Below are 60,948 nucleotides of genomic sequence, written 5' to 3'. Positions count from 1 at the left end.
TCATTTACAGCATCTTCAAATAATTGTGAAACCACTTTTGAAATAAAATTCAATTATTGCTTAATCACCATTGTTTTCCCATTTGATTTTAATTCAGGCACGGATTAATTAGCATTAGTCACTAGTAAAGCCCTTTCAATTATCCCCACCAGGATTACTTCCCTGAACCATTGCCCTGTGAAGCACAACGAGTCACAGCTCCAAGTCCATTTCCCTTCAGGCATGCAGCAGCAGATCCAGCAAGTGCCCCCGTTGCCCACTGAGGGCCATGGCAGCTGGAGGAAGCACAGCACATCCAGGCTGGGTACAAAGAGAGCTGAAGAGAAGGTTCCCGAGAGCAGGAGAGCTCCTGGCACAGGGACTATCCCAGCTCCAGGTCCAGCTTGCACTGGACGCCCTGCCCCTCACGCCTTCGGTGGCGGGTCACAGCGGGGCCCTTTGTGACCCGGTCTGTGACACTCCCCGGTGTGGTCCCGTCCCTTGCGCTGCCCTTCCCTCCCCCTGCCCACATCCCTCCATCGCGTAGGGGGGCAGAGAGATCCCGCAGCCGCCCCAGGGTGGCCTGGCAGGAGCTGGGGGCTCCCCAGGAGAGCAGCTCTGCGCTGGAGCCAGCCCAGGGCTGCCTGGGGCAGCCACTGCAGAGCGGGGAGTGAGGGCTCCCCAGGCCTGGGCAGGCTCGGAGCCAGGGACTGCCACCAGCTGGATGCTGCCACTGCTGGATCCCGCTTCCTCCTCACTCTGCCAGCAGGGGCCTGCGCTCTGCTGCCAAAGGGATTGAAACAATGCATTGACAACATCAATTGTGTCATCCCACTTGGATGCCTTGGACTCCGGCTCACAGTGAAGTTCCAGCACGTCCTGTACGGCAGCGCTTAGTGGTGGCGTGACCTCATTCAGGCCACGATAGTCTCCTGTTAGTCTGCACTCTGCATTAGATGTTCACACAAGCCATATGGGGCTATTAAAGAGTGAGCGGGTCCTGCTGAGCACTCCTGGGCTCTCCAATCAATGGATCAGCTCACGGATAGGAATCAGGTAGTATCAATATACCCGGTTGTCCATGTCCTGCATTGATCCTGGCAGGCTCTGGCAACACCAGCGGCAACCCACTGGACATTCCACAATGCTGAGCTGCCCTTGGAGCTTCTGGCAATGCCCGCTGGAGCTGCCCAACATTCCCGACTGATGGTGGCACTGTTGGCTCTGTGGATACTGGGGCAGGAGAAGGGCCCTGGCTTATGCTGCTCCTTGTGGTGTCCTGGTGGCTGCGGAGGCGACAGCCCAGGAGCAGGCACCTGCATCTCCTGCTGCTTGGCATGTCCCTGCTGGCTCCTCAACTCTTGGAGCTGTTTCTGCTGACACAAGTGCTTCACCCTCCTGTTTGTCCAGCCACCCAGACTGCAATGGCTTCCCTTGGGTAGAGCAGCATTGAGGGAGACCGTGTCAAGAGCTGTGCTGGAGCTGAGGGAAACCACATCCACTTTTTGCCTTCTCATTCACAACTGCAGGTTCTCAGCTTGGCCAGGCAGGAGTTACCCTTCGTACGGCTTTTAGGTGCCCAGAAATGTCACCCCAGAGGACTCTGATGCTGGCACACGCCTCACCAAATGCAGCTTGTACAGCCTGTGCTACCCTGGGGTGCACTTGGGGCCTTTTTTCAAAAGTAAGTGCAAGACGTCCTTGTCCTCTCTCCCAAGAGACCTCTGCCAATCCAATGACCTGTCACAAGGGGGATCCCAAAGGAATGATGATCTTCCCCTGTAACTGCACTGCCACTGTCCTGCCTGTTACACTACGTGCTTCATTCCTCTCATCTTTCATAGATTTTCCCCTGTCCAGGACACAACGACAGCTCTGAAGCCCTCTTTTCAGCTTGCTGTCTAGTCAAAGGCCCTGCCCGTTACTCTTCACGTCAGGCAGGAAAGGCTTACAAGTCCTTCTATGGTCTAATCATCTCCTTGGACAACTCTTCAATCATGTTCACAGCTACCTTTTTCTATCTACCTGTGTCTCTAAAACATTTCTCATGAGATTGTCCCTGTGGAGGAACGTGACCCTATGAGGCGCTGCTTGTACCAGGCATGTGGCGCCCAAGTGTATTTTACTGTGTAGGACACTTTGTCCTGCTTTCCTTTGCTTTGCTTTGCTGTGCTTGTCCAGAGGAACAATCCTGCTGTGCCTGTGGGCAGGCAGGTCTCTAAGGCAGCCAGGCTGGGAGTTGGTGCACAGCAGCTGCACCATCCAGCCGCCAGCTTCAGTGGAGAAGTGGGATGTGAGGAGAAGTGATGCAAGTCCCAGGTGGATGATGAGAGCAATGTTGGGTGGGGAGGTGAGGAGCAAGTTGCTCAGTGCAGCGCTGGACCTTAAGGGCTGCTTTTCCTGCCTGTCCAGGCCTCGGGATGAGACACTCGGGATCAACAGCAATGGAATAGGTATTTCTAAAATGAAAAACAGTAAAATAAACCCTTTCAAATAACTTTTATCAGATGCTCTTTGTCGTCTTCCTGCACTCAGAAGCCTCCCCAATTCCCTGGAAGACAATCTGGAAGACTTGACAAAAACAACAGGGTTTTCATCAGGGTTTTAATGAGCCCCATTGGTATATTTGGGCTGAATCCATGAACTTCAGGTAATGAGAGGAGACTGAAGAAATCTCTCAAGAAGTTCAAGTCAGAAGCAAAGCCCCAAGTCCTACCAGCATTAATGGGCCCCACTGGGGGCTGTTACTGACAAAGCCTCCCCAGGGACTTGTTAAAGCAAGTAACTGGAGGCTGTGATTACAGGGAGACAAAGGCAAAATGCAGGTGTCTGATGGTGAGAAAACCTTTGGTTGGTTTGCTGAAGCAGAAAGGCCAAGCCCTGAGCACAGCCCTTGGAGAAGCAGGGCCTGAAATCTTGAGAATGAAAGTTCTCCTCACAGGCCTTGCTGAAAGAGGCAACTGCCATAGCCCAGGGGACAGAGACCTTTTGTTCTTTTGGGCCTTTCAGCCTTGCCATCGTTCTCTGTTCCTTGAAACACAAAGCCATGGGCTGATCCAGACTCCCTCTTGGTGACCTCTTGCACCACAAGTCCACCTTTGGAGTGACATTCCTCTTTCCCCACATCCAGTCTGAACCTTCCAAGCTGCACTTTGCAGAGGTTTCCTTCTCTTTCTACTACCAAGAAATCCTCTATCATCTCTGAAACCACCCTTCAAGTAGTTGTAGGCTGTTCCTATAGTGTCAGTTCAGCAGGTGGAGTGAATATCCCTCAGCAAGGCCTTTATCAGGGACTGTAGTGATAGGACAAGGGGCAATTGTTTCAAACTGAAACAGGGGACATTCAGATTAGATATAAGGAAGAAGTTCTTTACTGTGAGGGGGTTGGGACACTGGCACAGGTTGCCCAAGGATGCTGTGAATGCTCCATCCCTGGCAGTGTTTAAGGCCAGGTTGGACGGAGTCTTGGGTGACATGGTCTAGTGTGAGGTGTCCTTCACCATGGTAGGGGGTTGGAACTAGATGATCTTAAGGTCCTTTCCAACCCAAACCAGTCTCTGATTGTATGATTCTGTTCTGGAACCTTTGGTGTGAGAGCGGTGGCTGGACATAGAGCTCTGTCAAGCACTCGACACTGCTGCTGCTGGGCATGCCCTTGCCTTGGCAAGCTCTGGAGATCACCAACATGGAGATCTGCATTTGCTAAGCCACATCATGTGCTTTCTGCATATAGTGATCTCTGGGGATGATGAAGACATCCAGCCATTGCTCCCACAGGAGATATTCAGGACAGAAAGCTGGTTCTGGGCCTCACCCACACATGGGAAGCACTGGAACATCCATACCAATACCGGGATCTGACCTTGTGTTGTGGTTTGAGCCCAGCCAGTAACTCGGAATCACGCAGCCACTCGCTCACTCCACAACTTCTTCCTCCCCACGCTCCTGGAGGGATGGGGAGGAGAATCGGGAGAATGTAACTCCCACGGGCTGAGATAAGAACAGTCCAGTAATTAAGGTATAATACAAAACCACTACTGCTACCACCAATGATGATAATGATAAGGGAAATAACAAGGGGAGAGGATACAATTGCTCACCACCCGTCGACCGATACCCAGCCCGACCCGAGCAGTGATCTGGACCTTTCGGGTAACTCCCCCCCAGTTTATATACTGGGCATGACGTGCCATGGTATGGAATACCTCTTTGGCTACTTTGGGTCAGGTGTCCTGTCTCTGCTTCCTCCCGGCTTCCCCTCCTCCCTGGCAAAGCATGAGACTGAGAAAGCCCTTGGCCAGAGTAAACATTGCTTAGCAACAACTAAAAACGTCGGTGTTATCAGCGTTGTTCCCAGGCTGAAAGTTAAAAACCACAGCACTGCGCCAGCTACTAAGAAGGAGAAAAATGACTGCTATAGCTGAACCCAGGACACCTTGCTTAGGCACCTAATGCTCCTATAGCTGGGGACCTGTGCCAGTGGGGTCCCCAGGGGATTGATATTGGGCCCAACACTGTTGATCATAAGTGATCTGGATGATGGGACGAAATGTACCCTGATGAAGTTTGCTGATGAGACCAAACTAAGCTGGGAAGTGGACACTTTGGAAGGGAGAGCCACCCTGCAGGAGGATCTGGATGAGCTGGAAGTGTGGAAAACACTTGCGTGTGCAAAGAAAGCCATCAGGATGCTGGGTTACATCAACAAGGGCAGCACCAGCAGAGATAAAGATGACGTTATCCTGCTCTACTCAGTCAGGCCACTCCTGGAATACTGGGTTCGGTTTTGGTCTCTGTCATACAAAACAGATGTGGACAGGCTGGAGAAGGTGCAGAGAAGGGCTCCAAAGGTGATCCAAGGACTTGGAAAGGCTGAGAGAGCTGGGCTTGTTCAGCCTTGAGAGAAGAAAGCTCAGGGTGACCTTATGTTCCAGTATTTAAAGGGTGACTGCAAAGATGGAGACTCCCTTTCGACAAGGAGTCCCATGGGAAAGATGAGGGCCAATGGGTCCAAGTTATTCCTGGGGAAATTCCAATTGGACACAAGAGGAAAATGTTTCCCAATGAGAACAATCAACCATTGGAATAGTCTCCCCAGGGAAGTCGTGACTCCCCAGCATGGGACACATTCAAGATTCACCTTAAACCCAAGGTGAGCAGTGTGGAAATGGCCAGAGAGAGATGGCCAATGGCTGAATGGTGACAGCAGACCTGGTCTGCTCAAACCAAGGGCACAAACCAGCCTTCTCCCTCTGGCACTTGCATAGAACCATAGAATAATTTGGGCTGGAAAGGACTTTAAGATCACCTAGTTCCAACTCCCCTGCGATGGATAGGGTCCCTGTGTCCCCTGCTCTCCTCCCCAGGACACCCTGAGAGCTCTGCAACCCCCCCATGCTATCCCATCTCCCCACAACAGCACAACAGTCCCGGCCCTTGGGCTCCTCAAGAGCTCTTACTGCTCCAGGCACAGAGCAGCCATCCCAGCGCTGGAACAGCCAGAAAGCTGATTTCATTCCCCTTCACTCCTGCCATATCACAGAGGACATATCACAGAGAAGAAGTTGCTACAGGATCATTTATTGTGCTTAAATACAAAGACAGACCCCCATTGACAGAAAGTCTGTGGGTCACACAAGGCAGGCAGATACTGAAGTAGGAAGGGATGAATACTGACATGTCTTGGAAGGCAACAACGTCACGAGTGGAAACAGGAAAACAAATGTAAAGAACTGTCGTGGTTTAAGCCCAACCGGTAACTCAGAACCACGCAGCCACTCACTCACTCCCCCTCTTCTTCCTGGAAGGATGGGAAGGAGAATCGAAAGAATGTAGCTCCCACGGGTTGAGATAAGAGCAGCCGAGTAACTAAGGTATAATACAAACCCACTACTGCTGCCGCCAATAACAATAATTATAAGGGAAATAACAAAGGGAGCAGATACAATTGCTCACGACTTGCCGACTGATACCCAGCCCGACCCGAGCAGCGTCCTGGGCCTTCTGGGTAACTCCCCTGAGTTTCTATCCTGGGCATGACGTGCTGTGGTATGGAATACCCCTTTGGCCAGTTTGGGTCAGGTGTCCTGTCTCTGCTTTCTCCTGGCTTCCCCTCCTCCCCAGCAGAGCATGAGACTGAAAAGTCCTTGATCAGGGTAAACATTACTTTGCAACAACTAAAAACATCAGTGTCTTATCAGCGTTGTTACCAGGCTGAAAGTCAAAAACACAGCACTGCACCAGCCCCTAAGAAGGAGAAAAATGACTGCTATAGCTGAACCCAGGACAAGCAGGAAGGATGGACTTCTCCTGTCATGATCTACACTGGGAGCCCTTTACAGAGGAAAGCAGGCAGTGTATGGCTGCTGAAACACATTCAGTCGTCAGCTTCCTCACAGCATCCCTGAGCTCCTGATTCCTCAGACTGTAGATGAGGGGGTTCACTGCTGGAGTCACCACCGAGTACAGCACTGCATTCGCCAGATCCAGGGATGGGGAGGAGATTGAGGGGGGCTTCAGGTAGGCAAATGTGCCAGTGCTAACAAACAGGGAGACTACAGCCAGGTGAGGGAGGCATGTGGAAAAGGCTTTGTGGCATCCCTGCTCAGAGGGGATCCTCAGCACAGCCTTGAAGATCTGCACATAGGACCCCACAATGAAAACAAAACAGCCAAGTGCTAAACAGAAGCCAACCACAAGAAGCCCAACTTCCCTGAGGTAGGAGTCTGAGCAGGAGAGCTTGAGAATCTGGGGGATTTCACAGAAGAACTGCTCCACAGCATTGCCTCGGCAGAGGGGTAGTGAAAATGTATTGGCTGTGTGCAGCAGAGCAGTGAGAAACCCAGTGCCCCAGGCAGCTGCTGCCATGTGGACACAAGCTCTGCTGCCCAGGAGGGTCCCGTAGTGCAGGGGCTTGCAGATGGCCACATAGCGGTCATAGGACATGATGGTGAGGAGTGAAAACTCTGCTACTATAAAGAAGGCAAACAGAAAGACCTGTGCAGCACATCCTGCATAGGAGATGGCCCTGGTGTCCCAGAGGGAATTGGCCATGGATTTGGGGACAGTGGTGGAGATGGAGCCCAGGTCCAGGAGGGAGAGGTTGAGCAGGAAGAAGTACATGGGGGTGTGGAGGTGCTGGTCGCAGGCTGTGCTGGTGATGATGAGGCCGCTGCCCAGGAGCGCAGTGAGGAAGATGCCTAGGAAGAACCAGAAGTGCCAGAGCTGCAGCTCCCGCGTTTCTGTGAATGACAGGAGGAGGAACTGGGTGATGGAGCTGCCATTGGACATCTGATGTCTCTGGGCTTGGGGCCCTAAGATAGGGGAAATGTCACAGGTTATGGAAGACTGACTAAAATCCAACCCATTTCCCACAGACCCTCCACCTCCTAGACACAGACACACTGCTCTGTGAGTCCTCCTTTTGGCTCCATGGCTGGAGCCCTGTTTGTTGCTGGCACCCCACTTCTAGCCCAGGACACACATGTCATGTCACAAACCCAACAGCATTTGCTCCGTCGTGGCATTTCTGTGTTTATAAGTGGGGCTTTCAGGTAACACAGGAATGCTCTAGGACAGGTTTGAATCCTGGAGCTTTCAGATAACACAGGGATGCTCTAGAACAGGTTTGAATCCTGGGGCTTTCAGGTAACACAGGGATGCTCTAAGAGAGGTTTGAGTCCTGGAGCTTGGAAGAAAACCTGATGGGGGCAACCAAGTGTCCCAGTGATGGCATTTGATTGAGGGAGATGAAGCTCATTCCTTAGATGCACAAACTGCATTGCCCACAGCTGGGGAAATCTGGGAAGCTTGTTCCCATAGACACACACCTCCATGAAAGGACCCAGAAGATCTGTGTGTGACTCTGAAGCTGAAACTCCCATCCCAGCAAGCCTGACAGCAAGAACTAGACAACAACAGCACTAACACAGCCAAAGGCAAAACAGACCTCAGGACAGCGTTCCCCTGCCCCAGCAGCAGGATAAGAGCAGGTCAGTTCAAGATCTGTCCATAGGCAGAGGAGTGGCTGAAGGCACTTCAGGATGCTCATATCACAGACTCCAAGTTAGACCTCAGGAGTCTTAGAGACTTGTTCAAGCATGAGAGCTCCTTTTCATTTCTACCCCCAGATTCATCACAAATAGGAAACTGAGAACACAGAAAATCTCTTTATTTTTATAGCATTGAGCTTCCCCTTGGAAAATCCCCTTGGAAAGGCAGCCGTCCCATTGCCAGTGCAGCAGGGAAGCCCTGCTCTGGAGCACACCATTCCTGCCAACACCAGGAAAGCCAGGAGAGCAGAGCAGAAAGATCCTATAAGCTGTGGCGTTTACACAATAGGAAGAGAGCTCTGGTGCATCCATCTGCATTACCATGTAGAGAGCTTTACCATGTAGAGCCTTATCATGTAGAGAGCCTTACCATGTAAAGAGCAGTGAAGGTTTCTCCCATCGTGAGCTCTGCATCCTCCACTGCCAAGTGCCTTTAAGCTCTCTGCCTCTCTGGGCTCCCTCCAGGGGACCCTGGGGCTCCAGGGAAACAGCCTGAAGGAAATAACAATGTTCCTTTCCTCATATGGGGAGGGAGATGCATCTCTTTCATCAGTGTCATTTCTCAGGGGCAGAGTTAAGTCAAAGATTAAGATTTCAATGTTCCATCCTAGACACGACACCCAGACCATGACCAGGAAGGACCTTCTTGCAGTCAGCATGATTTGGGTCCTATGTGCCATTGACTGCTGCCATGAGCCAGAGGCATCGGTCATCAGATGCCATCAGAGGCAGGGAGGAGAGCGGTGAGATGGAAGGCCCTGCTCCTCGGGGGTGTCCTGCAGCACCCTTTGGGTCTGGCAGTCTCCGGGCCCCTCTGCCCACAGGGAACAAGCCCTCAAGGCTGATAGCTGTCACTCAAGAGAACATTGAGTAACCATGCTGATGGTCAATGTCCTCGGGTGCTTGAGGAACAGCAGGATAAGGAGGGCGTCTAGCCTGTGTCAGGTTGACTCTCTGCTGCTCTGCTGCAGGCTTTCATGGATGCTCCTTACCATGCTTGGCATCTGGAGAGTGGAACACAGGGGAGGATGGTGCTGCTGCCACTGGAGTGCAGCCATTGCCCCATCCCTTTCCCATCCCTCTCTGCTGCATGAAGGTGGCTTCAAGACACTTCTTAGGTTTGGGAGGAAAGGAGGAAGAAGGCCTGACAGGACTGAAGGACATGGCAACCCAGCCACATGCCATTCACATCTGCCAGCCAGAAGTCAAGGTCTCTTGTGACCAGATCCCAAATGTCTCCAGCCACCCGCTTCTCCAAGATGCTGGAGTCTCTCATCACCTTGATGGCCACGCAGACAATGTCTGTCCTCTCCCGTGGAGAAAGGGAATTTGCAAACCTCGATGGGAGGGAGGTTGGGCTCATGGGCACCGTGTGCTGGCCCTACGGAGAGCCAGGGCTCGCTGGTGGCCAGAAGGGGTGGACCTGGGCTCCATGTGCACCGCTGTCCCCAAATCCATGGCCAATTCCCTCTGGGACACCAGGGCCATCTCCTATGCAGGATGTGCTGCACAGGTCTTTCTGTTTGCCTTCTTTATAGTAGCAGAGTTTTCTCTCCTCACCATCATGTCCTATGACCGCTATGTGGCCATCTGCAAGCCCCTGCACTACGGGACCCTCCTGGGCAGCAGAGCTTGTGTCCACATGGCAGCAGCTGCCTGGGGCACTGGGTTTCTCACTGCTCTGCTGCACACAGCCAATACATTTTCACTACCCCTCTGCCGAGGCAATGCTGTGGAGCAGTTCTTCTGTGAAATCCCCCAGATTCTCAAGCTCTCCTGCTCACATTCTTACCTCAGGGCACCTGAGCTCCCAAAGCTGACACTCTTGAGTGGAATGCAAAGAGCTGCCTCCTCTGATGGGAGGAGATGTTCTGGTGGTGTAGGATGTCTTCCCTGGTGCAGAGGAGCAAAACCTGCTCCCGCTCAGGTTGGACATTGCCTCGAAACCTGGCGCAGCCTTGGCTCTTGTGACATCACCCACCACCTATGATGTCACAAAGCACCGGCGCTGAGGTAGACACAGCTGGGTATAAGACCAGGGTTGTCCCTGTGTCTGGGTCTTGATGGAGTGAAGCTCACAGAGTGATTGGCTCGCTCGTGAGCAAGCTGGATTGCTGGTACCCACATGTCAGCAAAAGCGGAGAGAAAGCTACGGAAAGACAACTTCTGACCAGGAACTTCTGACCTCTCCTCTCCCCTCCCCAAGTGTATTTTCCTCCTCATCAGATGGGGTGTGTGTGGGGAGATCCCATCTCATCTCATCCTAATCTCACATCATCTCATCTCATCTCATGTCATCATCTTAGCTCAGCTCATCTTCATCCATATCATCTTCATCTCACCTCATCTCCTGGCAGCGCATCACATCTCATCGCATTGCGTCACATCTGACCTCATTGCATCTTCATCTCATCCATCTCATCTCATCTAAACTCATCTCATCTCATCTCATCGCATCGCATCGCATCGCATCGCATCTCAACGCATCACATCGCATTGCATCGCATCGCATCGCATCTCAACGCATCTCATCGCATTGCATCTTGTCTCATCATTGCATCCCGTCTCATCATTGCATCCCATCCCATCCCATCCCATCCCATCCCATCCCATCCCATCCCATCCCATCCCATCTCATTGTGAGTGGCTGAACTGAAATGTGACTCCACTGTCCATTGTTTGAAAGATTGGTACGAGGAACTGAACTGGGACTCTTTACTAAATTGGACATGGTTAAAGAATTTGTAATAAGAAGAGTTATTTGTGTTTGTACCCTAGCAGGCCTGATTCAATGTTGCTCTTCACAATGGCATTTTGGAATTGCATACGGGAAACTAATATGTGCTGAGACTTACAGGATATATGTGTATTCTCTGAATCTCAGAGGGGGGAATTGTAAGCTGAAATGCTAAGTTGTAAATCAAACCCACTCTGTTAATTGTAAGCTGTATACTGGGACATCTCTGTTGAGAGCAAGATGGGGCTGGTTCTTCAAGGTAATGAATAAATCAGAACAAACTGATGAAGAGTCCCTCTCCAGCATCCTTGTAGCCTCCTTCAGACACTGGAAGCTGCTCTGAGGTGTCTATACAGCTTCTCTTCTCCAGGATGAACAGCCCCAATGTTCTCAGCCTGTCTTCTTCATACGGGAGGTGCTCCAGTCCCTGAGCATCCTCATGGCCTCCTCTGGACTTGCTCCAACAGCTCCATGTCCTTCTCATGTTGAGGACACCAGAACTGCACAGAGTGCACACAGTGGGGTCTCACCAGAGCAGAGGGGCAGGATCACCTCTTTTGACCTGCTGATCATGCTCCTCTTGGTGCAGCCCAAGATATGGTTGGTTTCTGGGCCCAAGCGCACACTAAAGTCGGCTCATGGAGAGCTTCTCATCAACCAGCACCCACAAGTCTTCAGGCTGCTCTGAATCACTTCTCTGCCCAACCTGTAGCTGTGAATCAGGCCAGGCAAACGCGGATGACAATATTCCACCATCACATGGTTCTCGACTACCTGCTCGCCATGGAAGGGGCTAGACGCAATCTTTGAGACACGGGGTGCTGTGAGAGACTGAACCGAAACCAGGCTCCACCATCCATTGTCTCAAAGGTTGCTGTGAGAAGCTGAGGTGGGATTCCACCAATCCATTGTCTCAGAGATGGGTGGGAGGAGTTGAGATAAGACTCCAATGTCCATTGCCTGGGAAAAGGGTGTGAGGAGCTGAACTGGGACTCCACTGTCCATTGCCTGAGAGATGAGTGGGAAGAGCTGAGGTAAGACTCTTCAGTCCACTTGCCTTCACAGTCTATAGGACAGACTCCCTCAAGAGAACCAGATAAGTCATGAATGAGAGAAAATGCAAAGAAGTCACCAAAAATGACCCAGAAATGGGTCAGAAAATGTATGAAACAGCTTATGGAACACCCAAGGAGCTTGACCAAACAATAAACTGCAGCCAGGCAGCTTCCTTCAAGGAGCTTCCATCACCTGCAAGAGCTCTGCAGTTGCAGCTTTGCCACTGGCACCCTCCACAGCCACCACAGACCCATCAGGCCTGATGCCCACCTTACAGCTCTGCCACCCCTCCCGGCCCCAGAGCTTTCGTGTCTTCACACGGGGGTCCTAGTTCACCTCAGTCGCAGGCACCTCCATCACTCCTAACATTCCTGCTCCCCCACAATGGCCCTGGTACCCTTAAAGCATCCCATAATCCATCTGGTACTCAGGAACCAACCCTGCTCTGGGCATCTCCATCCATCCCAGTACCCCTAAGCCACCCCAAAACTATACGGTACCCCAAAACCCAACCAAACCCAGGCATCTTTATCCCTCCCAGCACCTCTGGTACCCCTAACACACTCAAAACCCCACTTGGTCACCCCAAGCTCCACAAACCCCAGGAATCTCCATCCCTCCAAACATCCCTGGTACCCATAAGCCACCCAAAAAGCCACTTGGTGCCCCCAAACCCACCCAGCCCCAGGCATCTCCATCCCTTCCAATCCCCATGCTACGCCTAGAACACCCCAAAATCCACCTTGTACCCCAAACCCACCCAGCCCCACGCATCTCCATCCCTCCCAAAACTGCTGGTACCCCTAAACAACTTCAAACCTCACCTTTCTTGAGTCCCAGAAGGAAGGATCCACACACACAGAGTGCTGCGGTGCAGGGGTGTTGCTTTGGGTGACAGCCCCAGCTCATGGTCCTGCAGCAGGTTCTCCCACAGCTTCAGTCTAGAACCAGAATGGGTCACCCAGGCAACAGGTCAATATGGGGCCCTTTGTGACGACATGTGTGACACCCCACTGCACTGCTTTGGTCAGTGCAGCAGATGGTGATGGGACAGGGCAGGAGCAAGGAGCCAGTGGGCTGCTCCTGAGCTCAGCCCTGATGCGTTTGGTCCAAGCTTCCCCCTTCACCACCCCAACCCCTTTCCTCTATCCCACAGGATGGTGGAGATACCCCCCAGAATGCCCAGGCAGGCCTGGCAGGAAGATGGGGCTCCCCAGAAGAGCAACTCTTCACTGGAGCTCTATGAGGAATCCCTGGTCCTGCCATTGAGGACTGGTGAGTGAGAGGCCCTGCTGGTCTGGGACCAGGACGTGGTATAGTGCGTGGTGCCCCTGCCCATGGCATGGGTTGGAACTAGATGATCTTAAGGTCCTTTCCAATCCAAGCCATTCTATGATTCTACGATTCTATGTAGCCCAAGGCCCTGTCCAACTTGGCCTTGAACACTGCCAGGGATGGAGCATTCACAGCATCCTTGGGCAACCTGTTCCAGGGCCTCACCACCCTCACAGTAAAGAACTTCTTCCTCATATCTAACCTGAATTTCCCCTGTTTCAGTTTAAACCCATCACCCCTTGTCCTATCACTACAGTCCCTGATGAAGGTCCCATCTCCAGCAGCCTTGTAGCCCCCTTCAGACACTGGAAGCTGCTCTGAGGTGTCTATACAGCTTCTCTTCTCCAGGATGAACAGCCCCAATGTTCTCAGCCTGTCTCCATAAGGGAGGTGCTCCAGCCCCTGATCATCCTTGTGGCCTCCTCTGGACTTGCTCCAACAGCTCCATGTCCTTCTTATGTTGAGGACACCAGTATTAGTGTGATGTGTCCCTGCCCATGGCAGGGGGATTGGGAACTGGATGATCTTCAGGTCATTTCCAACCCAAACCATTCTATGATTCTGTGACTCTATGGTGCTCGACACCACACCACGTTTCCCTGGCATGCTGGTGGAGGGCAGATTTCCTTCCTCTGGTCTCATACCACCGGAGCCTCTCAACAGCTCTTCTCTTCCTCTGTTAGATTGCCACCTGGTTATCCATGTATGTACTGGAGCAGGACAACATGGAGCGCATTGAGGCAGCCCAGGAACGGTAAGCATGGCCATTGTGAACAGGGCTCTGCTGGTGCGTGCTGGTGGGTGCTGGCTTCAACTAGGGCACCCCCAGAGCTCCAGTCCCACTGTCCCCTCTCATGCTCCCTGTTTGTGTCACTGTTCCCTCCCTGAATGCCACGATGAACACCAGCAGATTGGCTTTCTTGAGAGCATCTGCTGCCTGTTGAGCACCGCTAGGTACTGCGGCTTGCAACAGGGGCTGGATGTCTTCTGCCACAAACGCCATCTGGCAGAGACAATCAAGGTGAGGGGACCCCCTTGGAGACACTATGTGGAAGGAGGCAAGGCCTCAAGCACCAGCACCCAGTGAGGGCAGTACTGGTGGCACTGGGTGCTGGCATCTACCAGGTCCCTTATCCCCATTGTGCTCTATAGATACTGCTCCAACTGGAGCCCATGGACCAACTGTGCACAGAGGTGTGGCATCTCGCCATGGATGCCATTGCAGAATTGAGGTACCGCAACACTGCCCATCCCTCCTGGGGACCCCAGAGCTCCACGTCCCCCTGCCCGAGTCCTCGAGGCACTGCTCCCAGCACCAGTGTCCAACTGGAGCCCTCTCTCTTTGCAGCTCAGTGGAGACAGGGCTGGCAGACCAAGAGAAAAGCCTCCTGGAAACCTGCTGCACAAGTGTCTTCTTCCTCCCTCCCTCCAAAAGAGGAGTTTTCAGACCTGGACACTTACTACTACATCTATGTAAGTGCTGGGGGAGCTACAGGAGCCCACAGCCCCTTCCGGGCTGCTCCCTGGACACCCAGTGCTGCGGGATGACCATGGTTTAAGCCCAGCCAGCACCTTAAGTGCTAAGCTGGTGGGATGGGGAGGAGAATTGGGAATGAGGTAAAACCCATGGATTGAGATAAGAACAGTTTAATAATTAAGATAAAGTCTAATAATAATAATAAAAAAAATAATAATAAGAGAATGAGAGAGACAAATGATGCCCAATACAATTGCTCAGCACTCGCTGAGTGATACCCAGCCTGACTCAAGCAGCAATTGGCCCCTGCCAGCTAATTCCCACCAGTTTCTACAGGGCGCATGACATGCTGTGGTATGGAATATCCCTTTGGTTAGTTCTGGTGTCCTGGCTCTGCTTCCTCCCAGCTTCTTGCACCCCTCCTCACTAGCAGAGCATGAGAAACTGAAAAGTCCTTGGTCAGGGCAAGTGCTACGGAGCAACAACTAATGCATCAGCGTGTTACCAGCGTTATCCTCACAAAATCACAGCTCTGCACCATCTCCTAGGAAAAAAATTACCTCTATCCCAGCCAAAACCAGGACAAGATGCAAGTCAGGATGGGGCTCAGCTTTGCTTTCCCACCGTCATTCCTTCATCCCCCTCACCACGGGCCTGGCTACGTCCTGTGCTGCAGGCTGCTCTACCACAAGGCTGTGCAGGAGTCCTCCCTCAGTGCTGGGAGGCACCCTGTGCCAGCGCCTCACCACCCTCACGGGGAAGAACTCTATATGTAACCTACATCTCCCCTGTTTAAGCAAGAATGCATTGCCCCTTGTCCTATCGCTATAGTCCCTGATGAAAAGTCCCTAAATAAATATATATGGTGCCCTTAAACAGAGAATGTAGGAGGCAATATTGCACATAGAGACTGCTGCGTCTGTGGCAAACAGGGATCTTCACTGTTAGTCATGTGTCCAAGTGGAGAGCTGACAGGCAGAGGATGTGCTCCAGCAGTTCTCCAACCCCAGGCATCTCCATCCCTCCCAACACTGCTGGTACCCCTAAATGACCCCAAACCCCACCTCTACTGAGTCCTAGAAGGAATGATCCCCCCACACAGCAGGTTCTCCCACTCCCACCACTCAGTCGACCTGGGAGGAGACGCAGTGCTGGGATACAGAGACCCGCAGTCCCCTCCATTCATGCAGTGAGGACAGGGCACAGGAATGCTTGTATTGGCACCAGTGTGGCAGCAGGGCCAGGGCAGTGATTGTTCCCCTGCACTGGGCACTGGTGAGGCTGCATCTCGAATCCTGTGTTCAGTTCTGGGCCCCTCCCTACAAGAGAGACATTGAGGTGCTGCAGCAGGGTCAGAGAAGGGCACCAGAGCTGGTGCAGGGCCTGGAGCACAAGTGTGATGAGGAACAGCTGAGGGACCTGGGGGGGTTTAGTCTGGAGAAGAGAAGGCTCAAGGGGGACCTTGTTGCTCTCTACAACTGCCTGACAGGAGAATGGAGCCAGGAGGGGGCTGGTGTCTGCTCCCAAGCAACAAGGGACAGGACAAGATGAAATGGCCTCAAGCTGCATCAGGGGAGGTTTAGATGGAGATGAGGAACAATTCCTTCTCCAAAGAGTTCTCAGGTATTGGAACAGGCTGCCAAGGGCAGTGGTGGAGTCACCGTCCCTGGAAGGGTTCACACACCGTGTAGCCAAGGTCCTCAGTGACATGGGTTAGTGGTGGCAGTGCTGGGGTAATGGTTGGACTTGATGATCTTAAAGATCTTTTCCAATCTGGTTGATTCTATAATTCTATGATTCTCCTGCCGTGCTGCTGGTCGTACAGCCCGGGATGCTGCTGTCCTCCCTTGCTGCCAGGGCACACGCTGCCTCCTGTCCAGCTCCTGCCCACCCAGACCTTTGCCATGGGCTGATCCCAGCCAGGCAGCCCCAGCCTGTGCCAGTGCAGGTGAGTCCCCTGCCGGGACACCTGTGTCCCCTGCTCTCCTCCCCAGGACTCCCTGAGAGCTCTGCAGCCCCCCCATGCCATCCCATCTCCCCGCACCAGCACAACAGCCCTGGCCCTTGGCGTCTTCAAGAGCTCTTCCTGCTCCAGGCGCAGAGCAGCCATCCCAGAGCTGGAGCAGCCAGAAAGTTGATTTCATTCCCCTTCACGTGAGGACATATCACAGAGAAGTTGCTGCAGGATCATTTACTTTGCTTAAACACAATGAGAGACACCCCCACTGACACAAAGTCTGTGGACCACACAAGACTGGCAGACAGTGAAGTAGCAGGGGATGAATACTGGCATGTCTTTGAAGACAATAACATCATAAGTGGAAAAAGGAAATCAAACATAAAGCAGGAAAGACAGATTTGGCCTGTCATGACCTACACTGGGAGCCTTTTGCAGAGGAAAGCAGGCAGTGTATGACTGCTGAAACACATCCAGTCATCAGCTTCTTCACAGCATCCTTGAGCTGCTGGTTCCTCAGGCTGTAGATGAGGGGATTCACTGCTGGAGGCACCACCGAGTACAGCACTGACACCACCAGATCCAGGGATGGAGAGGAGATGGAGGGGGGCTTCAGGTAGGCAAATATGACAGTGGTGATAAACAGGGAGACCACGGCCAGGTGAGGGAGGCACGTGGAAAAGGCTTTGTGGCGTCCCTGCTCAGAGGGGATACTCAGCATGGCTCTGGAGATCTGCACATAGGACCCCACAATGAAAACAAAACACCCAATAGCAATCAGGGCACTAACCACAAGAAGCCCAACTTCCCTGAGGTAGGAATGTGAGCAGGAGAGCTTGGGGAGCTTGGGAATTTCACAGAAGAACTGCTCCACAGCATTGCCTCGGCAGAGGGGTAGTGAAAATGTATTGGCTGTGTGCAGCAGAGCAGGGAGAAACCCAGTGCCCCAGGCAGCTGCTGCCATGTGGACACAAGCTCTGCTGCCCAGGAGGGTCCCGTAGTGCAGGGGCTTGCAGATGGCCACATAGCGGTCATAGGACATGATGGTGAGAAGTGAAAACTCAGCTGTGATCAAGAAGAGAAAGAAAAAGACCTGTGCAGCACATCCCATATAGATGTCCCTGGTGTTTCAGGGGGAATTGGCCATGGATTTGGGGACAGCGGTGGAGACGCAGCCCACGTCCAGGAGGGAGAGGTTGAGCAGGAAGAAGTACATGGGGGTGTGGAGGTGCTGGTCGCAGGCTGTGCTGGTGATGATGAAGACACTGCTCAGGAGCGCAGCCAGGGAGATGCCCAGGAAGAGCCAGAAGTGCCAGAGCTGCAGCTCCCGCATGTCTGTGAATGGCAGGAGGAGGAACTGGGTGATAGAGCTGCTGTTGGACATCTGCTGCCTCTGGGCACGGGGCACTGTCATAGGAGAAAAAGGCAGTGACAGGTTAGGACAGGACGGATATGAGATACAGATGTCGAATTACACACTCACTACTGTGAACACTTTTGGACAGAAGAGGACAGGCTCAGCGTGACTTGGTCATGATTGTCTCTGAGGTTGATTGGTTTGTTTGTTTCTCCAGTGTCACACCTGATAAGTGACATTTTTAGGTATAAAATTTCTAATGTTTTGAAGGCAATTGTGAAGAGTTTCAGCATGGGACAGACAAAAGGGCTCAGCTGCCTGTGGGTTAGTGCCTACTCAAGATTGCTGCAGAGTCCATCACTCTGGTTCTCAGCTGCCCTGCACTTTCTAGAGAGACAGTCAGCTCCTTGCCCAGCAGAGCATGGCCAGCAGCCACCTCCAGTGCCAGACACCAAGAGAGCTGCCTGAAGGCACCCTCCCCAGGCCTGGGCTGCACTTTCCCCCTACTCCCTGCCCATGGCTCTGCTGCCTGGAGCTGTCCCTGCCAGGAGCTGCTGCTCTGTGCCCACCTCTGCTCCCTCTCAGTGCTGCCAGAGCCCATGCCATGGGCTGTGTGCTCAGCTCTGCCCTGCACACCCCTCCCGGCAGCAGGGCTCTGCCCAGGGGCATCTCTGCCTGTGCAGGCTCTGAAGGGAACCTCACACCAACCCTGGTGGTGCTGCCTGTGAGACCATGTGCTGATTTCTGATGCGCCCTGGTTATTCACCTCTAAAAGTAACTATTCTAATGGATTTGGAATTTCAGTGCCTTCTCCTGAATTGAGACATTAATTTCTATGTCCCATTGTCCACCCAGAAAACACACAGCAGATTGATAGAACAGGATCCTTTCCTTTCTGTGCTCCTTTAACAGTCCCTGGCATCCCACCAATATACACCTCCACAGCCATCCCCGGGAGAAGGCAGCCCTCATGCCCTGTCCCTCGCATGGTGCACAGGGAAGCCCTGCTCTGGAGCACATCCTCCTCCTTATGTACATAGAGAAACTAGGAGAGTCCTCCTGACAGATCCTATGGACCGTCCAAGGCAGCAGCTTGAGGAGATCCCTCCAGGAACTGCAGCTGCATTGCCCTGCACCCAGAGCCTTACCACACACAGGGCTGGGAAGGTTTCTCCTGCAGGGAGCTCTCAGCATCCTCCACTGCCAAGCGCCTTTAAGCTCTCTGAGGCTCGCAGGTCTCCCCTCGGTGCCTGCAGGCAGTGCCCCAGCCCTGCTCCTGGCCAGAGCTGTCTCTCTGCAGTGCTGCCCGCTTGCCAGCATCTCTCTGCATCCCAGGAGCCCGGCCCAGCTCAGCAGCAGAGGCCCAGCCCAAGGTGGCACTGCCTCTGCCCCTCTGGGCTCCCTCCAGGGCTCCCTGGGGCTCCAGCGGAACATCATGTTAAACAGCCTGAAGGAAACAGCGATGTTCCCTCCCTCAGGTGGGAGACACACTGCCTTACTGCAGTGTCATTTCTCTGCTGAGAGACAGAGCTTGGTCTGAACATCAGCTTTCTTAGAATTGTATAATCATTTAGGTTGGAAAAGACCCTTAAGATAGAGTCCAACCATTAACCAAACACTGTCAAGTCCTCCATTAACCATGGCCTCAAGTTCCACATCTACATGTCTTTTAAATACCTCCAGGGATGGTGACACAACCACTTCTGTGGGCAGCCTGTTTCTTCTCCCATCATTAGACAGGAGAGACAGACCAGGAGAGGCAGGGATCTCCTTTACCCCTGCTGATGGAATGGATTAGGCCTGGTTAGTTGAGGCATCTCCTCCTGGGACTGTAGCCCTGGAGCTGGAAGGGGACTCAGCTCCCTCCCAGGCTCACCACAAACCCACAGGAGGTGGGATTTCTCCTGCCTCTGGTCAGGTGTTCGTTAAAAAGTCACCTACATGTGAGCTCCTTCTCTCAGCTCCCATGGTCATTGACAGTGATGGGGGCCAGGAGGGAGGTGTCCAGATGCAAATCTCTGGTGATATGTGGCATTACAGGGCTGGTCAAAGTTACATGCGGGTAATAGAGATAGGTCAAAAATAAGTGCAGGCTGATGTAGAGGCAGGACAATATCTTTGGGAATATTCTTGTAGCACTCAGAGGCATCAGCCATCAGTTGCTATCAGTGAAGCAAGATCTGTCCATTCTGCCACCCATTAGCTGCAGGCATTGAGTGAACACAAAGTACATCACTGCAGCGCCTTTACTCACTGCCTTAATGGTTCAAGCAAGGAACAACCTAAGCATTTTAACTGTGTGACTGAGTCCATCTGGCCTTCAGAGACAGCATCCTCCAAGCACAGTGATGGGTCATGGCAAAACACCATACAACTCAAACGGGAATTCAAGGGCACCAAGATGAGCTGCTGCTACTTCAGGAACAGTGAAAGAAGAAACCAGATAACACAGCACTACTACTAAGTAAAGCAGGAGTGCATGCAGGTAGAGCTCAGATAGCCTATCTCCTCTTTGCCTCAGCTACCACCAGCAAGGTCTCCCAGGCCTTTGTGCTTTAAGGCAGGACTCTGGATGGGAAAGGGGAAAAACCAGAGCTGGATGGGGATCAAGCCAGGGGTTATTTTGCAAACTACACCCTTACCAGTGCTTGGGACCAAAGGGGCTGCATCCAAGGTGCTGAGAGAATTTTTTTCCCCAGGACGTGCTGGTCTGTTCTTGTCCCAGGAAGAAAGGCACTGGACTCTGGGAGGCATCATTTAAAATGCTGTTCCTTAGATCTAGCTCTGTAAGGGGAGAATTGTACAGATAATCTCATGTCCCTTTGATGCCTGGAACCCCAGCAGGTTCCAGCCATGGAGACAAGAAGGATGAGGAGGGTGGATGCCCCCTGCATGAAGGGGAAGCTTGGATTTCTGGAGGTCCTCTATGTGACCGGCGAGAGGTTGGGTTGGCTTTTGTCACTGGGGATCAGAGGAGTCGGTAGGAGGGACATTGTGCTCACAGTTACAAACTACTTGATCAGGGAGGGGCAACAGAAAAGGTCTTTTGTCAGGACCTGAGGAAGTCTCCAGGTTAAGGAGCAGGTTCCTATGGAACTGGAATTGCCCCGGCATTCACTGGCCAGGCAAAGCAACAGGGTGCAACAGTCTGGAGGGTCTTGGGACAACCTGTTAACACAGATGCAGGGCGGGCCAACAAGGGTGATGCTGCCCTGGACCTGATCCTGGCCACCAAGGAAAAGCTGGTCAGGATGTGTCTGTCAGTGTCAGCCTTGGCTGGTATGAGCACGCAACAGGGGGGACTCAGAAGCTAAAGGGTGTGAGGAAGGTCAGCAGCAGAGAAGAGACTCTGGACTCCAGAGGAGAAGACTTGGAGTTGCTTGGGGACTGATCCAGGAGGTTCCATGGGAAGCGGCTCTGATGGTGAAGGAGCATGAGCAAGTCTGACAGGCCTTACAGGGCAGCCTCCTACCAGCACAGGAATGGTCTCTCCAGGTACCCATGGAAAGAAGCATTCCTCCTGGGAGAGAGCTGTTGCCATTAAATGATAACAGTCAGCAAAGAGAGAAGCAGCACTGGTCTAACAGCTTCCTGCCAGAGGTTACCCACGGTGCAGTTAGGGCTACCTTGTCATGTAAGAGTGAATGACAGCAATAACATTGAAGAAATGAAGTTTCTCAGCACCAAGAAGTGCTGTGGAACAATAGGCCACCTCGGGGGATCCAGATCAGCCCAAAGCTTTGTCTTTCAAGAAATGAACCCCAAAGGAATGGCACCAAATGAACTCCTGAAGCCTAAGTGCAAAAGCACTCTGACCTGCAAGAGCACAGAGGTGCCTCAGGGAAGTCCTCCCCTCACACATCTTAATGGGTTTCCTCAAGTGGCCTTTCTGGGATCCATCCATGGTGAATGGAGAAACATGGCCACCCCCTGAGGAAAGCCTTAAGAGGTTCTTAACTCTTCAGTTAGTTACTAGTGGCAATAAGCAGTGTGTAGGGAGGTGAGAGAGAGTGGAGGGAAGTCAGCAAGAAGCAGGGGGATGGGTCAGGGCTTTAACAAATCCTTACAAGCAGGACTGAGCCCAGCAATGGAGAGCAGTTGATGTCTGTAGGTGGAGGAGGAGTAGGTGTCCCTTGGAGTGTGGCTGCAGACCCTGGATAAACCTGAGGTTCTCTGAGAAGTTTCCCACATGGGAACATGCCTCAGCATGGCACATGGGGAATGCCCACTGCTGGGAGTGCACCTGTGTGTGTGTGCGTGTGTGTGTTCATGTGTGTGCAAGTGCATGTGTGTGTGCAGATGTGTCTGCGTGCATGTGTGCGTGTGTGTGCATTTGTGTTCATGTGTGTGCGTGTGTGTACTTGCACGTGTGCGTGTGTGTGCGTGTGTGCGTGTGCGCGTGTTCATCTCTGTGCGTGTGTGCGTGTGTGTACATTCATGTGTGTGTGTGATGTGTGTGTGCATATGTGTGCACGTGCGTGGGTTTGTGCATGTGTTTGCATGTATGCATGTGCATGGGTGTGTGCGTGTGTGCGTCTGTGTGGCCGCACGTTCAAGTGTGTGCATGTGATGCAAGTGTGTGCACACGTTCAAGAGTGCGTGTGTGCTCCTGTGTGCGCGCCCGGGTGTATGTGCATGCGTGTGTGTGCGTGCATGTGTGTGCATGTATGTGTGTGTGTTTGTGTGCATGCATGCGTGTGTGTGCACGTGCACGTGTGAGTGTGCGCGTGTGCGCATGTGTATACGCGTGTGCGTGTGGGGGTGTGTGTGCATGTGTGTGTGCGTGTGTGTGCACGCGCCGCGGGGGGTGCATGTGGGTTGTGGCGTCTGCAGAACCCCAGCCACATCGGCTGCCGTATTTCAGCGTCAACCAAAACCAGCCTCAATGACAGGGAACGAGGGCGAGTGATGCGACAATGCGGAGGAACAACCTTGACCCCCAAAGCACACACCCCGCTGTGCACACACAGCGTAGCCGATGTGCCTGTCACCCTGGTTGGCGTACACACAGTTCTTATGGCTTTGGTTGGAGAAGCCTCACTGCTTGTCGATGGGGTTGGAGTAACAGCAGTGTGTGTCACTGATGTTGGAGAGGCTGCAGTGCTTGTGGCTAGGGTTGACATAACCACTGCATATGTTGCAGGCTTAGGAGTAGTGGCAGTGCTCCTTCCCGGAGTTGGAGTAGCTGCAGAGCAGTAAAATGGTGGTGGAGTAGCTGCAGTGCTTCTGCCTGGGTCTGAATTAGCCACAGTTCATGTTGATGGGCTTGTAGTAGCAACAGTGCCTGTCCTTGGCATTCCAACGGCTGATGTGTCTGTCGCAGTACTTGTGGGTTGGGTTGGAGAAACGTCACTGCTTGTCAATGGGGCTGGAGTAGCCGCAGTGGTGGCTGGTGCTGAAGTAGCTGAAGTGCTTGTTGCCGGGGTCAGAATACCTGCAGTGCATGTCGCTGGAGTTGTAGTAGCCACAGCGCCTGTCCTTGGTGTTGAAGTAACTGATGTACCTGTCGCCATGGTTGGAGTAGACACAGTTCTTATGGCTGGGGTTGGAGAAGCCCCACTGCTTGTCAATGGGGTTGGAGTAGCAGCAGTGTGTGTCTCAGATACTGGAGTAGCCACATTGCTGTGGCTGGCACTGATGTAGCTGTAGTGCTTTTTGCAGTGGTTGGAGTAGCTGCAATGTTTATGACTGTTGTTGGTATGTAGTAGTTGCAGTGCTTGTGGCTGGTGTTGGAGCAGCTGCAGTGCTTTCTGCCATGATTGGAATACCTGCAGTGCATGTCACTGGAGTTGTAGTAGCCACAGGACCTGTCCTTGGTGTTGGAGTAGCTGATGTGCCTGCCACCCTGGTTGGAGTAGATACACTTATGGCTTGGATTGGAGAAGCCACACTGCTTGTTGTTGGGGTTGGAATAACAGTGGTGTGTGTCACTGGCATTGGAGAGGCTGCAGTGCTTGTGGCTGGCACTGGAGTAGCTGCAGTGCTTGTGGCTGGGGTTGACATAGCCACTGTATACATTGCAGGCCTTGGAGTTGCAGCAGTGCTCCTTCCCAACCTTGAAGTAGCTGCAGAGCACCAAACTGGTGGTGAAGTAGCTGTGGTGCTTGTGGCTGGGATTGGATTATAGCCACAGTTCATGTAGATGGGGTTGTAGTAGCCACAGTGCCTGTCTTTGGCATTTGAGTGGCTGATGTGTCTGTCGTGGTAATTGGAGTACCCCCAGTGCTTGTGGCTTCAGGTGGAGAAACCTCACTGCTTGTTAATGAGGTTGGAGTAGCTGCAAGTGTCTGTCTCAGATACTGGAGTAGCCACATTGCTGTGGCTGGCACTGAAGTAGCTCTCTGCTTGTTGCAGTAGTTGGAATAGCTGCAATGTTTATGCCTGTTGTTTGTATTGTAGCAGCTGCAGCGCCTGTCACTGGGGTTATAGAAGCCGCAGAGTTTGGGTCTAGGGTTGTAGTAGCTGTTGTGGTTTTTGCTGTGGTTGGAATACCAGCAGTGCCTGTCGCTGTGGTTGGAATAGCCCCAGTGCTTGTGGCTGGTGTTGGAATAGCTGCATTGTCTATTGTTCTGCCATCACATCATGTCTCTGCTCCTCTGGCTTCCTGTGCTGCTCCTCACTGCAGAGCATTAGAGACTGAATCAGCCTTGCTTAGGGTAAGCACTACTGAGCAACAACTAAACCATTGGTGTGTTACCAGTGTTATCTTCATACTAAAGCCCACCCTCAGCACTGCCCCAGCTACAGGGAGGAGAATGAACTCTCGTGAGGTGTCCTTCTGATACCTAATGCCGTCCAAAGACCCCAGAAACCAAGCCCTGCAACCCCCCCAAAAACTGCACCGGTCCCCAGAGAACACCCAATCCCCCAATAAACACCCAACCTTACAGAACTCCAAAACCCCCAAAACCCCCAAAGCCACCAACTCTCTGCAAAAACCGCAAAGCCCCCCAAAAACCCCAAACCCCCCAAACACCACGCACCCCCCAAAAAGCACCCCCCACTTACTTGCCCGGCTGCTGGCTCAGGCTGTGCTGCTGGAGGGTGGCTGTCTCCTGGGGCAGGAGGATCTTTGCAGCCAAGGGTGGTTGAAGATGTCCTCCAGGGATGGTCTGTCACAAGCGCGCATGGACAAGCACCACCTGATGAGGTGCTGGCATTCTGGGGAGAACCCAGGAACCGCTGCTCAGTCGCAGGAGGCTCCTGCCCACCTTGTGCCACCGTCCGCAGGGCCCAGGCCTGGGTGTGCTCAGAGCCGCACACGAACCTCCCGCTCCATGATCCGTTTTGGAGGAGAGCAGGATGGCAGGACATGTGCCACCTCCTCCAGCTGACCAAGGCAGATCAGCTGCCACCCCCCAAATCTCATTCTCCCCCTGCTGCCGCGAAGCCGGGTACCCACTGGCAGAGATCTGGCGCCGGAAGAAGAGCTGCCTGCGGACGATGTCCTTGCAGCGCCAGAAGGGCACGACCCCTCAGACCATCTCATACAGCAGCACACCCAGGGACCAGATCGCTGCCGGACGGCCGTGGTAGCAGGGGCAGTGGAACCACTCCGGTGGGTAGTACACAGGTGTTCCTACAGGAGGATACAGGCGCAGCTCATCAGGCGGATGCCGCCTGTTCCCGGATCCTCGCCCGAGCATCCCTGGGGATGTGGGGGATGCACCGGTGGGCCCAAGGATGAGAGACACACCCAATGTGACCCACCACCCCAGCCCAGCACGTGACTTCTGTTCACCAACTGCCTGGTACTGGGATCACCCTCGGCTGTGGGCTCACCGCTAAATTTGGTGTACACCGTGTCCCTGAGGAGGGTGCTGCAGCCGAAGTCAGTGAGCTTGACTTCTCCTGTGCGCAGGTTGAGAATGATGTTTTTGGGCTTGATGTCTCGGTGCAGGACACCGCAGCCGTGGCAGTGCCGCACAGCCACCAGCACCTGCATGAAAATGCCCCGCGCCAGATCCTCGGGCAAGACTCTCCACTCTTTGATGAAGCCAGAGAGATCCTGCGATGGGTCTGAACGCTCCAGCACCAACAGGAAGCAGTCGGGCAGCTCAAACCAATCGAGGAGCTGGATGATGGCACTGCAGCCGGAGCGCACCTTCCTCATCATTGCTATCTCCATTGGAATGCTAGTGCCACTGGGCTGCAGGGGGACCACGATGCTGTCAGTGGGGCTGATGCTGCACCGGGGGTCCTGTGCCTCCTTGCCTGGGATGCTCTGATGCCTCCCTGCCTGGCCCCACTGTTCCCAGGTGCCTCTCCTCGTCCCGGGGATGCTCTGGTGCCCCCCTGCCCAACCTCACCAGTACTGGGCACCCCCTGCCCGGGATGCTCCGCATCCCCCGGTGACTCCATGCCTACTCCCCTCGCGCTGTCTCGGTTTCCGCCCTCCGGCCCTACCGCCCGCCCTGCCCCGCGCTGTCCCAGTGGCCCCGCGCACTCACCCGCTCGCCCCATGAGGAGATGCGCTCCCGAGCCACCCGTTTGATCGCCACCTGCAAGCCAAGGGCAGCGTTGGGCTGAGCTGGCCCCCGCCGCGCCGCCTCCCCGCCCCGCCGCCGGCCCCGCCACTTACCGGGACGCCGTCGGACAGGCGGACCCCCGAGTAGACCGAGCCGAAGCCGCGTCTCTCCAGCAGCGGTCCCACACGATAAAGCCGCTCCAGGGGCTGCTTCTCCTTCCCCGCGTGCCGGACGCGGCCGCTGCTGCTGCGCGCGGGGCCCCCGCCGGCCCTACTGGCTGCTCCGGGCCGAGCGGAGCCGGGTCGTTACCGGCCTTCCCCGGCTGCGGCTCCGCAGCGTGCCGCTCCCCGCCGGTCCCGGAGCGCAGGTAGGCCGATGGGTCAATCCGCGTGAGCAGCACCACGGGCACCTTGCCCGACCGCACTCCCGGTGCCGGGGCCGGCACCCCCGCAGCCGCACCGCGCACCGGGGGCTCGGGGGTCGCAGCGGCCGGGCGGCTCAGCGCCGCCACTGCCAGTATCGGGAGAGCACAGCGGTGCGGCGAGCCCCGGCGGGACGGCCGGGAGGAGGGCCCGGGGGCTGGCGGGAGGCGGGGAGCACCATCGCGGGGACCGGCGGTGGGAGGGCTCCGACTCGCCGAGAGCTGCCGCCGCCGGACCTGTTGCTGCTGCTGCTGCCGCTGCTGCTGCCGCAACGGCTCTGCTCCCGCGTGCCCCGGGCGCCCGCTGCCACCGGACGGAGCGGCCGGCGGCGGGGGGGGCTCGCGGCCGCGGGAGCCCGTGGAACGGCGGAGCGGGCCCTGCCCAGCCCCACGAGCGGGCTCGTGCGCCCCCGCCCGGCCGCAGCATCCCCGCGGCCGAACCGCGGCGGTGGGACCGCGGCGCTCTCCGTCCGAGCCCTCCGCGGGGAGCCTGTTCCTCACTCGATTGCTTTTCCCTGCGGCCTCGCCGCGTCTCGGCGGTGCCCAGACCCCGTTCCACCCGCTCTCCCACCTCCGCCGTTATTCATCGCGGGCAACCCCCCCCACCCGGTGGAGGGCTGGATCCAGCCTTCCCCGTGCTGCTCTCGGGGGCTGATCCTGGGTAACGCAGCTCGGGGAGCGTTTGGGGGACCTGCAGAATCAGTCTCGCTGGGAGACAAACCGCTGGGCCCCGCAGAAGCCACGCTGTGCCTCCGTGCACCCTGCACGTTTGCAGCATCCTTCATCCCACAATCCTGCAATAAAGGGATGGCTCCATCCATCAAGTGCTTCCTTTTATTTCAATCTGCATGGAAAACAAACAAAGAAGATTCCTGCGTTCCCTACACTCTGCTCTATTAACTGTGAACACAAATCCCGCTGGCTCAACACTCGGTCCCATGGCCAGACCCGACAGCACGGACAGCCGGGGCCAGCTCCCCCCACCCCAGCACCAGACAAGACCCCCCTGGAGGAAAGCAACCCTCAGCTGCAGATTGAGAATCTGCTCATGGCACGGAAATGGCAGCGACCAGAACTACGGCCATGGAATACCCCTTTGGCTAGTTCGGGTCCAGTGTTCTGTTCTGCTTTCTTCCAGCTTCTTGTGCCCCTCCTCACTGCAGAGCATGAGAGAGTGAAAAGTGCTTGCTCAGGGTAAGTGCTACTGAGCAACAACTAAACCATCGGTGTGTTACCAGTGTAATTCCCAGCATAAAGCCAGAACACAGCACTGCACCAGGGAAGAGAGTTAATTCTATTCCAGACAAAACCAGGACAGATACCTAAATGAGCAGTTTGTACCTTAAAATGAGGGTTTGGAGCCCCAAAATGAGTCTTTCAACTGCAGAATTTGAAATGCCTGCTTGGATCCTAAACATGACATCCTGGAATCTGGAAAGGAGACTTTGTAAACTGAACCTGAGCCTTTGGACCCAGCAAATGAGGCTTTAGACGCGTTTCTCTGCTGAGAGACAGAGTTTGGTCTCAACATCAGCTTTTCTTAGAACCGTAAAATCATTTAGGTTGGAAAAGACCCTTAAGAACATCAAGTCCACCATTAACCTATCACTAGGAAGTCCACACGTTGACCGTGTCCCTAATCTCTATGACTTTTAAATACCTTCAGGGATGGTGACCCAACCACCTCTGTGGGCAGCCTGTTTCTTGTCCCATCATTAGCCAGGAGAGGCAGACCAGGACAGGCAGGGATCTCCTTTACTCCTGCTGAAGGAGGGGATTCAGCCTGGTTAGTTGAGGCATCTCATGCTGGGATTGTAGCCCTGGGGCTGGAAGGGGACTCAGCTCCCTCCCATGAACACCACAAACCCACAGGAGGTCTCACTTCCTCAGAATGTGAAAATGTACCAATATGTAGATGATGGCTTAATCAGAGGAGATTGCCCCAAAGAACTGCAGCAACAGCAGTGTGACAAGCACTACATGGTGCAGAAATCCAAGTTTCACCTAAGGAATGTCAGAAACCAAGTAGAAACCAGTAGAATCGGGGGGTACTTGGTGGATAGCAGCAGTGCAGTGATTCCTCCAGACACCTTCAGACAAACAGAACAACAGCAGATGCCCCAGTCTAGGAAGGAATTTCAACAGCTTATGGGTCCTCCAGGATATTGGAGGAAACATGGACCTGGATTCTCTATCATTGCTCGCCCACTATAATCACTGTTACAAAAGGGAAAGCCGTGGAAATGGAATCCAGAACATGAGGAAGCAGGAAATACCTTAATACAGGAATTAAAACCATAACAGTCACTGGGGCCCGTACACCCCCACCACTCTCTCATAGTAGAATGGGGTTTTGCTGAACACGGCTTTTACTGTGACCTATTCAAACTGGCCCTGACGGACCAAAAAGAACTTTAATGTTCAACTCGCCCCTTCCAAAGACCCTGGGCCAAGATATTCTGAGTGGGAAAAGGGACTCTTGTCTTTACTCCCAGTAGTAAAACAGAGAACCTTGACCAAGAACAACCAGCACAAAGCAGAGATCCATTCAATTTACTTGACAATATCCCAAAGGGAACTGCTCCTCAGGATGGAGTTGCACAAACCCACTGTCAGAAAATGGCATGCCTACCTACAAGGGGTTGCAGAGGAAGTGAAATTAACTGAAGGACAGACTAAAGTTTCCAAACTACTCCAGATGCCTCTAAATGCAGAGCCATCAGCGTTACAACAACCTTTCAAACCCTCACCAGGTTTAGAAGCACCTCCCTTCACCAAGGGAACTCCAATAGAAAATATCTGCTTCACAGATGCCTCAGCAAAAAGGATCATAGAATCATAGAATCAACCTGGTTTGAAAAGACCTTTAAGATCATCAAGTCCAACCTTTCCCTCGGGACTGCCAAGGCCACCACTAACCCATGTCATTGAGGGCCTTGGCTACATGGTGTATGAACCCTTCCACCACTGCCCTGGGCAGCCTGTTCCAATACCTGAGCACCCTTTGGGGAAGAAATTGTTCCTAATCTCCATCAAAACCTCCCCTGGTGCAGCTTGAGGCCGATTCCTCTTGTCCTATTGCTTGTAACTTGGGAGCAGAGACCAGCCCCCTCCTGGCTCCATCCTCCTGTCAGGCAGTTGTAGAGAGCGATAAGGTCCCCCCTGAGCCTTCTCTTCTCCAGACTAAACCCCCCCAGGGCCCTCAGCCATTCCTTATCAAAGCTCCAGGCCCTGCACCCTCTCCGTTGCCCTTCTCTGGCCCCGCTCCAGCACCTCAATGTCTCTCTTGCAGTGAGGGGCCCAGAACTGAACACAGGATTCGAGGTGCAGCCTCACCGGTGCCCAGTGCAAGGGGACAGTCACTGTGGTCCACAGACTTTGTGTCAGTGGGGGTGTCTCTCATTGTGTTTAAGCAAAATAAATGATCCTGCAGCAACTTCTCTGTGATATGTCCTCACGTGAAGGGGAATGAAATCAACTTTCTGGCTGCTCCAGCTCTGGGATGGCTGCTCTGCGCCTGGAGCAGGAAGAGCTCTTGAAGACGCCAAGGGCCAGGGCTGTTGTGCTGGTGCGGGGAGATGGGATGGCATGGGGGGGCTGCAGAGCTCTCAGGGAGTCCTGGGGAGGAGAGCAGGGGACACAGGTGTCCCGGCAGGGGACTCACCTGCACTGGCACAGGCTGGGGCTGCCTGGCTGGGATCAGCCCATGGCAAAGGTCTGGGTGGGCAGGAGCTGGACAGGAGGCAGCGTGTGCCCTGGCAGCAAGGGAGGACAGCAGCATCCCGGGCTGTACGACCAGCAGCACGGCAGGAGAATCATAGAATTATAGAATCAACCAGATTGGAAAAGATCTTTAAGATCATCAAGTCCAACCATTACCCCAGCACTGCCACCACTAACCCATGTCACTGAGGACCTTGGCTACACGGTGTGTGAACCCTTCCAGGGACGGTGACTCCACCACTGCCCTTGGCAGCCTGTTCCAATACCTGAGAACTCTTTGGAGAAGGAATTGTTCCTCATCTCCATCTAAACCTCCCCTGATGCAGCTTGAGGCCATTTCATCTTGTCCTGTCCCTTGTTGCTTGGGAGCGGACGCCAGCCCCCTCCTGGCTCCATTCTCCTGTCAGGCAGTTATAGAGAGCAACAAGGTCCCCCCGAACCTTCTCTTCTCCAGACTAAACCCCCCCAGGTCCCTCAGCCATTCCTCATCACACTTGTGCTCCAGGCCCTGCACCAGCTCTGGTGCCCTTCTCTGACCCTGCTGCAGCACCTCAATGTCTCTCTTGCAGTGAGGGGCCCAGAACTGAACACAGGATTCGAGGTGCAGCTTCACCGGTGCCCAGTGCAGGGGGACAGTCACTGCCCTGGCCCTGCTGCCACACTGGTGCTGACACAGGCCAGGATGCTGGTGGCTTCTTGGCTGCCTGGGCACAAGCTGCTCATGTTCAGCTCCGTCAAGCAGCACCCCCAGCTCCTTTCCCATGAGCTGTTTCCGGCCGCTCTGCCCCAAGCCTGGAGCGTTGCAGGGGGTTGTTGTGGCCCAAGTGCGGGACCCGGCACTTTGCCTTATTGAACCTCATCCCACTGGCCACAGCCCATGGATCCAGCCTGTCCAGATCCCTCTGCAGAGCTTCCCACCCTCCAGCAGATCAACACTCCCACCGGACCTGATGTCATCTGCAAATTTACACATCCCAGTATGGAGCAGTATGGACCAGTATGCAGCAGTACAGACCAATATAGGCCACTATGGCCCCCGGTACTGCTGGGGTTTCAATATCCCAGTGCTCCCAGTACCTGCCACGGCTCTTCTCACTTGCAGCCGTGCTCAACTCCCAATCTCTTCCAGTGCTCCCACTACCTGCTGCAGGTGCTCTCAGTCCCTCTTAGTCCTTCCCAGTCCCCCCCAGTGCTCCCAGTACCTGCCGCAGGGCGGGGAGCAGCTTTTTTGGGGCACCCCCAGTTGGGGGCAGGGGTGTTTGGTGGGGCCCCTCCAGGATTTTGGGTCCCCGGGTTCAGTTGAGAGGGGCCCAGGATGTTGGGGGGTGTAGTCCACTTTTGGGCTGCCCCAGGCCCCCCATTTGGGGGTCCTGCCTGCTCTTGTGGTGCTTCAAGGAGATTTGGTGGTTACCCAGTATTTTGGGGGACACCACGATTGCTTTGGGTGGCTCCAGGGCCCTTGGGGGGGGCAGCGTGGTTTTGGGGTGCCCCTTTATTGGCAGGTCCATCCCCTCTGACCCCCTGAATTCACTACTGAACCCCTGTGAGTCTGGGGGGCACTTTGGGAGTGCCAGTGCTATTCTGGGGAGCCCACAGCAATTTTGGGGTCCCCCCAGTGGATTTGGGATCCCAGAACATTTTGGGGGACCGCAGTGCAGGTGCTGGGGGGACCCCACTTTTCAGGCACCCCTTTTTCAGGGGGCTCCTGGCTGCTGCGTTGAGCTGGGGCGTCGTTGGAGCTGTGGGGTTTGGGTTTGGGGGGATTTGAGGCTCCCCGGTGGGATTTCGGGGTGCAGGGGGGCTGGGTTCGGGGGTGCCAGGTTTTGGGGTGCCACCTGGCTGCCAGGCACTTGTACAGAGCCAAGAGCCTCTTGAGGTGCTGCTTGTGCAGCTCCTTCGGTCCCGGAGCTGCTGCTGCAGCAGCTTCACGTCGGCCTCGTGGTGCCGCAGCTCCCGCAGCAACTGTGGGGACACCTCTGCGGGGGGTGTGTGCAGGGCCCAAAGCTCCCCGGGGGCAGGAATTTGGGGGACCCCCCATGTTCTTCAGTGGAGGTACCTTTGTCCCTTGGCACCCTGAGCCTCACTGGATGCCCCGTGTTTCCCCATGGCAGTAAGTGGGGGGATTTTGAGGGTTCAGAGGAAGATTTGGGGGTTCAGGGGAGGTTTTGGGGTTTGGGGAGGTCCCCAAGACTCCCTGGGGGATGCAGGGATTTGGGGGACCCCCCATCTCCTGAAAATGGAGGGTATATCAGTCCCAAGGCACCCAAGTCTCACTGGATGCCCCATGTGGTCCCTTTGTGTTAAATGGGGGGAATTTGGGGGCTCATGGGAGATTTCAGGGTTCATGGGGGTCTCCAAAATTCCCCATAGGGGACACGGTAATTTGGGAGACCCCCCCATATTCCACAAAATGGTGGCATACATCCATCCTAGGGCACCCCGAGTCTTTCCTTCGGGAAAAGGAAGGATGGGAAGCCCCATCTTCCCCCAGGGTGGAGATGTGTTACAGGAAGAGAACTTGGGGGTTCAGAGGGGATTTGGAGGTTCAGGGGGGATTCTGGGGTTCAGGAATCTTTCCAAAACTCCCCAGAGGGATGCAGGATTTGGAGCATCCCTCCATGTCCCGAAAATAGAGGTACATCTGTCCCAGGGCACCCTGAATCTCTTTTTAGTGCCCCATGTTGGCCCATGGCAGTAAATAGGGGGAATTTGGGAGTTGATGGGGGGAGTCCCCAAACTCGGGGGGCGGGGATCAAGCCTAGGCTTTACCAGAGACCATTGGGTCCCCTCCTGCCTTCCGCAATGCCCGGTGGGCTTCCTCGGGCATTGCCGGAGCCAGGCAGGTCCCCTTGTGCTGAGCTCCCAGTGACAGCACCAGCAGCTGCACTGCCCAGGGGCTGCTCCTGCCCTCACACCTTCTCAGCACCTCTCACACCAGCAGCTCCTGCACACACAAGGCTCCTGCTTCGCCCCCAGCACCTCTGCAGCCAGAGCTGAGCTCCAAGCACATGAACAAGCCCAGGGCCTCCTCCTCACCTCTCCCCTGCTCCTCCAGCTGGGATGGCACCAGCACATCTCCTGACAGCTTCTCCTCCCTTTAGAGCACGCACCCACAACGTGTTTCAAGCAAACACTAAAGTAGGATTGAAAAGTCAAAGAACACGTACCTGGATGCGCAGGGCAGCCAGGGGAGATGCAGCCTCCCCAGGGAGGGGTCTCCTCTGCACTGGTTCCTGCAGGGCTCTCGCTCCTTAAATAGCCCACGCTCACCGGGGGGGCCCCCGTCACAATGGGCATCTCCACAGCGACCGCCACGGCTTTGTGATGGCGGCAGCATCGTGCCCATGGCCACTGGGCACCCAGGGGTGCTCCGGGAGTCGCTGCAGGGGGACCAGCCTCTGCCCAGCCGGCTCAGGGAGGTCCCTCACGGGCTGCTCTTCCTCAGTGCCTTTCGTCTGGAGGTGGAGCATGCGAGGGGTCACAGCTCAACCTGGGCAATGAACAGGGCGTCACGTCCACCTATGAGAAGTGGAGAGTGACCGACATTCGCACATCAGAGAATCATGGAATCCCAGACTGGTTTGGGGTGGAAGGGACATTAAAGCTCATCCAGTTCCAACCTCCTGCCATGGGCAGGGACACCTTCCACTAGAGCAGGTTGCTCCAAGCCCCTGTGTCCAACCTGGCCTTGAACACTGCCAGGGATGGGGCAGCCACAGCTTCTCTGGGTAAGTGTCTGTGCCAACGGCCCAACACTATGATAGTAAAGAATTTCTTCCTAATGACTAATCTAAATCTGCCCTCTTTCACTTTAAAGCCTTTCCCCCTTGTCCTGTCACTACAGGCCCTTGTAAAAAGTCCCTCTCCAGCTTTCTTGTAAGCACCCTTTAGGTATTAGAAGACTGTTATAAGGTCTCCCCTTAAGGAGCCTTCTCTTCTCCAGGCTGAACCAGCCCAGCTCTCTCAGCCTGGCTCCAGAGCAGAGCTGCTCCAGCCCTTGCAGCATCTCCGTGCTCTCCTCTGGACTCGCTCCAGCAGCTCCACATCCCTCTTGTGCTGTTGCCCCAGAGCTGGATCAGGACTGCCTCTGCCCAGCTGCCAAACGAGGTCAAGTGCCGCTAATCAAAGAGATTTATTGCTTACTTATCTAAACAAAGTAGTTATTTACTGCAGTATGAAAACAGCGATAGGAGGGGGGGGAGAAAATAGAAAAGAAGGAAATCTGGCAAGCAGTCGGGATAGAGCTGCAGCAAGAGATAGTCACCCCATGGATCCAGCGGCATCCCGCTGGTCTGTAGTCTCCCTGTACTTTGGTGGTGGGGGTTCTACTCGCCGTTGGATCACACAGTCTTTTATAGGGTCTTAGTGCATTCCTGCGCATGCTCTCAGTCCTGGCACGCTGGTCCCGAGGGGCGCACGCGGGGTGCATGCCAACACTGCCTGATCATTTGCTGTGGGCTGCACATGCCTTGGGAGGTTGGGGCTCACCCATGCCCAGGCACATCCTCCACAGCGATGTGCCTGCCTTGACCTTGGTCGAGACTGGTTTCGGGTGGCTGCTTGCTCATGATCTGTTCACAGCAGCTGAGCTTGGCTCAATTGTACATCTCACAGTGAGCTCACCAGGATTGTGAACAAGCTTTGAGACAGTCAGCTTAAAATATGGTCTCCCACAGCACCCCGTGGCTCAAAGATTGTTGTGTCTTCGTCCATGGTGGTTCAAAAAGGAGGGAAAATAGTTAATAATGGAAAAAAGCATCATCTATACAATCTTTACAACTGAGGTATTAGGTTTAGGCCTGTTCTGCTAACAGGCAGGGTACACCACAAAACGGCCACAAGCTACAGATTATTAAACAAGCACACTAATGCAAATCAGGTATATATACAGTAAATAAGTAGAATAAAGCAAATCAGATATATACATATAAGCAAAGTACAGAGGAAAATGAGCAATGAATCAAATCATTACTGCATAGAGAGAACAGAGATTAAGAAGAAATACATCACCAATTTGGGTGACATGGGTTAGTGTGTGGTGTCCCTGCCCATGGCAGGGGGGTGGAACTAGATGATCTTAAGGTCCTTTCCAACCCTAACTATTCTATGATTCTATGAATCACCACCGAGTCATCCTCCAGGCCCACACTTCAGCTGGGAAGCCCCGTTGCAGCCGATTCCAGCAGTCACAGGTAATTGGGAAAGTTCCTACACGGTGCATCCACCCATAGGTGAGGCCTCAGATTCGGCTACAAGAGCGTCCTGCTTTCATACCCTTAGAAACACAACCAGCTTTATGCCAGCTCTGTCACTGTTTACTCGTGGGGCCGTGCAGTTTCTCATCTTCTCAGTGTTGGCTGCATCGAGAGCATTGGCCAGGCGCCCCAGCGTGCCCAAGTGGGAAGCTCATAGAACAGCTGCACCCTTGTGTTTTCCTGCCTCTTTCTGACAAACAGTCAGAAAGACTGTCACCATGAACATACACATATATACTCTACCCAATACACTGTGACACAAACATGCTGTGTTATGTCTCTCAGTCATGAGAGGGAATCAACTCCCAGCTAGGTTCCCATCTGTTACACAGAGTCCCAGCCAAATCCAAGCAGAGTAGCTGTATGCACGTAGAGGAAGTCGCAAACGGAGAGAAGAAAAATAATGGAAAAGAATATTTTATTTTCACAAAATAATGGAAAACAACAAAAATTCTCTTCCTGATGTAGACACTCAAGTTTGCTACTGCAGTTGAAAATTTGAACACAAACAAACCTCCCTTGGAGCCAAGACTCCCCATTTTCTAAGAGCCTTCTGAGCTTTCACAATGGCACACACAATCCTGACTTCCACAGGAGGAACTCAAAGGTACGCTTCTCTTTAGCTGCACATTTGTGATGGAAGATCTGTGGGAGTACTGGGCTTGAATATCCCATGAGGGAGGGAATCTCTGCTTTTGTAACATAGGGACACAGGGCTATGACTTCAGTTTTCCAGAGAAAAGAATGTTGTGCTTTGATTTGATTAACCCTAGTGCAATTGATGGAAGAAGCCTTAGCGTCTGTGTTTCAGGCAGCTTGCTTTCACAAGTCACACAGTGTTTATGCTGAAGATTTCCTGTGCCACACGCCTCACAAATTACTTTGCCCTTTTAAACAGAGAAAGAATACATTTCACTTAGTATCTGAAAAATATGAACAACACTAATAAGAAGAGGACTTGATCTTACAAAGTGCTGTGGTTATTCAGCCCTGCAGATAGAAGAGATCCTTCAAGTCTGTGCTGTGGGCTTCAGGTTTTAGTTAGGCCATAGTGCCTGCTCATCACAAACCCATGGATCTTGGTGACAATTCATTTTAAAGTATAGTATAGTTCCCTCAGGAGATCCAGCATCAATACCTCCACATGTTTGTATAGACTAGTGTCAGTTTGCTTAGTCACTGCACTCACACAAAACAGAAAGTCCAGTATCTGCAAGGAAAACGATTCTTACCCCTCTGAGGGTGCCCCAGCACAGGCACTATTAACAAGTGAGATTCCACCAGAGCTGAGAATAATGAGTCTGCTGTTTTGATGGTGGCCACCAAATAGTTCAAGACTGCCTGTGCACCTGCATCAGGACTGCCAGAAAACATCCAATGTGGGGCAGTGTCTATAATCTACCAATTGTGGACATGCAGTATCAGTTGGCTCTTTCTCACACCCTTTCCCCTGACTGGGGGGGTTGAGGATGGCCCCTACCTGGGTCCCCATACCCTTGGGGAGGGAGTATTCTATAGGGTACATTTTGTCTAGTTAAGCCCACCAGCACTTTTAGATCACTGACTAATACTGCGCTTGAGCATCTTGGGCACCTCTCCGCTGCCCCAGTCCTGCCAGCCCATCTGTGCTAAGCACTCACAATCAAATGAGGGAAGCAGAGTAACGAGCACGTATTTAATAAACTTGAAATGCTCAGAAATACTAAGGCCATAAATGATAGAATCAGAGAATATCTTCCTACTGAACACAAGTGCACGTGTTCCTGTCTTTCACACTGCTACCTCCTGTGCTCTTCAAGATGCCTTCCTGAGCTTACCTGGTTTACCTTTAAAGCTTATTTCTATTCAAGTTGGTTTGAATCCTACTAACCCTTCAAGCTCTCATCATGTAATTAGAGAAACCCAAGCTGGATCAAACTATTTTTCATGAAGTCATCTGTTAGAAAAATGCATGCCAGCAGGTAAATTGCTGTTTTGTTAGATTTATTCTCAATTACCTTTACGCAGATGTTGGTTTGGGGCTGCAGCTGTGGAGCTATTGCTGACTCACATCCAGTGCAAGAGGGTGTATTCACTGGCAGGAGGTGTCTGCATTCAAGACATGGTGCCATCTGAAGAAAAAGCCACATCACATCATGTCATTAAGGTTATCAGGAGGTTTTCAGTATTTTCCTGCTTAGAGTCTACAGCAGCAAAGTCACTAGAAACATAGCAACTGACAGCCACAGCTGCTGGTACTGATCCTTACAGATCAAAGGCTATTGAGAAAATATGGAGGCAACTGGAAAGAGTGACTTTACTGACAACTAAAAATATGCCAGAAAGCTACTAAGTTAGTTTTCAGTAGAATTAAAAAGCTGCTCTCAATTGTAGGAGTTGAAATCCTCCTAATTATGAACCTAATCTAAAGAGGTGGTGAATATTCTCAGTCATCACTTGAAACTACAGCATTACCCCAGACAAGACATCTTTCTGATGATACAGGGGAAAAAATGACACCACTGACTTGTTAGATCAGGTTATTATCTCTTGGGAAGAGCTTAGAGGAGACAGTTACAGGCATCACTGTAAAACCTTGGTGCTCTTACATATATGCCCACACCTGCCCCTGTTGAAGGTTTCAGGCATGATGGATCTTCTACAGCTAGGACATAAGCAGTAGTTACTAACTAACTGCACTAGTTAGCACTGGAACAAGATGCATATGCAGGTCCTGAAGATGCGGTGGTGGTTGTTGCAGGATGAAGAGGAACCTGAATTTGGTAATGTTTCCTGACACTGGCGAATAAAACACAATTTACTTTTCCATTCTTACCCTTACTAACATATACGGCGCTTGAAGGACCCTATGGTTCATTTTGCCCATCATTTAAGAATTCCATCCAGTGCTAAAGGTATTGAACAAAATCACAGAATCATAGAATCCCAGACTGGTTTGGGCTGGGGGGGACCTTAGAGCTCATCCAGTTCCAACCCCCTGCCACGGGCAGGGACACCTTCCACTAGAGCAGGTTGCTCCAAGCCCCTGTGTCCAACCTGGCCTTGAACACTGCCAGGGATGGGGCAGCCACAGCTTCTCTGGGCACCCTGTGCCAGTGTCCCACCACCCTCACAGGGAAGAACTTCTTTCTAAGATCTAGTCCCAATCTCCCCTCTGGCAGGTTAAAGCCATTCACCCTTGTCCTGTCCCTACAGGCCCTTGTCCAAAGCCCCTCTCCAGGTTTCTTGTAGCCCCTTTAGGCTCTGGGAGCTGCTCTAAGGTCTCCTTGGAGCCTTCTCTTCTCCAGGCTGAACCAGCCCAGCTCTCTCAGCCTCGGATGTTTATCTCCTGGGCTGTGGGTAAAGGCCAATGATCCACAGAGGACGTGGATGAGAAGCTAATAAAATTTACTATACTTTCACGCACTGTTTTTTGCAGTCAAAGCAAAATGCAACAGCTTAAGAGACTCATCTTGGAAGCAATCAAGACTGCTACCAGGTATGAAACAACTCATATGTCAGTAGTATTCTTTGAATGCATAAAATTAAGTGCAAGTAGAGTTGGTGCATCAAAACATGTTGGTAAATTTTCTAAGTTCCTTAATGAAATGCACCCTCATAAAAATCATCATGAAACGCAAACAAAAGTCTCGAGGCTCAAAGTTGCACATGAACACGTAAGAGAAGTCTTTACCTGGATTCAAAGCTCTTATTCAGACCTGATTTCATTTCTAGAAGAGGATTTGTGTCTACTTTATGCTTAGCCTTCTCTGGAAGAGGGATTCCAAGTGGGATGACCTGAGGAACTGGGACAGAGCCAGCCGCCACTTTCTCCACAGTGCTCTTTAGAGAAGAAAAACAAAAAGGCAGACAATAATTCTTCCGAACAGAAGAATGCATTGAGAGATACGGTCTTTTCATGTGATTCCTGTCTTCATTTGTTTCTCTTAAAAGAGAGAACACCAGAGTCTTTAAAGTGTTACTCCTCATTCCATGATTTTCACATTTAAAAGGAGCAAGGTCCTAACAACCATCCCAATTCCAACTTACTCTCCTGTTGCAGAACTGTGAACAAAGCTCGAGATGAGCACTGTTGCTTTCATTTCACTTTGACCTTCCTTGCTCAAGTCTGGCTCCCATGTGTTCCAGGGAAACACCTTTAGCATCATACATCAATGCTACATGGTAGGAGTGAGTAACAGGGAAGTCTCTCCACCCTAATGGCACATTGGAGCCAGCCTCTTGTTTCATTGCAGCCATCTGAATAGATACAAGATGTCCTGCAAAGGGCTAAAGCAAGACAGCCATTGCTTAAGCTTATCTCAGCTTCTGTATGCATTAAGAATATACCTATCAAACAGGTGCCAAACATGATTTCTCATAATTTACATAGTCATTATCATGTCACACAATTCAAGAATGACAAATTGCATTTGGATACAATAACATTTTACAATACACAAAGATGTGCTCCAGATCTTGGGAACTGATACTCAAGGCCAGGAAACATGTCTGCACTGGAAGTAGTTCGTTCTGCAACCAACCCTTTAATCCTCCAGACACATCTCTTACACCAGTCATCAACGCAGACAGTACTGATTCAGCACGGGAGGGGTTCCTTAGTCCGTGCTCTGCCTGGGGCTGTGCTGAGATAAGGCACAGCGTTGCCTGCAGGTGCCCATCTCCTTGCCTGGGTTGCCCAAAACAGTGCTTAAGGACTGTGGCAGTTCTCAGCCAAACTCTCTTGGGCTGCACACAGCAGCACGGGGCACACAAGGTGGGTGGATCAGATCTTGACCTGATGCGAAGGGGCAGCGAGTATCTTTCCTCAGGGACCCGCCTGCTCCTGGCACCCCTGCACCAAAAGCACAGGACCTCGGTTCAGCCTCCTGAGAGCCCAGCCCTGGGGGGACACAATGGTCCTGCCGCCATCCCCAGCATGCCCAGCCCCTGCCCCAGCGTGGGCTCCATCCCTGCCTGCACTTACCCTGCTGGCTCAGGCCCCGCTGCCCGTCCCCTCCTGGCACAGCCCAGCCCACCTCCCCCCACTGCATCCCTGCTCTACCCCCTGCCCATCCCGCTCCATCCCGTCCCACAGCCCTGACCCCCCCACTGCAGCCCTGCTCCCGACCCCCTGCCACCCGGCTCCATCCCAACCCACAGCCCTGCCCTTCCCGCTCAATCCCTGCCACAGCCCTGCTCACCCGCTCCTGCCCGGCTCCTTCCGGCTCCATCCCGCTCGATCCCGGCTCCGTCCCGCTCGATCCCGGCTCCGTCCCGGTTCCATCCTGGTTCGATCCCGGCTCCTTCCGGCTCCATCCTGCTCGATGCCGGTTCGCTGCCGGCTCCATCCCGGCCTCTTCCCTCCACACCCCCCCGCTCTCCCGCTCCCACACACGCCGCGCCCCGCCCCTTCCCGCCCTGCCCTCCGTGGCGCCGGCTCTGCCGTCATCCCCCCGCGCCGGGCGGTGTCATGGCGGCGGTGCAGGCGGAGGGGAAGGCAGAGGCGAAGGTTCCTGCCAAGAAACACCAAGGGCTGGAACTCACCCGCGTCTGCCCCGGGAGCAGGGTCAGGCCCCACATCTCTGCTCCTGCCAGCGCTGCCCAGCCCTGCAGCCACTGGATGGTGCCATCAGAGCGCTCCACACCCCGCAGCACGGGCTGGGCCATTGGACGGGGGCAATAGAAGAGACAGACACCAACGGAAAGAATGATCGTATTTTACTATTAATATTAAGGTAATGTAAAAACAAAATTACATATTGGATAAAACAATTAGCTTGCTACGCTCTAGGTTTAAGCAACGAACAGAATAAGCAAGGTAATGCACTTAATCATTGCTATAAGAGAAAGAGAATAGTGATTAAGAAAAAGATACATCCCCAATTGCTTAAATACGTTCCCATCATCTAGATCCGCAGTCGCTGGGGAGCCCCTGTTGCAGCGAGGATTTGGGGAACCTCTCCCAGCAACTGGGAAGTTCTACACGGTGTGTCCACCTGTAGATGAGGTCTCCAAAGTCGCTGCAAGAGGGTCCAGCTTTTGTAGACCCAAATCAGCAAGTCAGAATGACTTGCATATTCTGTTGTGCAGAAACATCTGGTGGCACAGCCCCCGACCAACCAAGACCAGGGCTTGGCCAGAGCCCGGGGCGCAGTTGATGGGTTTCCTAAAATACCTTGCAGACAGTTGCACAGAATCCTCGCAAGAGTCGTCAGACTTACAGTGTCCATTCTGGTATTAAAACAGCTAGCATAGGCGGTTTGTTGAGCCTATCTATAAGGTTTATCTATCTCAAAACGTCAGCATCAGCAGTTTATCGTTCTGTCTTAGCATTATGTCAACTAGCACAAAGGGCATTGATCACTGTACAGGATTCATCTATAAGTCAACTGTGGCTTGGGCCTGTAGTTCAGGCCCACGTGGCACCACGACTCACCCGAAAGTGGCAACACAGGAGCCGGTGGGCCAGGCGAGGATGATGGAGGTGCTGTCCTCATCGCTGCCATCCTCCTCTTGCTCTTCTCAAACCAGTCTCTCCAGACAGGAAGGATGGAATGGTGTGTGGTGTTGGATTGCTGCATGCTGAAGCCAGTTCTGATTCCATCACCGCAGCACTTGTCCAGTTTGATCCAAGTCCATTCTTCATGAATGTGGTGATCAAGGGAGTCAGGTTCAGATCCTCAAATGCAGAGCAGTGGGGGTAGGTGCTACAAGGTGTCCCGCGCAGTGATGGGTGTTCAGCCACCATGGAAGCGATCACATTCAGTGTGCACTGAGCAAGGCACTCATGTCATAGATGTTGGGGATGGTGTCCTCATTGTTCCCCAGCCCTGCCACCACTGCTGGCTCCTTGGGGGCAGCTGCCCTCCACAGTGTTCTCAGACAGCTCAGGGAGAGCACTGAGCAAAGCACTCATATCATAGACATCAGGGACAGTGTCCTCATTGTTCCCCACTGCCACCGCTGGCTGCCTTGGGCAGCTGCCCTCCACCACGGACTTGGACAGGTCAGGGAGAGCATAGAGCAAGGCAGACAAATCATAGACACCAGAGATGATGTCCTCATTGTCTGCCTGCCCTGCCACCACTCTTGGCACCTTGCGGTAGCTGCCCTCCACCACGTTCTCAGGCACATCAGGGAGAGCACTGAGTAAGGCACTCATATCATAGATGTTGGTGATGTTGTCCTCATTGTTCCCCAGCCCTGCCACTGCTGCTGGCTCCTTGGTGCAGCTGCCCGCCACCACGTTCTCAGGCACATCAGGGAGAGCACTGAGCAAGGCGCTCATATCATAGATGTTGATGGAGATGCTGTTCTGATTGTTCCCCAGCCCTGCCACTGCTGCTGGCTCCTTGCGGCAGTTGCCCTCCACCACAGACTTGGACAGGTCAGGGAGAGCATAGAGCAAGGCAGACAAATCATAGACACCAGAGATGGTGTCCTCATTGTCTGCCTGCCCTGCCACCGCTGCTGGCTCCTTGCGGCAGCCGCCCTCCACTGCGTTCTTGGACAGGTCAGGGAGCGCATTGAGTAAGTCAGTCAAATCATAGACGTCAGGGGCGGTGTCCTCACTGTTCTCCAGCCCCGCCGCTGCTGCTGGCTCCCTGGGGAGCTGCTGGACCTGGGCAGGCTCAGCGGAGGCCGGCAGCCCCGGGACAGAGGGCAGCACACAGGCACGCACAGGAGGCAGCATGGCCGGAGCGGTGAAGCTCACGCTGGTCACCTCTGATGCCAGGGGCAGCTGGAGAGGGAGCCTCTCTGTTGGGAGAAGCAGAGAGGTGATGGGGTGGGAGCTGGGCAGGCAGAGCGGGCTGGGGGTTACCTGGAGGGCAGGAGCCCCAGGAGGAGCGGGAGCTGCTGCTGTACCTGCCATGGCTGTGGGTCAGTGTCGGTTGGGCGGGGGCCAACTGCCCCCTCCCTCGGGTTCCACCCCAACGTTCCACCAGTCGTGGCTGCTTCAGCAGCCTCGCGGGGCTTTGGTTTGTCAGACACAGCAACTGCCCCTCGCAATGCTTTCGTGCCCTGCTGAGGATTTCCTGTCCTAAACGATGGCTTCCCATGCCCACGAAGGTTTCCCATCCCAGCTGTGGTTTTTGGGGAGGTGTATTTCGTGTCCAAGGGGAAGGCATGGGGCCAGCAATGCTGATGTGCATGTTTCCCAATCTTCCCCAGTGGTGGAAGTGGGAAGGGGGCTTGTGGCACTTTTGAGTTGTTTTTTCCTCCCCCCTCTCAGGAGACTGATCCTCCCAGGATGGCAACTTTGCTGCCTCTCGTCACCCTGTCACTGGTGTTTGGGACCCTGGTTGGAGGGACCCACAGGGCTTTTTATGAAACTTCTCTTCCCCCTTACTATTAGATAAACCAGTCTTTCAAGTATTAACATGTCTTTTATTTATATATGTGTGTATATATATATATGTATGTACACTGTAATGTGATGAGGTAGTAGATTTTTACTGGAAGCTTCAGCCCAGCCCTGGAACTAGGACTTTTCTTTATGGTGTCTTAGAGCTGTCTGTGAAGGAGAAGAGGTATTGCAGCACGACAGAAATAATGGCAGAATCCCAGCCCCTCCAGCATGTCTTTGAACCCCTCCCACTGTCCCGCACACCATGAATCAGTATCTGTTGCAGGACTGGCTCCAGGGACATCTGGATCAATAGACAAGAGCAGGACTGCAGCAGAAATAGCATTAGCGCCTGGCAGAGTTTGACTAGGACTAGTAGTTGGTAGTGAGGGTGCTAGTGCTTAGGCCAAGTGACTAGCACTAGTACGTGACCGTTTGAAGGGTATGAGAGCCCTGTGTAAAACCACATTTGGGGTTCCCCAGTGTGTCTGGGACACCCTTGTAATTCTCTACTTTGCATCCCAGCCTCTCGCCGCAGGGGGCACGGGCCACTTGCGGATCGTGGTGGCAGTTTCGCAAGCCAGACGGGACACAGCCGACTCGCCTGAGCCGGCGTCTCCCCAGAATCTGGGCCCCGATGATCCGCACTGCCGGCTGGTGGGTGAGTTCGCCTCCAGATACTCTGCTCTCAGGGCAGCAGGAACAACATCTCCATGAAGGTTTCATACAACCCTAAGATAATACTGCAGAAGAATTGGGGAAAAACAAACCAAAACAAAATATCCCCAACAAAACTAAAACCCCCGGGAGGTGCTGATCTCTTCTCCCTGGGATCCAGGGACAGGAGACCTGGGAGTCAGGGGAGGTCACACTTAATAGAAGGAAGCATTTCTTCACAGAGAGGGTGTTGAGAGAGTGGCACAGGCTTCCTAGAGAGGTGGTTGATGCCCCAATCCTGTCGGTGTTGAAGAGGCATTTGGCCAATGCTTTAACTTTTGGTCAGCCCTGAATTAGTCAGGCAGTTGGAATAGATGGTTGTTGTAGGTCCCTTCCCAAGGAACTATTCTATTCTATTCTATTATATTATATTATATTATATTATATTCTATGCTATGCTATGCTATTCTGTGCTGTGCTATGCTATGCTGTACTGTGCTGTGCTGTGCTGTGCTATGCTATGCTGTGCTGTGCTGTGCAGTCCTATGCCATGCCGTGCCATGCCATGCTATGCTATGCTATGCTATGCTGAGTTATGCAATGCAGTGGGATGCTATGCTGTCCTATGCTGCACTATGCTATGCTGTGATGTGCTGTGCTGCTGTGCTACAGCACATGTTCTTGTCCTCAACATAAAAAGTACATGAAACTTTGGAGCAACTCCAGAGGAGGGTCATGAGGATGATAAGGAGGCTGGAGCACCTACTGTATGAAGAAAGGCTGAGAAAGTTGAGGCTGTTCAGCCTGGAGAAGAGAAGCTGTGTGGAGACCTCATAGCAGCCTTCCAGTATCTGAAGGGGGCTACAAGGATGCTGGGGAGGGACTCTTCATTGGGGACTGTAGTGGTAGGACAAGGGGTAACGGGTTCAAACTTAAACAGAGGAAGTTTAGGTTAGATATAAGGAAGAAGTTCTTGACTGTGAGGGTGGTGAGGCGCTGGAATGGGTTGCCCAAGGAAGTTGTGAATGCTCCATCCCCAGTGGTGTTCAAGGCCAGGTTGGACAGAGCCTTGGGCGACATGGTTTAGTGTGAGGTGTCCCTGCCCATGGCAGGGGGGTTGGAAGCAGATGATCTTAAGGTCCTTTCCAAACCTAACTGTTCTATGATTCTATGATTCTAACATGATTCGATGATTCTATGAGTTTTTTCTCTTAGCTGAGTTTCATCTTTTCACCATCATGTCCTACGACCGCTACGTGGCCATCTGCAAGCCCCTGCACTACGGGACCCTCCTGGGCAGCAGAGCTTGTGCCCACATGGCAGCAGCTGCCTGGGGCACTGGGTTTCTCAATGCTCTGCTGCACACAGCCAATACCTTTTCACTACCCCTCTGCTGAGGCAATGCTGTGGAGCAGTTCTTCTGTGAAATCCCCCAGCTCCTCAAGCTCTCCTGCTCACATTCCTACCTCAGGGAAGTTGGGCTTCTTGTGGCTGGTTTCTGTTTAGCACTTGGCTGTTTTGTTTTCATTGTGGGGTCCTATGTGCAGATCTTCAGGGCCGTGCTGAGGATCCCCTCTGAGCAGGGACGCCACAAAGCCTTTTCCACGTGCCTCCCCCACCTGGCCGTGGTCTCTCTGTTTATCAGCACTGGCATCTTTGCCTACCTGAAGCCCCCCTCCATGTCCTCCCCATCCCTGGACCTGCCCCTAGCAGTGCTGTACTCGGTGGTGCCTCCAGCAGTGAACCCCCTCATCTACAGCCTGAGGAACCAGGACCTCAAGGATGCTATGAGGAAGCTTGTGACTGGGTGTGTTTCAGCAGCCATACACTGCCTGCTTTCCTCTGCAAAGGGCTCCCAGTGTAGGTCATGACAGGCCACGTCTGTCTTTGCTGCTTTACATTTGTTTTTCTATTTAAATTTACGATGTTCTTGTCTTCATAGAAATGTCACTTTTCATTCCCTTCTACTTCAGTATCCATCCAGCTTGTCTGACCCACAGACTTTGTGTCAGTGGGGGTCTCACAATTTAAGCACAATAAATGATCGTGCAGCAACTTCTTCTCTGTGATATGTCCTCACATGGCAGGAATGAAGGGGAATGAAATCAGCTTTCTGGCTGCTCCAGCTCTGGGATGGCTGCTCTGTGCCTGGAGCAGGAAGAGCTCTTGAGGAGCCCAAGGGCCAGGGCTGTTGTGCTGGTGTGGGGAGATGGGATGGCATGGGGGGGCTGCAGAGCTCTCTCTCAGGGTGTCCTGGGGAGGAGAGCAGGGGACACAGGTGTCCCTGCAGGGGACTCACCTGCACTGGCACAGGCTGGGGCTGCCTGGCTGGGAGCAGCCCATGGCAAAGGTCTGGGTGGGCAGGAGCTGCACAGGAGGCAGCGTGTGCCCTGGCAGCAAGGCAGGACAGCAGCATCCCGGGCTGTATGACCAGGAGCACGGCAGGAGAACAAGGGAAGGGATGCTCTGGAATACTCCATCCAGGTTTCAGATCCCCAATTCAGGAACGCTATTGGCAAGCAGGAGTGGGTTTAGCAACGGGCCCTCAGGACAGGCAGGGACTGGAGCACGTTGCCTGTGGGGAGAGGCTGGGGGAGCTGGGCTTGTCCAGCCCAGAGAAGGGAAGGCTGATGGGGACCTGAGATCTTGGGAAGGGAAGGCTGTCGGGGACTGGCTGCCTGTACCGGCAAGGAGGACATGGAGAATCCAGAGCCAGGCTCCTCACCATGGTGCCTGGTGGGAGGACAAAAGGCAATGGGGGATAGTGACAGAGGAGAGGTTCAGCCAGGACAGAAGGAAACCTTGTTCCCATAGGCTCAGGCAAGTGCTGCATCAGGTCACCCAGAGAGGCTGTGCAGTCTCTGGCCTTGGGGTTTTCCAGGTCTGACTGAATCAAGCCTTGAACCACTTGCTCTGACCCTGTTTCTGACAGGTTGGACTTGAGACCTCCTGGGGTCCCTTCCAATCTCTGTTCTCTTGTGATCCTACAGTGATGGGGCTTATGAAGGGCCACAAAGATGCTCCAAGGGCTGGAGCATGTCTCCAATGAAGACAGGCTGAGAGAGCTGGGGTTGTTCAGCCTGGAGAAGAGAAGGCTCCAGGGAGACCTTACTAAGCCCATGCCTAAACAGGGCCTACAAGAAATCTGGAGATGGGCTTTTTACAAGGGTGTGCAGTGACAGGACAAGGGGGGATGGCTTTAAGCTGAAAGAGGGGGGATTCAGTTCAGACATTAGGAAGGAATTCTTCCCTGTGAGGGTGGTGGGACACTGGCCCAGGGTGCCCAGAGAAGCTGTGGCTGCCCCATCCCTGGCAGTGTTCAAGGCCAGGTTGGACACAGGGGCTTGGAGCAACCTGCTCTTGTGGACCACTCTAAACCACCCCCATAAGACCAAGAAACACCCCTGAAACACCTCAGAAAACCCCAAACCACCCCCACAACACCCGATGGGCACCCTAAAATATCCCCAGAGCCCCCAAAACACCACTGGGATCCCCCAAACACGTCATGTCCTCATCCATTCCCTGCCATGATGCCATGGCCTATATCAAACCTTAACCCCTAACCCTAAACCCTATCCCTGACTGAAACCCCTGTTCCTGACCCTAACTCTAACCCTCACTTCTTTTTACAATAAGTTATAATATAATTATTATTATAATAATAGAAATGTTTATATATCTATATTACTATTCTAAATTATAGACTCTAATATAGATGCTTTTCAGCCCGGTGGGCACATGACACCTCAGGCCATAGAAACTGGGGGGAGTCACCCAGAAGGGACGGGTCGCTGCTCGAGTCGGGCTGGGTGTCGCTCAGCGGGTGCTGAGCAATTGTATTGGGCATCACTGCTGGCTATTGGTGTTTTCTTTCCCCTTTTGGTTCCATATCTCTCCCCTTGTTGTTTCCATTAATATTAATCACAAGAATACTAATATTACATTGTACTTGATTTCAGTTCCTGACCTGTTCTCATCTCCACCCGCTGGTTTTACATTGTTCCCATTCTCCTCCCCATCCCACCCGGGTGCTGAGCGAGCGGCTGCTGGTGCTGAGTTCCCGGCTGGCTTTAAACACTGACCCTGTCCTGGCCCCTTTGCTGTGGCAGCAGGGGCTGGACGTTTGCACTCTTGGAGCTCGGCTCTTTGGATGGGCACGGAGCTGGAAGCAGCATTATTTGGCTGAGGAAGCGCAGCTCCCGAGTGTTGCTGGGGCTGGGGCAGTGCTTGCCAAGGGCAGGGGAGGCCCAGCAACAGCTCCTGTCCTGGCACTGTTGCTGTGGGAGCACAGGGGCTCCCGCGGGCATTGCCGCAGTCAGGATTGCGCAGGGGTGGCCAGAGCCCACCAGCTCCTTCCCACCTTCTGGAATGCCTGGCGGGTGTTTGCAGGCATTGGCGGTACCTGCCAGGGCCTCCTCCTCCTTACACAATGGCCAATGCTCTTCCCAGGACTTTGCTGGAGCCCCAACGTTCCCCTCTTGTCTGCCAGAATTCCTGGTGGGCATCTGCGGGCTTTGCCTTAGTCAATGAGGGACACTGCTGCCTTCCACAGAGCCTGGAGGGCTTCCATTGCTGGAACCCAATGGAAGCCTTCTGGAATGCTCGGCACATGGTGCTTTCTGGAATGCCCAGCACAGGGCTCCCAGTGACAGCACCAGCAGCTGCACTGCCCAGGGGCTGCTCCTGCCCTCACACCTTCTCAGCACCTCTCACACCAGCAGCTCCTGCACACACAAGGCTCCTGCTTCGCCCCCAGCACCTCTGCAGCCAGAGCTGAGCTCCAAGCACATCAACAAGCCCAGGGCCTCCTCCTCACCTCTCCCCTGCTCCTCCAGCTGGGATGGCACCAGCACATCTCCTGACAGCTTCTCCTCCCTTTAGAGCACGCACCCACAACGTGTTTCAAGCGAACACTAAAGCAGGATTGAAAAGTCAAAGAACACGTACCTGGATGCGCAGGGCAGCCAGGGGAGATGCAGCCTCCCCAGGGAGGGGTCTCCTCTGCACTGGTTCCTGCAGGGCTCTCGCTCCTTAAATAGCCCACGCTCACCGGGGGGGCCCCCGTCACAATGGGCGTCTCCACAGCGACCGCCACGGCTTTGTGATGGCGGCAGCATCGTGCCCATGGCCACTGGGCACCCAGGGGTGCTCCGGGACTCGCCGCGGGGGGACCAGCCTCTGCCCAGCCGGCTCGGGGAGGTCCCTCACAGGCTGCTCTTCCTGTGAAGGGAGCATGCGAGGGGTCACAGCCCAACCTGGGCAATGGAACAGGGCGTCAACAGAACACACCCATAAAAAACTCTTTTGCAGAAATCAATAAAGCAGAGTCAAACACAGAACCCCTCTTATGTGCCCCATGGGGACGGGGACGCCCCATGTCCCAGACCAGATGGGCTGGTACTTCTGGAGAATCCTGTGGCCTGTAGAGCCCATCTGGGAAAAGGGCAGGTTTCTGTGTAAGCATTGGCTCAGTTCAGCCCAGCTGGGCTGTAGCGAAGAGCAGCACCCCTTGCTGCCCTGTGCAGAGTCAGGGCTGGGGTGCGTGCTCTTCTTTCCTGTGAGGGTGGTGAGACACTGGAACATGTTTCCCAGAGAAGTTCTGGATGCCTGTCGTGAAACCGTTTAGGATTGCTAAAAGAATCACTGGCACAGGTACTAGCAAAAGTGATTTTAATGTGAATTTACAAAAGCAGGATTCAACAGGATTTGGTGGCGAGGCCCCACTCCACCACCTACAAAAAGAGATTGTGTCAGACTTGGCAGCGATTTATACAGGACTGGGTTCAAGTGATTTATATAGTATTGAACTGAAATCATGTGTATAGAAACTGCAAACACAAAGGAATAAGGGAGACCCTCCCGTTGAGTCACGAGGTTCAGATTGGACCCCTTTGCTTTCTAAACTCCCTCTCCGAGAGGAGTCTGGGTGCGGCTGGACCCCATCTTAGTCTCAGACCTGGTATTCATCTAAAGGGTCACAAATGTCAGGTAGCAGCAGTTTGCATTCGTCAAATGAATCACAGGATTTCTAACAACACTTGATCACTGAAGCTAATATACACACACTTGCAAATGAATATCTAACCTGACACAACACACTGAGCTGGAGCTAGATGGCTATAGACACATCTAGATGCACACCTATGTTAAAGTTGCCCTCGGGGCAGTGAAAAGTAAAAGCAGAGCACAATACTCACATCAGCTTTGGCAGTGGGCGAAGGGCTGAGTGTCAGTGAGCAGCAGGAACAGCCCAGGCAGATGATCCCCCTATTTCCTAAATGGAGAGTTTAGGGGCTCTCAGAGGTGTCCCACTCTGAGGGAGATACCGGTCACAGCCCGCTGGGGTCCAGGAGAGCTCAAAGGGTCTCTCTCTTGGGACCGCCATTTCTAGGGTCGCCAGATGATGGGCTTTAGTCATCAGCCAGTTTTCATCCTGGCCTCAATTCTGTGTCGGTTGCCCCAGTTGCACAACAGTTCTGTTCCAGGTTGGCAGGGAACGCCTGATGATCCCGAAAGAGCTCCTGGTATGATCAGGGAGTATCCAACTTTCCTGATCTCTGTGTGCTGCTCCCCACCTTCGCCAGGCAACCAGAGCTCCTGGTGCAGCCAGGGAGCACCCAGCACCCAACTCCTTGCACTGTGCAAAGGCTGGGGCCTAACAGGAATTCCTGGGGAAGCAGAGGGCTCCAGGAAAGGGGGGGATGCACCAGCACGATCCACCCCATGACTAAAGCCGATCCATCTTTCTCAGAGAGTGGTGTGGTCACCTCTTGCCTCTGTGCCTACAAACAGAGTAGTGCTGAATTCCAGTTATAAATTTCAGTTATAAATTCAGTTATTAAAGATATAAAGGGACATTTTTGTTTGGTTTACTCAATTGTTAAGAGTTTGTTAAATGTGTTGAAGTACCATTATCTATACGAGGAGATTTCTGCAATAACATAACTTGTCCAGCTGATTTCCATGCTCTAATGTGTAGCAGAATGGTTAACAACAAACGGAATACAAATTAGTGAAATTATGGTAAGATGTAAAATACCACTTAAAGTCCCAGTTGCTGCTGGTGACCATCCAGACAGGGTATCCCACCAGGGATGTTCTCATGGTTAATGTGCGGACTTGCTAGTGACAGGTCAGTGGTTGGACTCCATGTTCTCAAGGGTCTTTTCCAAACTAAAAGATCCCATGATTCTAAGAAAAGTAGATTTTTAACTGTAACTCTGTCTCCCAGCAGAGAAATGACACTGCAGGAAGGCAGTGTGTCTCCCAGCTGAGGGAGAGAACACCAGTGCTTGCTTCAGGCTGTTTCCCATGCTGTTCCCCATGCTGTTCCCCTGGAGCCCCAGGGAGCCCTGGAGGGAGCCCAGAGGGGCAGAGGCAGTGCCACCTTGGGCTGGGCCTCTGTTGCTGAGCTGGGCCGGGCTTCTGGGACACAGAGAGATGCTGGCAAGCAGGCAGCGCTGCAGAGAGACAGCTCTGGGCAGGAGCAGGGCTGGGGCACTGCCTGCAGGCACCGAGGGCAGACCTGCGAGCCTCAGAGAGCTTAAAGGCGCTTGGCAGTGGAGGATGCTGAGAGCTCCTGCGGGAGAAACCTTCCCAGCCCTGTGTGAGGTAAGGCTCTGTGTGCAGGGCAGTGCAGCTGCAGTTCCTGGAGGGATCTCCTCAAGCTGCTGCCTCGGAGAGTGCATGGGATCTGTCAGGAGGACTCTTTTAGTTTCTCCCTGTAGATAAGGAGGAGGATGTGCTCCAGAGCAGGGCTTCCCTCTGCACCATGCGAGGGCCAGGACAAGACAGGTCCCTTGCCCCAGGGCTGGCAGCAGGGTGTGAATGTGGGTGTGCAGCCAGGGGTGCCCAGCGCTGTCCTTGCGAGCAGGGTCCCTGCACCCCAGGGGCTGTGTGCCGGGGCAGGGACTCTGCCGCCTGCCAGGGTCAGCACTCAGCCTGCCCGGGAGCTCCCCACGGCGCTGGGGGAGAAGCTGGGGGAGGAAGGATTGACCCCAGCAGCGCAGCCAAAGGGCACTGCTGCTGTAGAGAGGGTGCTGTGTGGGTCAGGGTTACTCACAGCTCCAGGTCAGCCCAGGACATTTCCAAGGGGAAGCTCAAGGCAGGGAGATTTTCTGAGCCTGTGTTCTCAGTTTCCTATTTGTGATGAATTTGGGGGTAGAAATGAAAAAGAGCTCTCATGCTTGAACAAGTCTCTGAGACTCCTGAGGTGGAACTTTGGGTGACCAGTAGGTCTGATATGAGCATCCTGAAGTGCCTTCAGCCACTCTTCTGCCTATGGACAGCACCAGCATCATCCATCAGGCTTCATCTAGCCGACCCTTATCCACCTGCAAAGAGGAACAGTGTCCAGGCAGTTCCCATAAACAGGCAGGTTTCTGGAGGACCAAGGTGAGTGCAGAGAGGTTCACATGAAGTCTGTGAGCACTCACAGGGAAAGATATGGGACGGGGAAACACCTCCCAGCAGGAAAATCTCCAGGGAGCAGGGATATGATCTGGGAACGGAGAAAACTAAACCCAGAAGTGCTGTGGCAGGGAGAATTCAGAACTACCCATGTGAGCCCTTGCATGCAGAGCCCTTCCTCTGAGCAAGCCCCCTTGGCTCCTCTCGCAGCCAGCACAGCTCTGCCCTCAGGGCCGGGGGTCCAAGGCGTGACCCCCCTCCCCTGCAGGCAGAGCTCCCGCAGAGCCGTGGTGCCGCCTCCCCCCCCGCTGCCTCCGGGCCCCAGTGCTCAGGGGCAGACCTGGCAGCCCGGGCGCGGCAGCGGCCGTCTCCTTTGCCCCTGCCCCGTGCCTTCGGGCAGACCCGGCCTCCCCCGGCTCGCTCTGGGGGGTGAGGGGTGGGGATGGTGACGGTGGTTGACCGGCCTCTGCTTCTTTTTATCCCGGGACCTGCCTCACCGTTCTGTGGCCTCGAGCCGGCCTCCGGCCCCTTGCTCCCCCCCACCCCCCACGCATTTATGTCTGCGCCGCATCTGTCCACCCAATCACTTCGTTAACGAGTTGGTGAATTATTCCTTCATGGATTCATGCATTCGTGAATTCATCCTTTTATTCCTTCATCCAGTTCTTTCTTTTTACTGAATCCGGTTTTGGGGTTTTTTAAGCTTTTTCTTTTTATTTTTTTTATTTTTTTATTCATTCATTTTTTTATCTATGTATCTATGTATCTGTGTATTTATGTATGTATGTATGTATCTATGTATCTGTGTGTGTATCTATGTATGTATGTATCTATGTGTCTATGTATGTATCTATGTATCTATGAATGTATGTATGTATGTATGTATCTATCTATCTATCTATCTATCTATCGCCCTCCCTCCACAGCAATCGCCCACCGGCCTGGTTCAGTGGGAAGGCTTCTGTGTAAAGGAACATGCACGCACCCCGTTTCTTTTTATATTCTCCTTCCCCTTCTCTCTCGGGTTCTGGTCTCGGTCTCGGTCTCCCCATTCCCCAGCTCATGTCTGTCTGCGGGGGCGCACAGAACCCCCCGAGAGGCCCCTGGACCGACAGACCCCCCCAGTCGCAGTGTTTGTGTGCATGTGTTTCGTGTGCATGTGCATTGTGCATGTGTGCGTCTGTGTGCACACGTGTGTGTGCACATGCGTGTGTATGTGTGCGTGCCTGTGCGTGTATGTTCATGTATGTATGTGCACATGCGTGTGTGTGTGCATGCGTGTGCGTGTGCATGCGTGTGCGTGCATGTACGTCTGTGTGCGCATGCCTGTGTGCGTGTGTCTCTGTGCGTGCACGTGTGTGTGTGCGTGTGTGTGTCCGTGCGTTCGTGTGTGCGCGCGCGTGTGCACCCACAAAACCCACAGAACAAACAAATGTGGCAGCGCCGGGACCCGCCTCCGCCCGCCCGGTCCCCACCACCGGCCACAGCGTGTTCCGGGGGGGCGGGGACTGTGCCCTCAGCGGCCCCTGCGACTCGCAGCGCTTTTCCTCACATGCGGCTCCTCCCCTGAGCTCTGCAGCTGGATGGGGCAGCTCCTTTACACCAGCTCCCTCCTGCTTTCCTTGGGGAACTGGGCTGCACCAGCCACAGAGAAGCTTTCTCTGCAGTGCCCACAAACACAAGTTACACACTGTATAATCTAATGAGCTTTAAACCTCCTAAACTCTATGATGAGTCCAAGCAGCATCTAACGTGATCCACTTTGCACAAGGGATTTGCATAGACCAGTTTCCAAATGAGAGACGAAATGAGTTACGAAAGGAGAGACATCATAAACACAATTAAGGTGTTGACCAAAGAGTTAATCAGACTTCTGAAAGAAGGGGCAAGTTTCTAACTCCCTGCAGCTCAAAGCAGAAACCAGAGAGTTGAGAGGATCTGAATGACCAAAGAGCAATTGGAGGAGGAAACCTGAGAGCAATGGGAAGGGCACATGTCCAGCTAGTCTGCTGGAAAGATGTCCTCGACATGGCCATTTGATCAGGAGAGGTGGAAAAACCTTAATGACAAGGAAGACAGAGTGAGGGTAATACAAGTACAGGGGAAGATCAAGATTTCTTCTCCTGCCATTAGTGCACTTTCTGGAAATTCCCATTCAGTCCTGGTGGGAAAACATTGGCCTTTCTTAAAAGTACTCAAGTGATTGAGCTGTTGGAAATGTGTGTGTATATTTGTAGATAGACTTTCATTTCCGTAGGCATTGACTGACATCCGAGAGGCCTCCAGGCTTTGAAACAAGATCAGTTGTGTCCTTGTCATGGTTTTAGCCCAGCCAGTAACTCAGGACTATGCAGCCGCTCGCTCACTCCTCCCCTTAGAATCAGAGAATAGTTAGGGTTGGAGAGGACCTTAAGATCACCTAGTTCCAACCTGCCCGCTATGGGCAGGGACACCTCACACTAAACCATGTCGCCCAAGGCCCCATCCAGCCTGGCCTTGAACACCGTCAGGGATGGAGCATTTACAGCTTCCTTGGGCAACCCATTCCAGTGCCTCACCACCTTCACAGTGAAGAACTTCTTCCTTATATCTAATCTAAACTTCCCCTGTGTAAGTTTGGACCCGTTACCCCTTGTCCTACCGCTACAGTCCCTAATGAAGAGTCCCTCTCCAGCACACTTGTAGGCCCCCTTCAGATACTGGAAGGCTGCTATGAGGTCTCCACACAGCTTCTCTTCTCCAGGCTGAACAGCCCCAACTGTCTCAGCCTGTCTTCATACGGGAGGCGCTCCAGCCCTCTTATCATCCTCGTGGCCCTCCTCTGGACTTGCTCCAACAGCTCCATGTCCTTTTTATGTTGAGGACACCAGAACTGTACACAGTACTCCAAGTGAGGTCTCACGAGAGCAGAGTAGAGGGGCAGGATCACCTCCTTCGACCTGCTGGTCACGCTTATTTTGATGCAGCCCAGGATACAGTTGGCTTTCTGGGTTGTGAGTGCACACTGCTGGCTCATGTTCAGTTTCCCACTCAGTGCCATGGTCTTTGGCCCAAGTGTCTATGAGGTTGTTCTGGAAATGAGCCCCATTGTCTGACTCAATTCTCTCTGGGGTGCTGTGTCACCACAAGATTTGTTTCTCAAGACCCAGGAGAGTGTTCTGGGCAGTGGCGTGGGGCACAGCGTATGTCTCCAGGCATCTGGTGGTTGCTTCCACCATGGTAAGCACATGGCACTTGCCCTGGCGGGTTGGTGGGAGTGTGATATACTCAATGTGCCAGGCCTCCCCGGATTTGTACTTCAGCCATCGTCCTCCATACCAGAGAGGCTTTAATCGTTTGGCTTGCTTAATTGCAGCATGTTTCATATTCGTGAATAACCAGGGCAATAGTGTCCATTGTTAAGTGCACCCCTTGATCACAAGCCCATCTGTGTGTTGCATCTCTGCCTTGATGGCCTGAGGTGTCATGGGCCCACCAGGCTAAAAATAATATGGAATACCCCTTTGGCTACTTCGGGTCAAGTGTCCTGTCTCTGCTTCCTCCCGGCTTCCCGTGCCCCTCCTCACTGGCAGAGCATGAGACTGAAAAGTCCTTGAGCCGAGTAAACATTACTTAGCAACAACTAAAACCATCGGTGTGTTATCAGCATTGTTCTCAGGCCTTCGAAAAGTCAAAAACAAACACAGCACTGCACCAGCTGCTAGGAAGGAGAAAAATGACTGCTCCTGCTGCACCCAGGACAGTTGTCTCCCTTTCCCCTTCTCAATGCTCCCTCCCATCCTGCTGGTGGGGAGTGAGTGAGCAGCTCTGTGGTATTTTGCTGCCTCCTGGGGTTAAACTGCGACACTGATTAAACTCTGCTCCTGGCTCTTTGCTGTGTGGGCAGTTTCATGTGCGTGCATTTGGGTTGAACTTTGGTAGGTGCTTTGCTGGTCCATTCTATGTGGGGCGAGCAAGGAGGAGGAGAAGGGCACCAGGATCTGGAGAGGCCCATGGCTGGAATGGCCAAGTGGGTATCTCTGAGTCTGTGCAGGCCCAAAGCCCAGGCCCACACTGGAGGGACCGTGCAGGGTGTGAGCAGGAATGCAGGGACAGGTCATGACACCGTGTCACGGTTTAACCCAGCGGTAACTCAGCACCACCCAGCTTAAGTGCAGGTGCTGGTGGTGTCAAAGGTGCCTGAGCAGTTGATGGGGCAGGAGCAGCCCCAGGCTCGTGCATCTGCTGGTGCTGTCACCGGTAGCTCAGGAGCTGGTTGGAAATGAACGGCCAGCTGGTACAGGGGCTCATGATGTCACTGTTGGCTGTGCAGCTATAGCGCAGGAGCAGGACCATGGCTTGTACCGGTGTTGGTGACATCCCAGTTGTAGGAGCAGGGGAGAGGTGAGGAGGAGGCACTGGGCTTGTTCCTGTGCTTGGAGCTCAGCTCTGCCTGCAGAGGTGCTGGGGGCGAAGCAGAAGCCTTGTGTGTGCAGGAGCTGCTGGTGTGAGAGGTGCCTGAGCAGTTGATGGGGCAGGAGCAGACCCTGCCTTATGCAGGTGTCAGTGGTGTCATGGGTGGCTGCGCAGGTGACAGGCCAGGAGCAGGCACCTGGATTGTGCTGATGCTTGTGATGTCATTGGGAGCTCATTAGCTGTTAGAGCCAGAGCGTTGTTGTGGTTAAAACCCAGGTCTAAAGACTGAGCCCAGCAGTAGGGTGGATATTGCCTTACAGTGAAACTCACCCGTAAACCTTGCTCAGAAGCCAGAGCTGGAACTGGCCATTGAGAGAGTCTTGGGGGTGACAAGTGCCCTGGGACACATCCCTGCTCTGCTTCTGACACCAAGGGCTCAGACCAGCCTCCTCTGTCCTGCACTTACATGTCTGCAATCTCTTCCACAAGCCCTGGCTCTGCACCACAACGCCCTGGTGTGAGCCCTCACCCTGCATGGCCATGCAGTACAACACAGACACTGATGTTGTTCTCTCCCAGGTACTTCCAGCCCAGCCCAGCTCCCTCCAAGCTCTCCCACCTCCCCTGCCCGCTCTGAAGCCAAAGCCCTCTCCCCAGCACAGCCCGGTCAGGGCTGGCCCCACAGGAGAGCCCACTGCAGGGTGCTCTGGGCAGTCACACACAGCCTCAGCCCCTGTGCAGGGCACAGCAGCTCCTGGGGGTCAGCGAGGAGCCAGCCCCACAGAGGGGTGAACATGGAGGGCAAAAGGGAAAGGAGACACCTGTGTCCCCTGCTCTCCTCCCCAGGACACCCTGAGAGAGAGCTCTGCATCCCCCCCATGCCATCTCATCTCCCCACACCAGCACAACAGCCCTGACCTTTGGTGTCCTCAAGAGCTCTTCCTGATCCAGGCACAGAGCAGCCATCCCAGAGCTGGAGCAGCCAGAAAGCTGATTTCATTCCCCTTCATTCCTGCTATGTAAGAACATACCACAGAGAAGGAGTTATTGCAGGATCATTTATTTCCCTTAAACACAATGAGAGACCCTCAGTGACACAAAGTCTATGAGTCACACAAGGCAGGGAGATACTGAAGTAGGAGGGGACAAAAACCGAGATTCCTATGAAGACAAGAATATAACAAGCTGAAACAGGAAAAGAAATCTAAGGCAAGAAAGACAGATGTGTCCTGTCATGACCTTCACTGGGAGCCCTTTGCAGAGGAAAGCAGGCAGTGTATGGCTGCTGAAACACATCCAGTCACCAGCTTCCTCAGAGCATCCCGGAGCTCCTGGTTCCTCAGGCTGTAGATGAGGGGGTTCACTGCTGGAGGCACCACCGAGTACAGCACTGCCATGGCCAGATCAAGAGATACAGAAGAGATGGAGGGGGGCTTGAGGTAGGCAAAGATGCCAGTGCTGGCAAACAGGGAGACCACGGCCAGGTGAGGGAGGCACGTGGAAAAGGCTTTGTGGCGCCCCTGCTCAGAGGGGATCCTCAGCACGGCCCTGAAGATCTGCACATAGGACCCCACAATGAAAACAAAACATCCGAATGCTAAGCAGGCACCAAGCACAACAAGCCCAATTTCCCTGAGGTAGGAATGTGAGCAGGAGAGCTTGAGGATCTGGGGGAAGTTCACAGAAGAACTGCTCCACAGCATTGCCTCGGCAGAGGGGTAGGGAAAATGTATTGGCTGTGTGCAGCAGAGCATTGAGAAACCCAGTGCCCCAGGCAGCTGCTGCCATGTGGACACAAGCTCTGCTGCCCAGGAGGGTCCCGTAGTGCAGGGGCTTGCAGATGGCCACGTAGCGGTCGTAGGACATGATGGTGAGAAGATAAAACTCTGCTGAAATGAAAAAGATGAACAGAAAGACCTGTGCAACACATCCTGCAAAGGAGATGGCCCTGGTGTTCCAGAGGGAATTGGCCATGGATTTGGGGACAGTGGTGGAGATGCAGCCCAGGTCCAGGAGGGAGAGGTTGAGCAGGAAGAAGTACATGGGGGTGTGGAGGTGCTGGTCGCAGGCTGTGCTGGTGATGATGAGGCCGTTGCCCAGGAGCGCAGCCAGGGAGATGCCCAGGAAGAGCCAGAAGTGCCAGAGCTGCAGCTCCCGCGTGTCTGCGAATGGCAGGAGGAGGAAGTGGGTGATGGAGCTGCCGGTAGACATGTGCTGCTTCAGGATAAGAAGGAACAGGCAGTGACAACTTAGAACAGACTTCTCAGAGGAGAACCAGTCAATTTTCCACACACACCCCCAAGTTCGAAGTTGTTTGGTTTTTTTCCCTACGTTCATATCTGACAAGTTCTTTTTTTAGATTTTGGAATTCTACTTTTTGTGAGTGAAATGTGAAGAGTCCCAGGACAGGACAGATAAAAGGGCTTTGCTGTCGTTGCTTTAGTGCAAAGTTAGGAGAAGTTAGGAGAATATGTGATAGACAGAGCAGGACACAGCCCCTCATGGGGAGAAGTAAAGGGCTCTGAGCGCAGAGCGATGACCCCCAAGGGAAGGCTCCGCACTCCCAAGGAACCTGCGGGAGAGCTGTGCCTGTCTGCGGACAGGTTGCAAGCCCAGCAGGACAGGCAGAGCAGACAGGCAGGGAACTGCAGAGGAGATGTTCTAGAGAGACAGTCGGCTCCTTGCCCAGCAGAGCTCCTTGTCTCATCTCTCATGGTTGGTCGTTAACAGTGATGGGAGCCAGGAGTGAGGTATCCAGATGTAAATCTCTGGTGACATTTGGGGTGACAGACATGGTCAAAGTTACATGCAGATTATAGAAACAGATTAAAGATACGTGCAGTCTGATATAGAGACTGGACAGCATCTGGGGGCATATTCTTTCAGCATTGCAGAGAGATTCCCCTCTGCAAATCTTGGTTGCCATCAGAGGCATCAGCCATCAGTTTCTATCAGTGATGCAAGGTCTGTCCTTTCTTACACTCATTAGCTGCAGGCACTGAGTGAGCAAAAAGATCTGCTCAGCATGTTCTTTACTTGCTGCCTTCATGATTCAACCAAAGATCAGCCCAAGCATTTTAACTGTGTGCCTGGGTCCATCTGGCCTTCAGAGGCAGCATCCTCCAAGCACAGCGATGGGTCATAGCAAAACTCAGTCCAACTCAAACAGGAATTCAAGGGCATCAGGATGAGCTGCTCCTACTTCAGGAACAGTTAAAGAAGAAACAAGATAACACAGCACCACTACTGAGTAAAGCAAGAGTACATGCAGGTAGATCTCAGATAGCCTATCTCCTCTTTGCCTCAGTTCCCACCAGCAAGGTCTCCCAGGCCTTTGTC

The 60,948-nt window shown here is 53.5% G+C and overlaps 3 protein-coding genes, 1 long non-coding RNA gene and 2 pseudogenes across 5 annotated transcripts; 1 reads left to right on the top strand and 5 right to left on the bottom strand.

Moving 5' to 3' along the window:
* Positions 1–4,807: 4,807 nt before the first annotated feature.
* On the bottom strand, positions 4,808–17,634 carry LOC115615152 (olfactory receptor 14C36-like). Its single transcript, XM_030502997.1, has 2 exons — positions 16,891–17,634; positions 4,808–4,821 (listed from the first exon to the last, which is right to left on the bottom strand). Exon 1 carries the CDS (start codon positions 17,632–17,634, stop codon positions 17,002–17,004), a length of 633 nt encoding a protein of 210 aa, XP_030358857.1. The 3' UTR covers positions 4,808–4,821; positions 16,891–17,001.
* LOC115615361 (olfactory receptor 14C36-like) lies at positions 6,292–7,271 on the bottom strand. The gene has a single exon (XM_030503448.1). It carries the CDS (start codon positions 7,267–7,269, stop codon positions 6,292–6,294), a length of 978 nt encoding a protein of 325 aa, XP_030359308.1. The 5' UTR covers positions 7,270–7,271.
* Positions 17,635–24,482: 6,848 nt separating the features above from the next.
* On the bottom strand, positions 24,483–33,388 carry LOC115615360 (serine/threonine-protein kinase pim-2-like). The gene is given in 9 exon segments (XM_030503447.1): positions 24,483–24,568; positions 24,958–25,110; positions 25,352–25,528; positions 25,732–26,098; positions 26,400–26,450; positions 26,531–26,725; positions 26,728–27,353; positions 32,418–32,537; positions 33,331–33,388. Coding segments are annotated over 8 exon segments (1,731 nt in total). The 3' UTR covers positions 24,483–24,568; positions 24,958–24,973.
* Positions 33,389–36,217: 2,829 nt separating this feature from the next.
* LOC115615154 lies at positions 36,218–40,442 on the bottom strand. 2 transcript variants are annotated; one of them, XR_003993968.1, is made up of 4 exons: positions 39,846–40,442; positions 39,490–39,638; positions 37,814–38,594; positions 36,218–37,026 (listed from the first exon to the last, which is right to left on the bottom strand). It is a non-coding gene; the product is annotated as an uncharacterized LOC115615154 (long non-coding RNA). The 2 variants fall into 2 exon arrangements; XR_003993969.1 differs by lacking the exon at positions 36,218–37,026 and having other exon boundaries at positions 37,532–37,927.
* A 5,559-nt stretch (positions 40,443–46,001) lies between these two features.
* LOC115615153 lies at positions 46,002–46,795 on the top strand (annotated as a pseudogene).
* Positions 46,796–58,831: 12,036 nt separating this feature from the next.
* On the bottom strand, positions 58,832–59,820 carry LOC115615151 (annotated as a pseudogene).
* Positions 59,821–60,948: the final 1,128 nt, after the last annotated feature.

Source organism: Strigops habroptila, chromosome 13 (assembly GCF_004027225.2).
Source record: "Strigops habroptila isolate Jane chromosome 13, bStrHab1.2.pri, whole genome shotgun sequence".
Taxonomy (NCBI): domain Eukaryota; kingdom Metazoa; phylum Chordata; class Aves; order Psittaciformes; family Psittacidae; genus Strigops; species Strigops habroptila.
Note: the sequence above shows the minus strand (reverse complement) of the source record. Positions and strands in the feature narration are given on the sequence as shown.

Coding starts and splice junctions, on each gene's coding strand:
- LOC115615361 (XM_030503448.1), bottom strand. CDS start 7,269: ATGTCCAATGGCAGCTCCATCACCCAGTTCCTCCTCCTGTCATTCACA.
- LOC115615152 (XM_030502997.1), bottom strand. CDS start 17,634: ATGTCCTATGACCGCTATGTGGCCATCTGCAAGCCCCTGCACTACGGG.